At 45.6% G+C, this 71,394-nt stretch overlaps 1 protein-coding gene and 2 long non-coding RNA genes across 3 annotated transcripts; 2 read left to right on the forward strand and 1 right to left on the reverse strand.

Moving 5' to 3' along the window:
• Positions 1–1,701: 1,701 nt before the first annotated feature.
• OSR1 (odd-skipped related transcription factor 1) lies at positions 1,702–8,803 on the forward strand. The gene is made up of 3 exons (NM_001076916.2): positions 1,702–1,993; positions 6,469–7,167; positions 7,871–8,803. The coding sequence occupies exons 2-3, from the start codon at positions 6,500–6,502 to the stop codon at positions 8,004–8,006; spliced, it is 804 nt and encodes a 267-aa protein (NP_001070384.2). The 5' UTR covers positions 1,702–1,993; positions 6,469–6,499; the 3' UTR covers positions 8,007–8,803.
• A 2,477-nt stretch (positions 8,804–11,280) lies between these two features.
• Positions 11,281–11,944, reverse strand: LOC112448880 (uncharacterized). Its single transcript, XR_003037348.2, has 2 exons — positions 11,739–11,944; positions 11,281–11,627 (listed from the first exon to the last, which is right to left on the reverse strand). It is a non-coding gene; the product is annotated as an uncharacterized lncRNA (long non-coding RNA).
• Positions 11,945–12,068: 124 nt separating this feature from the next.
• On the forward strand, positions 12,069–49,725 carry LOC112448881 (uncharacterized). The gene is made up of 5 exons (XR_003037349.2): positions 12,069–12,627; positions 13,413–13,597; positions 45,153–45,252; positions 47,230–47,346; positions 49,644–49,725. It is a non-coding gene; the product is annotated as an uncharacterized lncRNA (long non-coding RNA).
• Positions 49,726–71,394: the final 21,669 nt, after the last annotated feature.

A 71,394-nucleotide genomic window follows, 5' to 3' on the forward strand; every position in this document is an offset into this window, starting at 1 on the left:
ATTCTTTCACTGCTGGTTAATAGAAGGCACTAAGCTTTGTCTCCTAGGACACCCTAAGACTAGGGCACACAGTTTCCCTGGCCCAAGGTGGAAGCTGGTACAATCCAGGAATGCCCTCCTGGACTTTCCCTTCAGGCCTTCCTTTGCTCCTGGAACTTGCTGCCTTGGAATCTCAGGGAAGGGAGTGATCTCAGCTCCTTCTGTTCCCAAGGGGCCTCCCAAGGGCCAGAATGTCACCCCAGGCTAGGATTTTTTCAGCTGCACAGGCAAGCTTACATGGGTTCCTTACTCTAACACTAGCCTGCAGTGGGTAAGTACAGTCTCCCTTGTGGCAAAGACTGCACCCATTTGCCCTCCTCTCTGCCCAGGTCAAAGCTACCTGGGGTTGGAGGCCAGGCTCTTTCTGAAGGACTGAGGGTAAGACCAGGGTCTCCTCCAACTATTCCTTATGGGGGGCATTTCCACTACCATTTCCCTAGGTCAGGAAACCAAGACTCCTTTAAAAAGAAAGCCAACACAGACTTGCACACCAAAGTTGGAAAGGTCTCCAGAGACACAGTGCCAGTATGCAAGAGACCCACAGAGGCCAGGTCCAGTCTCCAGGGCTGGGGAGGAGGGTCATTAAGCAGCAGCCTTGGGGGCAAACCCCAGGAGTACAGAGGTGAGAATCTGGATCCACCCAAGCCTGGGAGACCAGCCCCTCCTCCCGAACCCAGGGAGGGGGGGCTGTTCCAGAGAGGTGGCAGGGAGGGAACTGGGCTGGGGTCAGCTGGAGGTCAGCTCTTGGAGCCAGGCAGTCAAGGGGTTACTGGTACTCTCCCTAAAGCATAAGCAGTGAAGACAGAATTTCTGGCCAGAACCCTGACGCCCGCTCTCATCCCAAACTCCACTTGAATCAGCCTCTTGGACTCAAAGGCCCTAAGAGCTGGAGAACTTTGCAGCTTGCATCGCGGCTCTGTGGTACTTAACTCTCCAATCTCTCATCCATCCTTCTAAAACAAAAGAATACAGGATTTTAGAGGGCATGAATCTCAGAAGGTTTTTGAGTCCTAGGAAAGTAACTATCTTGACTTCTTGCCCCATCCTCCGCCTCTAATCTTTCTAGCGAACTCGGTAACCCAGGGTTTGGGGCCGGTCATAGGCATTGGAGTCTGGGTGAACCGCCCTGGCGCTGAGCATTCTCGGATGTCCTGAAGCTGTTCGGTTCCAGAGGTATTCTGGGATAAGACAGGCTATTCAGCGGGGCCGAGGTGTGTGGGGCCCAAACTAAGTCGCCAGGATCCCGACGCACCGCCCCCCCTCCCCCGCCCCCGGCCCCCGCCTACCCCGACCTTGCACGGGCTGTGTCCTAGGCGCGCAGGAAGGGGACCGAGAAGTTTCAGCCCAATTTCATATGGAAGAGGCTGTTTTATTCGAGCTCGCCTGCCAACCTCGTGGGCCCAACACGCAGAAAGGGTCGCACAGGTCTGAAGAACTGGGGACGCAGGTCCCGGGAGGTCGGGGCCAGGCGAGCGCCGCAGTCCCAGTCGGCTGCCCGGGTCAGCAAAACTTTGTGTCTCAGTGCGCAGGCGCAGGGCAGGATGGTTGCGGGGAGGGGGCAGGGGAGGGAGGGGAGGAATCCTGAGGCTAGGGGAGGGGGGAGGGGGGAGGGGGGAAGGAGGGAGGGTGGTGGATTAAAATAAGTAGGCGGCTCGGTGCTAAGGGGTAAGTGAGTCGGAGCTCGGTCTCTCCCCAGCGCTTTCTCAGCCGCTCCGGGTTCAGAACCAACCAAGGAACCGCGACAGAAGTTCACCACCCCCTGGGCGGACAGGACTCCAGGGCCGCTGAGCGCTCCCGCGTGTCGGGCGCTCGGAGTCCCCGCGGCCGCCGGAGAGGGGCCGGGACTCTAGAGCTCCGCGGGTGCCTGTGGAAATCCAGCGCCTCTGGCTAACCGGGTCCCCTCGCAGCGGGAGCCCCAGAGACGCGCTCAACTCCGGGACCGCCGCGGAATAAGGTAACTGCAGCCCTGGGCGCCCGGGCTTGGCGAGGGGAATGCGGGCAGGATCCCCGGGGTCCCCTTGTCACCGCTCGGCGGGTGTCTCTTCTCTCTCCAAGTCCCGGAAAGAAGCTCCTCGTAACAAATGAAGACTGCTGGACCTCTGTGAAAGTGAGAGCAGCTGCAGTCCTGGGTGCTTGGGGGTGCTGGCTCAGGAATTTCTCGTGCGGGGGTCCTCGGCCTCTGACCCGGGGGGAATGAGGGGGCGGATCCCTGCTACTACCCCCAGCGCCGCCGGGCTTCGCGCAATCCCGGGCGAGGTGCCTGCGGACTTCGGAAGTCAGCTTGTGGCCCCTCTCAAGAAACCGAAGCAACTTGTGCGGGCACGAACTTTCCCAAAACGCGCGCCTAGCTTAATCTGACCTACCTTAGCAGAAGGAGGAAAAGAGAGTGGCCGGATGGCCACGGCCGCCCGCGCCAAGGACAGGTGCATGCCCCCGCCGGGTCGCGCTTTCTTGAGCTGGTCTTGTGGCAGAGTTGCGATCAGGTACGCGGCCGGCCCCACCCGGGAGTGCTGGCCCGTGTGCCTGACCCCGCCTCGCACTTGCCCTCCGACTTCGGGGTGTTCTCTATTCGGTGACTGCTCTTGTGGTCGAGGCCTGGAGAGTAACCCGCGACTGATCCGGTGAAGGGGAGCATGTAGGGGGCGCGAACACTACTCCCCAATCAGAGACCCCGCACGCCGCGGTAGCGGAAACACTGCAGCTGCGGATGTTCTCAGTTTCAGGCTTGAAAGGGCAAGATTCGTTTGCTCCCGGGACTGTCTCCCTTCAGGGGAAAAGGCGGGAGCCGGAGGAGAGAGGGAAAGAGGTGACGGGCTGCCTGCTGAACTCATTTCTCCCAGGAAATTTGTCTCGTAAGAGGAATGAAAACCCACAGACAGTCCTTTTTCAGCAGCTCGGCCAGTCACGGGGTAGGTTCTTGGAGTATAGAGGAGCTGCGACGGTTTCTTTGTTGCCACAATTTGGTAAATTTCACCCGGGCTAAGAGCTGCGCGCTGGCTCTTGGGAACAGAAACCACGTGCAAGGCTAGTTAATCTCCCAGGTTCATGGCCTCCTAGAGAAGAGAGAGGCTGGCAAGGACGCGGGGTGGGGGAGGCGGGAGGAACGGATGGAGGGCGACCAATGAGTAAATGTTCTATATGAGGTTCCTCAAAGTAATTGTGATTTTAGTAAGACTGGGGAGCAGATCACTAAGGACGCAGCCGGGCATTTAGATGCAGGGGGATGGCTGCCTAGCTGAAGGGTTCATTCGATCTCGTTCGTTGGGAGAATTAAACAGAAGTGTCCGGCGCCGGTCAGTCCTCTCGCCAGGAGTCCGGACGCTTGTCAGCACGCGTGTTGGGGATTCGGTGTCAAGGATGATTTTTCCGGGGCTGATGCTGGGCTCCTCCAGGCGCTCGCTTGTGGAGCTCGCTCCGTCCTCATTAATGCAAGCAGTTAACTCGCTCACGCTCAATTAGCCCCGAATAAACCACTTTAATAGACTTTTGCACACTTCATTAATGCCCGGCATAGGGCTGGCGGCAGAACCGGGATTGGCGCTCTACCGCAGGAGAGAAACTGTGTCTGAACCGCGCGGGGACCCGGGCTGGGAAGCGCTAATGGCGTTTGGTGCGCGTAGTCGGCACCCTTACCCGCGCCGCCCAGGTTCCGGGGTCCTAGCTCCTTGCAGAGCGGATGCCTGGCCTGGAACCTGGGGAGACGGGTTTCCTCTCTTAAGGATCTAACGCAGTTCACACTGGGGGTCTGGGGTCAGGACCAGGAGAGCCACTGGGGCTTGAGGTTTGCTCATCTTCTCCCACAGCAAAGGCAGAGTGAGACTTATGTTTTCCTCTTAGCGGACCGCCTGAAACCGGATCGTGAATTCGGCCCATTCTTGGTACTTTACTAGTGTAGATAGCCACGTTTCGAACGAATTTCGTCCCCGAGAAAACCGTTGACCAGAGCCTGGGGAGCCCTGCCCTGGGAATGCGGCAGAAAATAAACTGGCTGCGCCGCTGAGAAAAAGAAATTGAGTGTTGGGGGAAACAAGATCGGGCAGATAGCCCGGAAAGGTTGGCTCCCAGAAGCAGTTTCGGCATAGGCGCCCCCTCCCCTCACCGAGCCCAAGGTCTGGGCTCCTGGGGGTGGTCAGGGAAAGGTTGGGTTAGTGTGCGCGGGGCCAGTGGGATTCCCTCACCCCGCCTGGAGCGGGCCCGGGCCCGGGTGCAGCCCAGCGCCTGGCCGCCATCGCCCAGGGATAGACTGAGCGCAGAGAGGAGCAAGTGAGGCCCCGGCGGCGCCTGCCGGGCCCCGGGGGGAGCCAGAGATAAGGATCTGATTTCCAGCGCCTGGAGGGGAAGGAGAGGTGACAGCAAATCAAAGAGCGCTCACCTCGCCTAAGTCTGGGCAGACCTTTGAAGTCGACGAGTCATCTCCTCTTTCTCCCCCTTCCCCTTCCCAACCCAAACAGGCTCCAGCTTTCTCTCTGGCCCGATTCGTTCTTCGCAGCGTCTCAGCGCCTTAGGAGGGTCTCGGGTTGTCCCAGGCGCAAGAGCGTGAGCGACGCAGCGGAGAAGCCCGCTGCCCAGGCCACGGCTCCGCCGCCGCCGGGGGCCGCGCTCCCCTCCGCATCCCATTTTGTGCCTCGCAGAGACCCTGGCGGAATTAATTGCGGCGGTCCGACAGGGGTTTCATTGGATTGCCGATTTAACCTGCGCAAGCAGATATCTGCCGGCTCTGGGTGTTCGGCACCCTCTCCACCTTCGGCAGAGCCTCTTTGCCCATGGGCCACCGCACTGGATGCGTGACCTTCCTGCCAGCCTCCAAGGAGAAGGCTATCTAGGTCCAGATTGTCCTGCCTCCTCCAGGGAACATCCTGGGCACTGCCCTCACGTTAACAGCTTCCCTAGAGCGAAAGGCAACCTGAGCCTTAAGGACCTGGGTTTGGAGAAGCCAGGCTTCTGAAACCGCAGGGGTGGTGTCGGGGTCTGTCGTGAAGGAGGGAACAGAACAGGGGCCTGCCCGTCCCAGGGTTGGGGACTAGGTGGAGGAGAGATCTGAGGAAGAGGAGGGGGCAAATCAGGAGTAAAGGGAGAAGTGGAGGGCAGGGGATTGAGACAGGCGAAGAAGTGCCTGCATCCTAAGCACCCTTCTCCCCTGTGACTTCTTGAGATGGAGTTCAGCACTTGAGCCTCCCAAGGCCCTCTGTGTAATTTGGCTTTCCTTCTCCCTGTTTTTGCCTCCACTGGACAGACCTGAGTTAGGAGTGTCTGGGAGGCACAGACATAAAAATTCTTTCTGCGGACTCCAGACCTGTCCATGGAGGCCAGGGACCCTGACCAAGGGTCAAAGAGGCCAGAAGACACCAGACTGCTTGTCACATCAGCAGGGCTCCCCTCTGGCTTGGCTCAAGCTCCCTGGCCTTGCATTTGGAGGGTGCATAGCTCACAATAGCTGAGGCCCAGCCTCCATGCTCCTGCTCATAGGGAAACCCACCTGCTCAGGGAGGGGGTGTTCAGCAGACACACAAACATCCTGAGAGCCCGAAGACCCTGTCCCCCTTTCTTATGGGGTAGGGAGGGCTCAGAAACAAATGAATGCATGTGGCTGAGTGAGTAAATAAATGTGGGTGTCATTGTCCTCGCTGAAACAAAGGTGATCCCTAAAGACAATGGAAAAGAGTCAGTCCACAAGAAGCTGCAGAGAGGGTGGCGTCAAAGGGCTGGCTAACAGTGAGACAGAAAAACAAATTTGAAGTCAAAGTTGCGAGTTGTAAGGAGAAAGAGGACATGGCTTCTAGAAGCCAAATTGACTGTCAGCTGATAGAGCTTAATGCTCCGGAGCTGAGAGATGTACAGATTTGTGTGCTTTTGTATGTATGCTGTCTGCCTTTGGGGCTCTCTGTGGGTGCCCTGTGTGTGTGTGTGTGTTCAGTTCCTGCATTTTGTTTAGTAGCACAATACTGATGGTCCCAGTTTATCTTTGCACCTTGTTGTCAACTCTGCTCAGAAAGTGTGAACCTGGGTTTATCTGTCAGTGTGCACTTCTGTATTTGTTTATCTGAACAAATATGTAAGTGCGCTTCCAAGTGTTATCTTTGCAGGAGAGTGTATTCTATATTGACTCGGGCTTGCCTGGATGTACATTCCCTGTGCTTCTGCTTTTCTCAGTGTCAGGTATACTGTAGACTCTCATTTTAAGTTGGTCGCGTTGCCCAGCATTTAGTTTGGTTTCTGTGTCAAGTTTGTGTCTCTGCTGAAGGCCATTTGTAAGGAGTCCTTGGATTATTGAAGGTTCCTGTCTTCTCCTTGAGGCCAGTGAGATCCCTGAGTGGGGTCCTAGGCACTCAGCCCAGTCTCTGGGGACATAACGGGTGTGGCCGGGCTGGAACTCAGAAGGAGGGCCTGAACTTGTCTGTTTTCCCCTCCCCTCTTCTTCTTTTCCTGCAGCAGGAAGTCAGAACAGACTGCCGCTTCGGCCATGGGCAGCAAAACCTTGCCAGCACCGGTGCCCATCCACCCATCCCTGCAGCTCACCAACTACTCCTTCCTTCAGGCAGTGAATGGCCTGCCCACGGTGCCCTCGGACCACCTGCCCAACCTGTACGGTTTCAGCGCACTGCACGCAGTGCACCTGCACCAGTGGACGCTGGGCTACCCCGCCATGCACTTGCCGCGGTCCTCCTTCTCCAAAGTGCCCGGAGCCGTGTCCAGCCTGGTGGACGCGCGCTTCCAGCTGCCCGCCTTCCCCTGGTTCCCTCATGTCATCCAGCCCAAGCCCGAGATCACCGCTGGAGGCAGTGGCCCCGCAGCACTCAAGACCAAGCCGCGCTTTGATTTTGCCAACCTGGCCTTGGCCGCCACGCAAGAAGATCCATCCAAGCTTGGCCGGGGGGAGGGCCCTGGGTCCCCCGCCGGTGGGCTAGGTGCTCTCCTGGATGTGACCAAGCTGTCCCCCGAAAAGAAGCCCACGAGGGGACGCCTGCCTTCCAAAACCAAGAAGGAGTTCGTCTGCAAATTCTGTGGCCGCCACTTCACTAAATCCTACAACCTCCTTATCCACGAGCGGACGCACACGGACGAGAGGCCCTATACATGCGACATCTGCCACAAAGCCTTCCGGAGGCAAGACCACCTACGAGACCACAGGTGCAGTACTATGGAGGAGGGGTGCAGAAGAGAGCTATCAGTCTGCTTCTGATGCCAGGGCTCATTAGGCTGCTCCCCCTGCCCCCAGGTTCCAAGCCTTCTGAGTTTCTGGGCTTCCCCCTAAATCAGGAAGGAAACCAACCAAGCTCAAGCCTGGGTTTTTGGAGCATGGGTGGAGAGAATATGACAGGAACAGGTCCCAAGCTCCAGACAGGCATGCACGGCTTCCTCCATCTACAATGCTGTGCAAGAGAAGTTTCTGAGATGATGAAGTGTGACATGCGACACATGTGACAGTTAAGCACTTGAAATGGGTAACTAGTGTAACCGAGAAACTAACTTAATTTTAGTAACCACACGTGGCAGGTGGCTAACATTTGGACAGCACAGTGCTAGCCAATTGTCCCACCTCACTCACCTTCCCTGTTGACTCAGGCCTTATAAGGCCGAATGCTGGCCCCTGGTTAGGCAGGCAGGGATCCACCTAGCTGGACATGGGCGCAGCTAAGACAGGAGGTGTCTCCCTCATCTCCCCATCCCCTCCCCACACTCAGCATGTGCCTGTTCCATGCTAGGTACCCCACGTCCTTCTTTCTTTTGAGGTTCAAGCTCTTCATGTTCGTGGGAAGGGATTTTGGGTAACTACTTATAACACTGCATCATTTTTGCAAGGCTTAATTATCGGTTTGCTTTTTGCCTTCAGATATATTCACTCCAAAGAGAAGCCTTTCAAGTGTCAAGAGTGTGGGAAAGGATTCTGCCAGTCCAGGACTCTCGCTGTCCACAAGACGCTACACTCACAGGTGAAGGAGCTCAAAACCTCCAAGATCAAATGCTAAACAGAGCCTCCGAGTCAACAGGACCCTGGGTCACGCTGCCCCCTCCTCCGGAGGGAACAGAAGCCCAAGGCGACTCTGGCGGGCAGCGAGAGGGGCTCCGGGGACCTTCCTCCATCCCAAACGCGTCCCCCGGGTCCCCGGCGCACGCGGAACTTCACAGCCGCGCCCCGGGCCATGACCCCGGCCGCCCGGGCGGCTCCCCCAGGACGCGGCTAAACTCTTGGCCAAAAGGCGGTACTCGTGTGGCGGAAGGGAAACTGCATTAAAAAGAGAACGAAAGCTTCGCGGAGCCGCAGCGGCGCCTCTCCCAGAAGTATTACTTTTTCTATTGTTATTTTATACGTTTTCTTTATTATTTTTTTTTTCTTTGACCATATAAGCTTGTAACTCTGACTGCGGAGAGAGAGGGGAGAGAAAAAGGAGATTTGTGCTCTCGCAGCTTCCCACCCCTCCTCCCGCCCCCATCCCCACCCCCGGGAGCCTGCAAAAGTGTAATCCCAGTATCTGCTTCAGCCTCCGGCCCAGGGAGCGCGGGGCCGAGGAGCGCCCCTCCCGGCTCCTGCCGCGCTGCGGGCGGTAGGCTCCCGGACCCGGACAGTGGGGCGGGGAGCCTCGGGCCCTGCGGCTAAAGGGGGCCCGGCCTCTGGCTTCCCTGCTCCGCTGCCCCTTCGCCGCGAGGGGCTGAAGGCTAGCAGCAGGGCGGTGTATTGCGATTGGCACTTTATGCTGACCATCGGTAACGGACATTTATCACTGGAGTTTTTAAAAATATTAAATAAACGGTTATTTTACAGGCATTGCAGGGTGGGTAATTTCCCTCCCCCAAATTCCTGTGTTTTCTCCCCAAACGCAGCAAACTGGGCGGCTCCTTTTTTTGAGAGGAGCCGGGGTTTCGCTCCCCACGCCGACCTGTCCCAATTCATCAACCTTCCCCTGATTGGGGTCAGCTTGGGATGCACGGAGACGCCCTCCTCTCTCCCGGTGGTGGTCAACCTCGGATAACTTAATTTACTTTTCTCCCCCACTTTGGTCTTGAGGCCTCAGTGTCGTCTCCCTACTCCGCATCTCCAAAGGGCTCCAAAGAAGCCGAGTCTGCGGCCAAAACTTCGAACTTTTCTTACAACAACTCCAGGAGCCGGGTCGCTTCAAATTCAACTAAGGGAAAAGAAAGTTACCCCGCCCCCCAGCCCCCAAACAAAAGCCTCCTTCCAGGGCCTCCTGCTGCTGCCCTGGGGAGGGAAGAAAGCGCCCTCCCCTCACGGTCAATCTCCAACCGGTACCCTCCCAGGGGGCCCAATAGCCGCTGCAAATAAGTTATCACCGCTGCCTCTCCTAAGTCCCCAAACCTGCGTCCCTCCCTCCGTTAGGATCCCCCCGACACGATTCTCCGGCTGGGGCTTGTCCCCAGCCTGGATCCCGGCTCCGTGCCCGCAAAGATTTCCCTGCAGTTTTAAAGCCTTGTCAGGAATGGCGGGGGCGGGCGCCCTGGGAGGCCCAGAGAGTCGAGGAGGAGAAATCCGAGTACGTCCTCCACAAGTGGAACGCTCCCTGGGGCGCCTAGTTTTCTCACAATTAGAGGCCAGGCCGCCGGGGGGCTCTCCAGCTTGGGGCGGGGTGGGGCTGCCCCAGCTCCTGCAGCCCGACCGCGCGGCGGGCACTGACGGTGGCGCCCCCAGCCCTTCCCAGCCGGCTCGAGCGCAGGCTCTCGGCCTTCCGCGCCTGGCGCTCAACGGCCGCGGGCACAGCTGTGCCGAGCTTCCCGGCAACTGGGACTGCCCCCCATCCCCAATCCCAGCCTCAGGCCGGGCCTTTCGGTCTGAGAAAGTGGGCCCGGGGCTGCAGGAGTTAAAATGTTCTCTAGCCTTTCACTGTGCCATCCCCATCTCCGCTGGGAACGCCCCCCCCTTCCCCACTCCGCCTTCCGCTGGCTGGATCTCCGCGATTCTAGAACCCAAGTTATCACCGCGGCCTTGGCCGGGACCGCGCTGACCAACCCAGCTGTCGGCATTCGGAGCCACGCTGCCCCCTGCTGGACAGGCCTGGAGGGGCGGCCCAGGAATGGGGGCACTTCGCTCCGTCCTGCTCGAAGCCCTGAGGAACCCTCCACTGCTGGCCCTGTCGGCATCTGGTCTTGCCCTTAAAACCTTCTTGACGCGCGTCCCAGGGCCCCATGGAAACGAGGGGGACAGAGCACTGCCGGTTCTGGACCGGCCTATGAGATATCCGCTAGTAGAGCAAGATCCCAGGACCAAAATCCCTTGGGTCCAAAAGGACTAGCAACAGGAAAGGATGGAGCCCATATCCCAGAGAACTGTGACCTCTAGGCATCCGGAGCGAGGGCTAATCAGTGGGTTTTGGGCTTCGATGGCTGGCTCGGGCCCAGGCAGCGCAGGCTATGGTATGGGTGGTGCCTGGCAGCGCCTAGGGCAGAAGCCTTGTCCCTTCCTTACCAGACCTTTGAAGTGGTTGTTCCAAGGTGAGGACAGTGCATGGGCGTGGGCGCGCACACATACGCACTACCCAGAGATTTGAGGACCTCTGAGGACCTGAGAGAGCCTCATTCAGTCCCTTTAGTCTCTTGGGCAGTTCCATCTTTCTCATGGAGGAGGGAATAGCAACCCACTTTAGTATTCTTGCCTGGAGAATCCCATGGACAGAGGAGCCGTGGGCTACAGTCCATGTGGTCGCTAAGAGTCCGACACTACTGAGCTACTAACATTCACTCACTCATCTTTCTCAAGGATTGACTACTGCTGCTGCCCTCCTGTCCCTCACATTGAACCACTTCCAACCTCCCCAGGATACATAGAACCTCTGCAGAAACTCAAGGACTTCACAAAGACTTGAAGGTGGGGGGTGGGGGATTGCCAGGGAAGATTTTTGTTTCTGGCCCAACCAGCTTTGGTACCCTGAATCCCTGCCTCTGCCCTCCATCCATAGGCCCTGGCCTCGGAGAAACAGTCAGTATGAAATGTGCATCCTTGGCAAAAAAGAATCCCTAAGCGCAAAGTTTTGGGGGATGAGGTGGGAGGGGGGCAGAGTGCTGCCCAGAGACCTCCAACCTGTTCCTAATGCCTCTATCATCCTGGTGGAACCAGAAGCCACTTCTCAGTGCACCTTGCCTGCAGTCTGTCCTCATGGCAGGGGTTTCATAGATTGATCAGTAACAGCAACTGCAAAAAGAAGGGTAAGCCTAGTTCCGGGGCCACCAGATCCCACACAGGCTACAATTTCCTGACCATACTCTGTAGGTCGTAGAAAAGCAACCAGCCGGTTAGAAATGCTGGGTGGGTTTTATTGCCTGTCCATTCTGCAGGTGGCTAATTTTTTCCCGCCACAGCTCTGGAAGATTCCACCCCGCCCTCACTCTCCCCTCCACCCCACCTCCACTTTCAGACATGAAGTAAGCTTCCTTTGGCCTCACGTGCCTAGCGTGGCTTGGGCCCGTAGAGTTCGGCTGGAACCCTTCCCAAAGCTGCTAGGCCCGCAGGTCTTCTTTAGCTCAGGGCTGGAGAAACTACCCGGCTGGACTTCTCTGCTGGGCGGAGAGTAGGCACAAGAGACCCTTGGTGCAGCCTGGCGCTCCCCTAGCGCTGTTCTGGGAAGAGAATCAGGAGCGCCCTGGGGAAAAGAACAGCCCTCAGGGGCTTCTTCGCAGAGGACGGGTTCAGGTTCCACCTCCTCCTTCCGGAATGTAGCTAGGGGGTTTGGGGCGCACGAAGGGCCTTGTACCTGCTGACCTCCTTGTCTCCGGATTCAGGACTAGCATAGGGTCCTGGTGGGATGGAGAAAGGCAGTGGGATGGTGCAGGGCTCCTTGATGGCACCTCATCTCCGAGAACAAGGGAACTGTGATATCATCCCCACCCCGTCCCCTGAAGCCTCGGCATCCTGAGAACAGGCTCAGAGGCGTCCCACCCCACCTCCCAGAGCACTATGACGCTGTGACGTCAGGGCATCCTCCCGCTGCCACAGTGTTGTCACACAGGCCTCCGGCAGGAGCGTAAGGGCTCCGCGACGCCTGCAACGGTATCTCATTTACATCCTTCCATGGCGTCACAGAGGGGCCACGCCTGGAGCAGTGACACTATGCTTCCACACTTCCCGGTCCCGCCCCTCAAATCCTGCCCGTAAAGGCGCCAAGAATGGGTTGGTCCCCCAGCGACAGACTCTGCAGACTCGAAGGATGCGCAGCTGCCCTCAGTGAAGGAGGATGCCCGGAAGCCTCTGCCTTTGGGATCCGGGTGGTTTAGAACAGTCGTCCTGCACCAGGGTTTCAGGGAGCCAACTGTCGCCCCGCCCACCTGGCCAGGTCCCTACCCACCCGCCTCTCCGCCCACTACGCAGGCCCGGCGCGCAGGCGCAGCTGGAACTCAGCGCCCAGAGCTCTGGGGCGCGGGAGCGCCGCGTCCCCGCGCAGTGTCAGGCGGCTGCTGAGTTACGTGCCACACTTTCAGGGGTCACAAACTCCGGGTAACAGTGGCCCGGCGGACATATCCAGCCAGTGGCACATGTGAGCACTAGAGATGCCGACGAGGAAGAGGAAGAGGGCATTTCTGGTTTAACGCTGGCTGGAGACTTTTGGAGTTCCTTTGGCGTCTCTCGAGTCCAACGCTGCCGAGGTCCGAAGCAAGTCCCTGGGATTCCAGCCGGCTGGGGTGGTGCGGCTGGGCCCCGCCCTAGATGAGCGAGTCCACTGCATCCCTAGCCTTTTAGGGCAGGTCTCTGAGGCAGAGGTCTGGGAACCCCCACCCCGGCGGAACTCTTAGGGTCACAGACCTGGTCACCCACCCTGTGCGTTCAGCCCAGCTTTGGGGGCTACTTCTAGGACCAAACTGGTGGTCGGGCCCAGTTTGCATAGATTTCAGGTGAAAAATTCACTAGGGACATGAGATTACGATCTCATGGAGATCAAACCTCATGTCAGTGGCTATTATATCATGTCAGGATGACTTAGAATCTGTGCTTCCTTTGTGGCCTGAAAATGCAGTTCTAGCTTTACCTGCAACGTCCCTACACTTCTCTGAGGCTCGCGATGGGGATAATACTCTTTCCACCTACCTCATTCGGTTAATGTAGAGGGCAAAGTCATACATGTTTTCTCAGTCATTTATTCACTGCTTGAACCAAAACCTGGACCCTGGTATTATGGAGCACAACTTGGGCATTTACGAAGCACCATGTAAAAGTATTATTAGGAATAATAATGCTTCGCAGGGTGCTAAAGTAGCCTGCCTATCAAACTGCCATATTCCTGGGTGACTCTTTGTCTTCACTTTATCATAGCCCAGGGATTTATCATAGCCCACTTTATCATAGCCCATTCATGAAATGGGTTGGAGGAAGAGTATCTGATTTGGAGTATTGTTTTGTTTTTAAATAAACAACAGAATTTTATTTCTTACAGTTCTGGAAGTTGGAAGCCTGAGATTAGGCTGCCAGCATATGGACTGGTGATCTTGAAGCCTTCCGGAAAACTTTGAAAGAAGCTTTTTTTCTTTCTTTTTTTTCTAACTCCATGGAGACAAATAGATTAATCAGTTCACAGATTATGGTTATCTTTGGTTGAGAGAGGAAGTCGGGAGACAAAATGTAAGTGCCTTACTCACCACTCCTTTGAGGAATATGCTTAGGGAAGAAAAAAAATTACCCTGGGGCAGGCTGAGGTGTGGGTCAGGGGCCTATGTATGTGACAGGTGTCACTTAATAAGAGTAGGGATATTTCACACTGCAAACACCTCCCACTATAGTCTTCTTTGGATCTGTGCTTCCTTTGATTTGTGTTGGAGTGTCCTAGCCTACAGAAAAGCTAGTCACACAATAGTATTATATGAAAACATTTGTAGGAATGTTTCTGTCACCCAGCCATCCAAGCCCTGGCCATCTGCTGCCATTTTTTTGAACATTGTTTTATTTGAAGTATAGTTGATTTACAATGTGTGTTAAGTTCTGCTGTATAGCAAAGTGATTCAGTTATATGTATATATACTATTAATGTTAAAATCATATCATTTTAATATTCTTTTATTACAGTTTATCATTGGATACTGAATATAGTTCCCTGTGCTATACAATGGGACCTTGTTGTTTATCCACTCTGTTAACCCAACCTCCCACTCCATCCTTCCTCCAACCCCTTCCCCCTTGGCAACCTCAAGTTTGCTCTTTATGTCCCTGAGTCTGTTTCCATTTCACATTTGTGTCATATTTTAGGTTTCACATATACGTGATATCACATGGTATTTGTCTTTCTCACTTACTTCACTTAGCATGATAATCTGTAGTTGCATTTATTGCTGCAAATGGTATAATTTCATTCTTTTTGTAATGGTTGGGTAGTAGTCTGTTGTATTACATATATATGCTACATCTTCTTCATCCATTCATCTGTGCTTCCATTCTCAGCCATTTTTCCTGACCAGTGCTGGTTCCAGCTCCAGCAATAAGAATATAAAAGGACATAAAAGTGGGATAGTTTGAGATGGATGAAAGATCGGATAAATCAGTTGAGAGTTTTGTTTTTCCTTTCTAGACACTTCGCTGGCTCTTAGTAGCTCAGCCATCTCTGGGGAGGGATAAAGTATAATTAATTTATTTTTAATGTTTGGTTTGATTGAACTCTTCTGCTAGGGAGATAAGATAAGGAGTTTTGTCATGACAAGTGCAAGGATGGATTGCTTTTTGTCATTCGCAGGAGTGGGTACCACTTGGAGCCTATAAGTAGATGGTGGCACGAGATGAGAAACTTTACAGGAGATGTGAAAGAAAACTAGAGGAGATGGGGTAGGAATGGCTAGATCTTTGCCACTCCAAGAACCAGTGAAGGAAAATGAGCTTCCAGAGAATATGGGCCTTGTCTTAAATAATGAGATGTACTTGGGAGATTGGTTCACTTCTTACTGACTTGGGTTGGAACTGAGTGTCTTTGTGCAGAGTTCAGAATGTTTTCAGTATCTCACAGCATATGTAGCTCCTCCTGTAGGTCTGCAGTAAGCCAAGAACCAGAGCAGATGTGGTGCCATGGCCGTCAGGAACAGTCTCCATGGTCTTGTTATGGGAGAGATCGACTGATATTGAAATACTTGACCAGATACTCAAAGACAGGTTGGATGGCTTAAAGGGTTCCTGTCAAAAGAAGGAAGAGGAGGGAGGAAGGGAGGGAGAAAAAGAGAGTGAGAGGGAAAAAAGCAGGAAGGAAGGAAGATAGGAAGAAAGCAAAATCCTTCCTAGAATAAAAAAAACAACAACAACAACAACAAAAAAAACAGTTCTTACCAACTGTTATAGCGATCTATGCATCATAAAATCCATTTTTTTAAATGATAAGGTTCATATCTTCTGTATTCTTTTTTAATTTTTCAATTTCCTTGTTGATTAATTCCTAACTTTGATACTTAATGTGTTACAAACTCCTACCATGATGGTAGAATTGTTTTCTTATTGTAGTTTTAATATATATATATTTTTTCCCTAAAAAGAAATATACCCCAAATATTTTCAACATATATAAATGACTCAAAATTCATTTTGCTCAGCACCACCACATTTCTCACTACTCCTAGGCCTCAGCTGTTCACATAAGGGGCATTAACTCCTTTAAATTTTGGGTTCAGTTCAGTTCAGTTGCTCAGTCATGTCCGACTCTTTGCGACACCATGGACTGCAATATGCTAGGCCTCCCTGTCTATCACCAACTCTCGGAGTTTACTTAAACTCATGTCCATTGAGTCAGTGATGCCCTCCAACCATCTCATCCTCAGTCGTCCCCTTCGCCTACTGCCTTCAATCTTTCCCAGCATCAGGGTCTTTTCCAATGAGTCAGTTCTTCGCATCAGTTGACTAAAGTTTCAGCTTCAGCATCAGTCCTTCCAATGAATGTTCAGGACTGATCTCCTTTAGGATGGACTGGTTGGATCTCCTTGCAGTCCAAGGGACTCTCAAGAGTCTTCTCCAACACCACAGTTCAAAAGGATCAATTCTTTGGTGCTCAGCTTTCTTTGTAGTCCAACTCTCACATCCATACATGACTACTGGAAAAACCATAGCTTTGTAATTTCTGGGAGAACTGGATTATCCATAAGCCCAGCCTGGCTTTGTTCAGGTTTGTCTCTCCTTGACAATCAGTAATACTCTTTGGAGACTTCTCAGTGTGGTGGTGTGGACAATGGCAGTGCCTGGGACTTTACCATTATGGGAAGTGTGAGGCGTTATGAGGATTTCTTCAGTGAGAAACCAGGCAAGCTTTGGCCCAAGGCAAATGATGTTTTAATTATTGTAAGTATGGGTTTAACTGGGTCTGGAAGGATTAGGAGTGCTAGGAAGGGCATTGGGTTTCAATATGTTCCTTCAGCTGTCTACCTCCCAATATTTTAATTTAAACAGTACCAGGCATAAAGAATAATTGAAATAAGTTTATAATGAACACCCAATTACCCACCACCTAAATTTCACAATTAACATTTGAGCATATTTGCTTTTTCACGTATCTATCCATCAATCCATCCCTCCAACTTTTAAAAATTGAAAATCTACACAAACACCAAATAATTGAAAAAAAATGGTACAAGGAACACCCTCATGTCTTCCTCAAAGAGTCAACAATGGACTCTATGTTTTATTGTATTTGTTTCTCTCTCACTATCTTTCTCCCTGAACCATTTAAAAGTTGACTCCAATATATTTCAAGCCTAAATACTTCAATGCACATCTTTTAGGAACAAAGACTTTATATAATCACAACATTACTATCACACTGAAGAAAACTAACAAAAATTTTATCTAATACCATCAAATACACTGTCTATATTAAAATTTCCCCAAACTCCCTAACCTTTTGGATTTTAAAAAATTGTAATCCAATCTAAGTAGATTGTCACTGCATATGTCTTTAGCATCTTTTTATCTAGAACCATTTCCCATTGAAAAAACTTTATTTTGAAATAATTATGGGTATACAGGTTGTTTCAGAGATAGTACAGAGAGGTTTCATGTATCCTTCACCCATTTTCTCTCAATGATTACATCTTATATATTGATAATACAATATCATAATCAGAAAAATCAGTATTGGTCTACCATGTGTGTATATTCTTATGGTAGTTTTTTCACAAACATAGCAGTAGTACTGGGAAGATTCCTGTAACCACCAGCACATTCACAGTATAGATTTATATCATCACCACAGAGATTTACTGGTGTCATCATTTACCAGTTTGAGTGAATATAGAAACATTATCCCCTGTTATGGACTGAATGTGTCCGGCCAAAATCCCTGAGCTGAAATCCTAACCCCTAAAGTGATGGTCTTAGGAAATGGGGCCTTTAGGAGGTAACTGGGTCATGAGGATGGAGCCCTCACAAATGGTATTGGTGCCCTTTCAAGAAGAGTCATGGGAGAGTTAGCTTCCTTCCTCTCTCTGCTCTCCACCATGTGAAGACACAGTGAGAAGACAAGATGGCTGTCTACAAACCAGGAAGATGACCATCATCAGACACTGGATCCAGATTCCAGAACTGTGAGAATTAAACATCTGTTTAAGCCAGCAAGTCTATGATATTCTGTTACAATAGCCTGAATGAAGGTCCCGCCTTTAAAGCTCCTTGTTTATGTCACAGTAGTCTTAAATGTCTCTTCTACACACATGGAGATGCAAATCAGACAATGCTATACTTTTTGCTTCAACCATCAGGCATAATTTCGACAACTTGAGAAGAGAGGGAGGGTCTACTGTGTGTAAGCACATTTTTGCTTTTACCATTGTTCTTTCTTCCTGATGTTCCAAGATTCCTTTTTAAAAATCATTTCCATGCTATTTTAGGGTAGACCTGATGGTAGAAAATCCTCTTACCATTCCTGTATCTGAGAATTTATTTCTCTTTCATTTATGAAAAATAATTTCACAAGGTACAGAATTTTGGGTTAAAAGCTCTTTCTTTTCAGCACTTGAAAAATGTTATGCTACAACCTTCTGGCTTCCATGGGTCTTATGAAAGATTTGCTGTCATTTGGTTTTTGCTCTTTTTGTAAGGTGTCATTTCTCTTGCTGCTTTTGAGATATTTTGTCTTTAAATCTTCAACTGTCTGAAGTTTGGTTGGTTATGAAGTTATGATGGTTCCTGGTATGGATTTCTTTGGGTTTGTTCATTCAGAGTTTTGCCCAAATTTTTAAATCCATGTATGTCTTTTTCCATATTTGAAAAAATTTCAGCTTGTCTTTCTTTTCCATATTTGAAAAATGTTCAGCCATAATTTCTCCAAGTACTTTTTTCAGTGCTGATCTCTTTCTCTGTTTCTTGGATTCCAGTGACACAAATATTACATCTTTTGTTATGGTCCTACAGCTTTTTGTGGCTCTGTTCACTTTTTTCAGCCTGTTTTCTCGCTGCTGATCAGCTTGGGTAATTCCTACTCTCTCTTCCACTTCACTGATTTTTTCCTGTTGTCCCCTCCATTCAGCTGTCGAAGTTTTTAAAACTTTCAATGATTGTATTTTTAAAAATTCTGAAATTTCCAAATGGGTTTTCTTCATATATTCTGTTTCTTTGTTGAGACGTCCAGCTGCTTCAGGAGTTCACAGTTAAGTGTTGAAGTATTTTTATGACGGCTGCTTTAAAATTCCTGCTTCATTCGAACATCTGTGTCATCTTGATGCTGATGTCTGTTGATTATCTTTTCTCTTTCAAGTGAAGGTTTTTCCTGGTTCTTGGTCTGACATGTAATTTCCAATTTTACCCTTGACATTTTTGGTATTATGTTATGAGGCTGTACATCTTACTTAAATCTGTCTTTAGCAAGTCTCCTCGGTCTTGGTGTGCTGCTGGGGGAAGAAGGAGGAACAGCTTTGCTGCCACCACACGGGGGCGAAGGTCTAGGCTCCCCATTTGGTGACCCTTGGCACCCTGGGAAGACAGGGGTGCCTCCTCACTACGCTGTGCTCTCTCTGGGCATGCATGCTCAGTTGTGTCCAACTCTTGGTGACGTCATGGACTGTAGCCCACCAGGCTCCTGTGTTCATGGAATTTTTCAGGCAAGAATACTGGAGTGTGTTGCCATTTCCTCCTCCAAGGGATCTTCCAAACACAGGGATCAAACCCACATCTCTGGCATCTCCTGCATTGCGGATGGGTTCTTTATCCCTAGTGTCACCTGGGAAACCCATACTACTTGGTGGAGGTGGGATTTTAGGCTCCTGGCTAGTCCTCTACTGACACCTCCTCGGCCAGGGGAGAGAGGTACAGTCCCTTTTCCTTGCTTCTGCTGGAGGTCGATGGAAGTCCTGCTTACCTCTGGGTGATACTGTAAGTTTGGCTTCCCTCTCCGTCTTCTCTGATACCCCGGGTAGGCCAGGGAAGAGCATCTTTTTACAGCCAAAGACAGAAATCCAGGCTCCCCACTCAGTCTTTGTTGCCTGCTAATTGGTGGCTTTTTGGATATCTTTCTGAGTAAGTGAACCAGTACTGGCCTTACTGTATACACCATATGACATATACACATATACACTATTTGACAGGTTTCTTCTCCAATTTCTACTTTCTGGGATTGCCTCTTCAGTTATTGTTCTAAGATGGTCCTGGGTTACCACTCTAATATATTGTGGTGTTTTAAATTTCCTAATGCAAAATTATCACCTGTGTTTTGACATAAAATGCTTTTTATTTTATTATAAGGTTATAAAACTGTTATCTACTCTCAAAAGTTGGTAAGTAGGGCCCCTGTGGATGAAAAAGAACAATTGGTATTTTAGGATTAGTTGTAACCTCTTGAGTTTTGACCAATAAGTTTCTTATTATATTGTTTTTTTTTTTTTTCCTCTAATTTTATTTTATTTTTAAACTTTACATAATTGTATTAGTTTTGCCAAATATCAAAATGAATCCGCCACAGGTATACATGTGTTCCCCATCCCGAACCCTCCTCCCTCCTCCCTCCCCATACCATCCCTCTGGGCCGTCCCAGTGCACCAGCCCCAAGCATCCAGCATCATGCATCGAATCTGGACTGGCAACTCGTTTCCTACATGATATTTTACATGTTTCATTGCCATTCTCCCAAATCTTCCCACCCTCTCCCTCTCCCACAGAGTCCATAAGACTGTTCTATACATCAGTGTCTCTTTTGCTGTCTCGTACACCGGGTTATTGTTACCATCTTTCTAAATTCCATATATATGCGTTAGTATACTGTATTTATGTTTTTCCTTCTGGCTTACTTCACTCTGTATAATAGGCTCCAGTTTCATCCACCTCATTAGAACTGATTCAAATGTATTCTTTTTAATGGCTGAGTAATACTCCATTGTGTATATGTACCACAGCTTTCTTATCCATTCATCTGCTGATGGACATCTAGGTTGCTTCCATGTCTTGGCTATTATAAATAATGAATGGTTATTATATTGTTTTATGAAAAGAAAAAAAAATCTGATGTATATAGTGGCTGGGAGCGTGGATTTCTTTTTTGCCCTACTCACTTGTCTGGTATTCAGATTATAATTTTCAACATAAATTTGATCATAGAATTTTAAGCCTCATTAAATTTTTGGCAATGGAATTGCAGAAATCTATCCAATTTTTTCTAAAGTATTAGGTTAGTTTCCTTCACTGTCAAAGTATTTCCTAAAGGGATAGGATTTTTTTTTTCTCTTCCAAAATTGTGCCTTATAGATTTCTTATTGTTGCCTTGGTCAGGGAGATAAATAGTTATTAAAGTGAAAACTTCTCTTCAGTTAATATTATTTATTGATTAAGGTCTATGACTTGTTCCAAAGAATAGGGTAAGTGTGGACGTTATACTAAATTAGATCAACAGTCCGTGCTTTTTCCAAGATATATGTGATTACAACCTAACTTTTATTTCAGTAAGTCTGGGCTGATTTAAGGAGATAACTGGGATTAAAAAAAACAAACTAGGAAGCTGGAGACCTTTGTCTCAGCACAAGTTTATTGCTGAACTTTGCTGCATTGTGCATGCATGCCTGCTAAGTCACTTTAGTTGTGTACAACTCTTTGCAATCCCATGGACTGTAGCATGCCAGGCTCCTCTATCGGTGGGATTCTCTAGGCAAGAATGCTGGAGTGGGTTTCCACGCCCTCCTCCAGGGTATCTTCCCAATCCAGGGATCGAATTTGAGTCTTTTATGTCTCCTGCACTGGCAGGAGGGTTTCTTTTATCACTACTGCCACCTGGGAAGCACCTGAGTCAAATTTTGTAGCATCCTATAGCCTCAGTTTCCTTACCTGTCAATGAGACCCAGGGACCAAACCCACATCTCTTGTATCTACTGCCTTGGCAGGCACATCTTTACCACTGGAAAGCCCTTTCTTGTATTCAGATAAATATTTCAGAGTCTGAAATTAGGGAGTGAGCCAAAGCTAGGCATTACATGGACTTTAGTTGTGGCTGTTAGGTCATTTCATGGTTGGCTGCAAAGCATATTTTTGACTGGCAGATGCAAAGCAATGTTTAGAGTTTTCTTTATGTGTCTAATATTGGTTTTGCTTCCTTGTTATGTAGATCACTATGAGGAGTACAATAGATATGGACCAGGAGGGCATGGGGAGTGAGGCTTCCTGAGGAAGCCAGGTGAAAACCTCCTGCCCTTCCAGCTTGTTAGTTTCCCTCTTTTCCCCAGTGGGGTGATCGTCCTCAGCCAGCTTGTCAAACAGCAGGTTCTTTGAGGTGTCCAGAAAATCCCCGTGTAAATGCACAGCCAGGAAGTTGGGTGCACAGCTGACTTTGTGTTTCACATGGCTCTTGGGATGTCTTTCCCTCGGCCCAAAAGGCATGCCTCTAGGGTGTGCAAAGAAACTGTCTTGAAAATATTCCTCTTGGCAGGGTGATTTCAGGGACACCTGTGAGAGCTTCCCTGCCTTTGAAAACAAACAGACCCTCACCTGCTTCCCTTCCCTTCTCCCCAGGGGCCTAGAGTCCTTCACTTTCTCATGAAAACCCTTCATTCCTTACTGAGAGCTGATGTTTAGAATACAGACCTAGAGGGAGGAGCTACCATCACTTGCAGGCAGATTCTTTACCATCTGAGCCACCAGGGAAGCCCAAGAATACTGGAGTGGGTTGCCATGCCCTCCTCCAGGGAATCTTCCCAACCCAGGGATGGAACCTAGGTCTCCCACTTTGCAGGTGGATTCTTTACCATTTGAGCCACCAAGGAAGCCCTCATTCCTTAGTGAGAGCTGATGTTTAGAATACAGACTTAGAAGGAGGAGCTACCATCGCTTGAGACCTTACCAAATAGAAAACACTGTCCCAGGAAATGGACATTCAGAGATGTTATTATTATTATTTTTAAGATGAGGAAATAGGCTCAGAAGTATACAGTTGCATGAGGTGACAATATATGTCGTAGAACCAGCCTTCACACCCAGATTCTTCAGACTGTCAAGTCCCTGCACCCTTAGGGCCCCCTCCTGGCTCCCTGGGACTGAGATTCACTGAAGTCTCCTCAAAGATGCCCATCCCTCTTGCCTAGAAGGACAGAATTCTGGGTTTTAACCCCTCCTGGAGAGGGAGAGAGCAGCTAAGATTTGTGGGCTCAGAAAGCTTTGGGCCTCTCAAGGTGTGCTGAGTGCAGGCCCAGGAAAGAGGAAGGCTGGGGTCCTAGCCTTGACCTCCAGGCACAAGGCAGAGACCCTCTTTCTGTTTCACAGATGACCTGCCAAGGGGTCTTATTCAGGCTGGAACCCCTTTTGGGGGAGGGGGAGCAGGTGTGCGTGGCTGACCCCTGCTTGCACCAGGGTTCTCCCACCTCTCTTTAATCAGAAAGAGGGTGAAGGTTGCTTCAGAGGGCAGTGTGGGTGTAAGAAGTTCCTGTGCATTTCTGTCCATTTCACTAGGTTCCTACGCATCCCTGTCCACTTTACCAGCTAGAGTATAAGCCATGAGCCTGAGTAATGGTGGAGCACCTAAGCTGGACTTGTCAAGGGCTGATGGTAGAGGGAGTGTGGAGGCTCCAAAGGGGTCTCTGATGCTACCACGATGGGATATGACAACATTTCACAGCCCTTCAGAGGTTCACCTTGTAGTTGAGGCACCAATGACCAGTGTGGCTGAAGTAAAGCTGAAGACAGCAGGCAGAGGAACTTAGGTCACCCAGGCTAGACTCCGTACCTTCACTGTTTGGTCTGGGGGTCTATCCCACGTGCAGCCATGGAAACCTCAGTCCTAACATTTCTAACACGGCATTATGAATGTCTGTTTACTTATTGATGGCAGCTTCCTTGAGGACACAGGCCAGTTGTTCTGGTCTCAGCATCTCCTGTATTTTCTGGGGCACCAGAGCCCAAGAAGAGGTTCCTAGCTAAGCTGGAAGCAGACAACAGTTTTGGCCCAAATACAGACTGAGGAAAACTTCATAGGAACTGGGGAAAAGAAGATAAGTGGTTAACTGTGTTTCTGGGAAAAGTCTTCTGCTCATTTCGGCTGTGAATGAGAACCTTGAGTGTCAACTGGAGTGGAAGACACTGTCCATGGCTGCTGGACCCTGGCTCTAGCCAGAGAGATGGGGCTGGCTAGAGGGACTTTCCAGAAAAGGGAACAGCACCCTTGCTTGGGGACAAATCCTAGAGTGTTTTTTCAGATAAGCATAATCTGCTAGCATGAAGACTGTCCCTATTATTTCCAGTCTATTTAAAAAGAAACCTCTGAAAATTCAGAAGGCAAATAAAGCAATCCTGCTAATTTAATGAAGATGAAGCCATAAAAGTAGCTTTTATAGAGTGTCAACCACTCACCGAGAACCTGGAAGCCAGAGGGAAGGAGGGGCAGGGGTTTGCTATGCCTATCCCACGAGGCCACGACTTTTTCTAGTTTCCTAAAGCACCTAGGATCTCTGAAGGGGAGGGGAGCTGTGCTATGAGGGAATCTTCCAGAAACCTCAGCCCTGTGAAGTTTCCCTTCCACTTGCCTTGTTTGTTTTCTCCAGGATGAGGCGGGAGGAGTGACACGGCCATCAGAAAACACTCATCCCCCTGGGGTTGGTAAGTGTCTCCCTCTGGTACCTCTGTGCCAAGGGCTCCACACTGCAGACAAACCTCCGTCCGGTGCCCTCTGAGGCATGCAGCCTATCTGCAAAGCCAGTCAGAATGTAGGGGAGGGAGGGTTGGTCTGTCCTCTCAGTAATCCCCTTGTCACCGCCACCTCGGAAGGCTGCTCACCCTGATGGAGGGGATGTGATGGGCAAGCCCGTCAAACAGATTGTGAGTGCATTAGCAGGATTAGCAGCGGAGGCAAGGATTTCAATGCGTTTCCAAAGTTCATTCACAGCCTCTCTGCTCTACTGCCAAAGGGGGCAGATGACACTTCAGCATTCACGTCACCTGAAGTCGTGCCTGAAGTGGTCGGAGGCACCAGCATCCCCTTGTGTTTGTGTCTCTGTATTTTCATTCCACGTGTATGAGTGTGTGTGTATGTGTGTGTATAAGTCACTTCAGTCGTGTCCGACTCTTTTTGACCCCCTGGACTGTAGTCCACCAGGCTCCTCTGTCCATGGGATTCTCCAAGCAAGAATACTGGAATGGGTTGCCATGCCCTCCTCCAAGGGATCTTCCCAACCCAGGGATCGAACCCATGGCCCCTGCATTGCAGCGGGAATCTTTGCCACTGAGCCATCAGGGAGCAGAGCTTAATTTATAAATATTAGTATAAAATGCTATCTAAGAGCTCATTCCCTTCTTACTGATAAACCAGCTGAAACACTTTAGCAGCCCCACAAAACCAGTTGCTTTGTTCTTGGCAATGATTGAAGTATGAATGATTGATTTTATTTTTTAGCTCAATCAGTAAAGAATCTGCCTGCAAGGCAGGAGACCTGGGTTTGAATCCTGGGTTGGGAAGATACCTTGGAGAAGGAAATGGCAACCTGCTCCAATATTCTTGCCTGGAGAATCCCATGGACAGAAGAGCCTGGCAGGTACAGTCCATGGGGTCAGAAGAGGTGGACACGACTTAGTGACTAAACCACCACCATATCTTTTTTATGGTATATAGTTCAACATTTAATGATTAGTATGGCTCAGTTGGAAAAGAATCTGCCTGCAATGCAAGAGACCTGAGTTTGAGCCCTTGGTCAGGAAGATCCCCTGGAAAAGGGAATAGCTACCCACTCCAGTATTCTTGCCTGGTGAATTCCATGGACAGAAGAGCCTGGTGGACTTCAGCCCATGAGGTCACAAAGTCGGACCCAACTCGGTGACTAACACTTCTACTTTTTTCTTCCACTTTCTTAGAATGCCCAGGTGGCGCAGTGGTAAAAAAATCTGCCTGCCAATGTAGGAGATACAAGAGATGCGGGTTTGATCCCTGGGTTGAGAAGATCCCCTAGAGTGGGAACTGCCAACCCACTCCAGTATTCTTGCCTAGAAAATCCCATGGACAGAAGACCCTGACAGGCTACAGTCCATGGGGTTGCAAAGAGTAGGACACAACTGAGTGACTGAGCATGCACATTCCTAGAATATTAGATGACGATCTCAGTGGAAGCTAAATGGACACGTAGAGTGGTAGGCCTCGAGCCAGAAGCAGATCACACAGATGTAGTTATTTCAGCAGAGATTGGAAAGCTGGCTGTGCTGTGGGGCAGCTTGCTAACAGGTGGGACTAGGCCAGATTTGACTCCTAATTCCTGCAGATTGGAATATAGTCATATCAGTATCCTGAGGTTAATTAAGATCATGCCTGAAATTTCCTGGTGTGAAATCCTTTGCCCAAGCTTTGGCTAGTGGCCTTGAGGTTCAGTGAGCTGGCTATGGTAGGCAAAGGGCAGATACAGCTGAATCTTCTCTGACAAGTGGTCCTGGAAGCAGTGACCGTGTATAATGTTAGAAAATGTGTTTCCTCCTCTCTTTTGCTTTTGTTGTTGACTTAAGGTAGCACAGACCTTTTTAGTTTGGAAAGTGATTTCAGAGTTTATCCTTTGTAATTTTCACATCCACTCTGTGAAGCTGAAATGACTATTTCCTTTTAGGTATAGGGAAGTTACAGGTCTTCCCTGGGGGCTCAGTCAGTAAAGAGTCTACCTGCAATGTGGGAGACCCAGGTTCAGTCCCTGGGTCAGGAAGATCCCCTGGAGAAGGAAATGGCAACCCACTCCAGTATTCTTGCCTGGAGAATTTCATGGACAGAGGGGCCTGGAGGTCTACAGTCCATGGGGTCACAAAGAGTTGGATATGACTGAGTGACTAACATTTTCACTTTCATAGGAAAGTTAAGAAGTCCCACTTTCTAAAGAACATTTTAGACTCAACACTGTGTAAACGTTGGAAACTCAGGTCAATTTTCCTTGGCTTCATTCATTCATTTACTATTTTTTTTCATATAATTTCTTTTTTTCCAGCTTTATTGACATATAACATTTTCTAAGTTTAAGGTGTACACACATGTATATATTGTGCAAATGATTACTACAGAAAGATTGGTTAATGCCTCCATCAACTGACATAATTACTTTTTGCCTTTGTCTGGTGAGAAGATTTAAAATTACCCTCAGCATCTTTCATGTATCCAATAGAGTATTGTTAACTATAGTCACCATGCTATACATTAGGACTTACCATATAACTAAAGTTTGTACCTTTGACCAACATCTCTTCATTTCCCCTACTCCCGGGCCCCTAGCAACCACATTTCTACACTCTTTCTATGAGTTTAGCTTTTTGAGATTTCACATATAAGTGAGATCATACAGTATTTTTCTTCCTTTGTTCAGTTTCTTATTTCACTTAGCATAATGCTCTGAAGTTTCATCTATGTTGTTGCAAATGGAAAGGTTTCAAAGATTTCCTTTTTTAATGGCTAAATGCTGTGCACATATTTACATTTATATCTATTTATCTAATGTATGTGGGCTTTCCAAGTGGCTGAGTGGTAAAGAATCCACCCACTAATGCAGGAGACACAGGAGACATGGATTCGATCCCTGGGTCAGGAAGATGCCCTGGGGTAGGAAATGGCAATCCAGTATTCTTGCCTGAAGAATCCCATGAACAGAGGAGCCCGGTGGACATGGGGTCACAAAGAGTTGGACACTACTAAGTGACTGAGCCTGCGTGATCTAACATTGTTGTTGTTCAGTTGCTAAGTTGGGTCTGATTCTTTGCGACCCCATGGGCTGCAGCATGCCAGGCCTCCCTCTCCTTCACTATCTCTTGGAGTTTGCTCAAATTCATGTCCATTGGATGAGTGATATTATCTAACCATCTCATCCTCTGCCACCCTCTTTTCCTTTTGCTTTCAATCTTTCCCAGCATCAGGACCTTTTCTAATGAGGGGGCTCTTCGCATCAGGTAGCGAAGTATTGGAGCTTAGGCTTCAGCATCAGTCCTTCCAGGGAATATTCAGGGTTGATTTTCTTTTAGGATTGACTGGTTTGATCTCCAACTGGGCAGCACTTCCTTTCTCCAGGGGATTTTCCAGACCCAGGGATTGAACCTGGGTCTCCTGCATTGCAGGTATATTCTTTACTGTCTGAGCCATCAGGGAAGCCTTATGATCTATCATATGTACATGTAAAATAACATTTTCTTTATCCATTCATCCATTGATAATCACTTTGGTTTTTTCCATGTTTGACTATTGTGAATAATGCTGCAGTGAACATGAAAGTATGCAGATATCTCTTGCAGATAATAAATTCATTTCCTTCAGATACATAGACAGAAATGGGATTGATAGATCATATGGCAGCTCTATTTTTAATTTTGCAAGGAAACCCCATATTGTTTTCCACAGTGATTGTACCAATTTACATCTCCACTGCGGCTGCTAAGTTGCTTCAGTCGTGTCTGACTCTGTGCGACCCCACAGACGGCAGCCCACCAGGCTCCCCTGTCCCTGGGATACTCCAGGCAAGAACACTGGAGTGGGTTGCCATTTCCTCCTCCACTGCATGAAAGTGAAAAGTGAAAGTGAAGTCATTCAGTCGTGTCCGACTCTCAGAGACCCCATGGACTGCAGCCTACCAGGCTCCTCCGTCCATGGGATTTTCCAGGCAAGAGTACTGGAGTGGGGTGCCATTGCCTTCTCCGTTACATCTCCACTAACAGAGCAGAATGTTCCCTTTTCTCCACATCCTAATTAACACTTGTTATCTCTTGTCTTTTTGATAATAGCTGTTCTAACAGATATAAGGTGATATCTAATTGTGGTTTGATTTGCCTCTCCCTGATGAGTAGTGATGTTGAGCACCTTTTCATGAACCTATTGGCCATTTGTACCTCTTCTTTGGAAAAATGTTTATTTAGGCATTCTGCCCATGTTTTTAACCAGAGTATTTGTTTTTTCTGCTATTGAGTTGTACGAGTTGCTGCTGCTGCTAAGTCACTTCAGTCGTGTCCATCTCTGTGCGACCCCGTAGACGGCAGCCCACAAGGCTCCCTCGTCCCTGGGATTCTCCAGGCAAGAACACCGGAGTAGGTTGCCATTTCCTTCTCCAGTGCATGAAAGTGCAAAGTCAAAGTGAAGTTGCTCAGTCATGTTGTACGAGTTACTCTCCTTCATCTCTGCTATTTTTTTGTTTTTGATGTCACAATTTATGTCTTTTTATATTGTGTATCTATTAACCAATTATTTTAGCTATTGTCCCACTCTCTCCTAAGCTGCAAGATTTTGATGAGAATTCCTCTGATTAGCCTTGTAGAGGCTTCCCGTGTATGTAAGGATTTTTTTTTTTTCTCTTGCTTCTTTTAAAATTCACTGTCTTTGATTTTAGACAGTTTCATTACAATGCATCTTAGAGAAGGGTTGAACTTAATTTTAATTTGGAGACGTATGAACTTCATGAACTTGGATGTCCACATTTCTCCCCAATGTTGGGACGTTTCAGCCGTTATTTCTTTAAATAAGCTTTTGCTCCATTCTCCCTCTCTTCTACTTCTGGGACTCCTATAATACAGGATTTTTTTTTTTTTAATAGTTTATGTAGGCTTTCTTCAAACTTTTCATTCTGTTTTCCTTATTCTCCTCTTACTGGGTAGTGTAAAAAGATCTGCTTTCTACCTCACAGATTCTTTGTTTTAGTCCATCCAGTATGGTATTAATACATATGATATTGATGTTCTCTATTACATTTTTCATTCCATTCCATATTCTTCAGTTCCAGAATTTCTGTTTTGTTGTTAATGATTTCTGTCTCCTTGCTAAACTCATTTTGCTAATTTTTTCCCTGCTTTCTTGAATTGTCTTTCTGTGTTTTCTTATAGTCACTGAGCTTCCTTGAAATGTTTGTTTAATATATATATATTTTTTGTTGGCAGCTCTTAGATTCCTTTGAGATAGGTTACTGGAAATTTATTGTGTTTCTTTGGTGGTGTCATGTTTTTTTGATTTTACATTTTCCTTGAAGTTTTATATTGCTATATTTGAAGAAGCAGTCACCTCTTCCAGTTTTTACTAACAGAATTTCAGAGAGAAATACCTTCTGTTTCTCCAAATATCATCCATGTTAGGAATTCTGGGCCTTTCTCAGTTCTTTCCTACTGATACTCCTGCTCCTTAGTTTTGTTCCCTCTTGAGAGCTTGTTTGGAGGTTCTAGCAGGGGAGCTCGTATACCCTTGACGGAAGGTTGGTCCTCCTCTATCCGGGATGGTCATCCTCTTTGACTGAGCACTCAGCTTTGGGAGGGACACATATGGAGCCGTGACAGAGGAAGGGGACACCTGCCTAGCCTGCCATATCAGCCGAATCCACTCTGGCGATCAGTGGGGTGAGAGATGTCTCAATCAGATCGCCCTCACATCCTCTTGTTCCCCCCTGGAGGGGGAATTCTTGATTACACATCTTCTCTCAAGCCTGCAAAGCCCCACTCGGTGTTCTCAGCCTCCACTTTGCTTTCCCCAGGCCTGTACTGATTGCTCATATTTGTGTACTTTCTCGCAGTTCTGCAGATCTGGGCTGGCTTCCTGCATGTGCTTACTAGCTGTCTGCCAGGGCTTCCTCTTGCTGCCATCGGGGGCATGCTCAGATCGCTGAACACAGGGTGAGCCAAGGTTGTGGAGCGCTGGGGATGTCTATACCAGTTGCGAGGATCCATGGGTGAGACATCTCCAGTGGCCCTTGGGTGGGCTCCTGATGGCGTGGACTGCTCAGTTAGTTAGTCGGGCCCATGTCCATTAGAGGCTCTTCAGGACCCCTGACTTCTGTTCTCCAAGCTACTTCCCACTCCCCAATCATGCAGCACACCTCAGTATTCTGGGTGGAGTGGGGAAGAACTGGATCTCTTTGTCAGTGTCCCACAAAGCTGGGGAACTGGGTGCTCACTCCCATCCTCACATCCCACCTCATGAGAGAAACCACAGGCTAAGGAGGTATCTCTTGGCACTGCTCTGTGCTACCCTGCGGAGGGATGATGTGGATAAAATGAAACTGATCCTCTTACTCTAAGATGCATCCAATTTTGGAATTTTTTTCCCTCCAGCCATGAACTGGAACTTTTGTCTCCATGTCATGGGCTTCTACAAGGCACTCTTATCCATAAGTGGTTACCTAAATCAGTATTCTTTGGGAGGAAGATGGTAGAGAAATCTTATTCTGTTGTGCTGATGCTATCACTGTTCTTAATGTTTATTTCTTGAGCTTTTATACACCAGGTTTTATTCTAGGCCTTGGAGTTAGAGCAAGATGAGATAAAATGCTTGAGGAGTTTGTCTTCTAGAATTGCTTCTGTTTCTTTTTTTTATAAAGTGGGGGTTCAGATGTATATACCTAATTAAGTCGAGATGAAAGTCATTCATGTAATGAACTTATCCCAGCACCAGGCAGATCATAATTTTCAGTAAATGTCAACTATTTATATAGAGATCACACACATTGGGAGGTCGGTAGAAGTTGACTCTTGGAATTGCAATGCCTTAGCATGGGAGAGCACACTGAATGATCTGGGGGAAGGTGGAAATTTGGAGCCTTAAAAGCATAACTTTTCTAGGTCTAGGATCGAAACATGAAGCTGGAATACAGTGTTGTCATGAGGGCAGTGGGAGGGCCTCCCAAAGAGGAAGGTTTGGAGGGGACACACCAACTTCATCTGCTTGTTCAATATATGCTGCCCAGCTGCCTAGAGCTATGGCCAGAGGTGAAGGATTCCACACTGCAAAGGAGCAATCAGTGAGACCCAAAAGCCATGAGACGCAAGTCACATTGTGTGGAGCACACTGCTGGCTTTTACCTCTTGTTTTGCCTAAATGGCCCACTGTGTTAGATGCCTGTCTTAAGTTCCTACACCTCAATATGTGGTATTAACTTCAATAGAAAACGTGCAACCCGCCCAAAGCTAACATAGTTTAAGAAATGTAATATTTTATATGCATCACATTTTAGAAAGCTGTTTTTTGTTGAGGAATGGGGTAACCACTACCGGACATTTTACTTTGCCTTGGGGATACAATTCGGAGAGTTGGAGTTTATACTATAATTTAGCTAATCTGCCCAGATTCAGCATCTGTATTCCTTTAAGTGGCATTTAATATTACAACAGGAAGTCTTTACTGGTTTTCTATCATAAAGAAACATTACTAGACTATATTGTATTATGTGCTCAAATTGGCTTGCCTTCTCTAGTGAACTGTAGAAGAAGTAGAAACAGACAGTGAGTAGAGAGGGATGCTTGTGTGATCAACCTTGTGTCCCACAAGGGTTAGAGGTCTGCGGCATAAATGCCATGCCCACAGAGCAGGTGTTGGGCCCACTGAGCAAGGCTCAGGTCTTTCCAGAGCTCCCTGAGAGGAGGAAAAATAAGATCTGTCTCTCAGGGTTGTTTGTGATGTTTATATGAGGTGATATGTACAATAACCTCAGACACGATGGTCATTCAACAAAAGCAATGTACTCTCCCTTTTATTTTAATCCCCTGCTGCATGAATTCAGTTTTCTTCAGTATTTTTCAAAAGCAGTTATAAACTAAGCCACTTACCTTTCTTATTCCTAGCTAGAGGATCTGGCACAAAGAAAGGATCAAAGTGGGCATCTGAGTTGTTTGTGGTGTTTGGTATAAAGGGGTTTTCTGTCCAAGCCCTTTGTAGGCAGTGGTGGGAGCGGAGGTGTGGGCTTGGAGATTCAATCCTGTGTCCCAGCTCTTGAGCAGCACACTCAGACGGGTTAGACTTAGCTGTTAGGCTCTTTCCAGGTAGAGCTGGTGGGAGAGTTATTCCCATCTCCATATATGAGCTATTTTATCCACATGCCCTGCCTTTAAATCTGCCTTTCATGTACTCAATCATATTCTACACACCTGGAACAGTATTAGAGTTTGGAATTTCAGGGAAGAATTAGACATCTCCTACCTTTAGGAAGTCAGTGATTAAGTAGCAGAGAAAGCACTATACAGAAAGACAGACAGACACACAGACAGGCATACACTCATGCATACATATACATATGTGCCTGTGTGTGTATTTGTGTGTATTTTTTAGAAGTAGTGTTCTAAAGTAAGAGGAAACAGTGTGAGAGATCCAAAGTTGTGAGTGTGGGGACCATGTTTTATATGTCACAATTAGGCTCCATGGTCTGATAAGAACATAGATCCAGTGAAAGTCAAAGGAATCATGCTTAAAGTGGAAGTAGTCCCAGAGTAAAGCTGCCTCCCTAGAGGCACTTCTTTCTTTTCTTTTTTGAACCAATTTTATTTATTAATTTTGGTTGCACTGGGTCGTCGTTGCTGCACGGAGTCTTTCTCTAGTTTCAGAGAGCTGGGGCTACTCTTGTTGCAATGCAGTCTTCTCATTGCGGTGGCTGCTCTTGTTGTGGAGTGCAGGCTCGTGGGTTTCAGTAGTTGTGGCTCAAGAGCTCAGTAGGCCTGACACACAGGCTTAGTTTACTCTGGGCAGGTGGAATATTCCTGGACCAGGGATTGAACCCGTGTCCCCTGCAGTGGCAGGCAGATTCTTATTCACTGTGCCAACCAGGGAAGTCCTAAAAGGTAGTTCTTATCCTAAATAAGTTTGCAGTCTAGTTAGAGAGACAGTCATGTGCACACTCCTGGATAAAAGGGAGCATATCTCAGTGAGATGTGTCATAGAGGCAAGAGGAGGACCCAGAGGGATCCACAGCTGCTCAGAGCGATGGGAGACGAGGAAGGAGAGGGAGAGAGTTTAGTATCAGTGAGGGTTGAAGGACTCTGGGAGAAGAGAGAGTGCCGGCTCTGGGTGGAAGCTATAGAAAGGCCTGGCTCCAATCTTGTCTAAGCAGGGAGATCAAAGAGCCTTCACTGGATTGAAGACAACAAGGCTCACATCCTTGGGGAGCCAGGTGCTTCTGTGGCCAAGGACTTTGTAGCTTGTCTGGCTGGCTCGCAGAAACATGGTTGAGAACAGACATGCGGGACTGATTAGAAAACTTCTATGCTTGAGAAAAAAATGTAGACATCAGAGACATGAAAATGAAAACATGCAAGCATTTGTAAATGGAATGTGCCTCTCGTTGTGGTTTATGTGCCCGAAGACCTTGTGAGCAACCTGTAGATACGGCTGGGGAAAACATGTCTCAGAGCCCCCTTCCCTCCCCCTTGCACACTGATGGCTCTCCTTGGACAGCACCTAACTTTCTCTCATGATTTCTTTCCCGAGGTAGGGCCTTCCTCTCACTGATTGTTATCAGGAAGTGAACTGGTAGCCCACTAAACTCGGCTTCATCAGACTCTCAGGAAGAAATCATGTGTGTGTGTGTGTGTGTGTGTGTGTGTGTGTGAAGTTCAGTTCAGTTCAGTCACTCAGTCGTGTCCAACTCTTTGTGATCCCATGGACTGTAGCACGCCAGGCCTCCCTGTCCATCACCAGCTCCCAGAGTTTACTCAAACTAATGTCCATTGAGTTGGTGATGCCATCCAACCATCTCATCCTCTGTTGTCCCCTTCTTCTCCGGACTTCAATCTTTCCCAGCATCAGGGTCTCTTTCAAGGAGTCGGTTCTTCCTATCAGGTGGCCAAAGTATTGGAGCTTCAACTTCAGCATCAGTCCTTGCAGTGAATATTCAGGACTGATTTTCTTTAGGATTGACTGGTTGGATCTCCTTGCAGTCCAAAGGACTCTCAAGAGTCTTCTCCAACACCACAGTTCAAAAGCATCTCTTTTGGCACTGTGTGTGTGAAGAGGCTATAGCAAAGGGATCAAGGACCCGCTCTGGAGACTTGTTGTTGACACTTGAAAAGTTACTGATGCTTTCTGAACCTTAGATTCTTCATCAGTAAGTGGAAATAATAAGACTTATAACCAAGTTCTTGAAAGGACTAAATATAGTAACTAAATAGATTCGTATGATGCTTGGCACATATTAGGTATTTGAGAAATCTCACCTGTTGTTATTGCTATTTGGGGGGTACAAGTTGATATAATATGGGTACATTCTGGGTAGAGTTAGAGCAAACGTAGAATCTTTTTGTTGTGGTGGGGGGAGTGAGGGGAAGGGACAGGAGCATACACATTGCTGTCCATAGTGCTGAATCATCTTTGCACAGGGCATGGCTGTGACTCTGAATACCAGGCCACTGCAGATGTTGCTCAGTCTCTCCCAGGAATTCTGAACCAGGGATGCTGAATGAAGAGACACAGACAGTAGAAAAGCAAACTAGCTGTGGCTTTTGGATAAGCCACTGAAAAAATTTTTATGGAGAGCAAAAGAGACATTTTAATCCCCTTTTTACATATTTACACTACCAAACACACACATACACACCCTAACCTGATACACTTGAAACGCTGATAAAAGTAATGCATGAGTGCTGTGATGGAAGGGGTGTAGGTATGAGCATGAATGCTGAGTCTGAGTAGTTAGCAGAACCCAAGAAGGGTGGAGATTAAGTGAGGCATCATTATTACTGGGTTAAAACAAAATTAAACATCTAAACATTTTGGGTCAATAAAATATTTGTAATTTTCACAATGTCACAGAACAAGTAAAACTGATATTTTATAATGTACCTTGTTGGTTTCACGTAATATTGAAAGTTTAAGCACACTTCTGAGTGTATTAAGTTGTTTTTGGAGAGTAGGGAATTTTGAAGGGCAGGTGTCTCCTCTATATTTTTCTTTTTGGGGAGTATTCTGGTGATGATTTTGGGTGTATTGTTTTCTCTGAGGCCTCTTTGTCCACTTCCTTCCTCTTCTCACAGCTTGGCTAACCTACCTCCTAACACCTACCTGCTAGTCAATTTATCCTTGTAGTCATCCATCTACCCCAAGTATTCAAACATGCAATTATTGAGCATCTACTGAATATTCTGCACCAAGAAAGTAGCTCAACTAATCTGACTGTTGTCGTGACAGACTGACCTTGATCCAGCCCCTCCAGAATCCACTGGTGCTGTACTTATTCTTCCATTCAACAAATTCACTAAACTCTTATTGTTAGTCAGGTACTGTTTTAGGGAGTGGGGACACAACAATAAATTCTGCGATCCAGGAGTTGGGTTACTGAAATAGGCTTCTGACCAGTTCCATTTTTGCCATCGACCTCCTGCAGTTCATTGTCAGTACAGCCAGAGATCCTTTTACACTTAAGTCCTGTCATCGTTTCTCTGCTCAGAGTCTCCCAACAGCTTCTCATCTCATTTAGCTGGAGCTGGGGTGGGCAGCACAGTGATGGAGGTGATGAGAAGAGCTTGTATTCTCTCTATGTATTTTGAAGGCATAGCCTATAGGACTCACTGACAGATCAGAACTCGCACCCCTGTACTGGAAGGCGAAATCCCAACCACTGGATCACCAGGGAAGTCCCTAAAGATGCCTTTTTAAATGGGTGCTGCCCGGCCACTAGTAGACAAAGCATGGCATCTTCAGGGGCCTTGAGTGATTGTGAAAGCGGCCTGTCTTTCTTGCTGTGGTCCATCTCCTCTTTGCCTGTCTGATGCCTGGGCCTCTCCTCATCCCTTACAGAGTGAAGAATTTGCTTCACTCGGAAGGAAGCAGAGTGCAAAGTGAGGTCACTGCTGCCTGCTAACTCTTAAGACCTTAACTTTCAGAAACATTTCAGAAATGTTTCCTAAACATTTACAAGAAACGAGGTATTTTGATAGCCTTATAAACTTTATTTAGTTTTAACAAATACTGAAGTTACTGGTTTACTATACCAATAGGAATTAAATGTTGTGCTATAAAGTTAAAGGCCAAAATAGTTCAGATAACTACAGCTCTAATTAAGTTTCAGTGCATGGTGGGGAAAGCAATATGGCACAATCTATGGTCTATTTTTTAAAAAACAGTGTAGCTACTCAAGTTCCATTTATTTAAAAGAGCCTTTTATGAAAAACTTAGAGAACATTAGATTCATTAACAGCAATTGTAGGCTTTTGCACCCATTCATGGGTGGCAGATGGATCCATTGAAACAGCTGGCTGAACAGATATGAATTGACCATGACCTCCAGAAGTTAGGAGTCTGTTTGAAACCTGTTAGTGCAACAGTGTTTTGTACAGTAGCCTTAATATTTTTCTTCTTTGGTAGAATTAAGTACTCATTTTTTCCTTTTTCTTGTTACTATACCTTCTTCTTAGTTTATTTACACACATATACAATTGCACAATTCACATTGCATTCCCAAAGTATAATTTTCTCTACTCATACTTCAATGCATGTTTTTGTTTCCATGTTTTTATCCTGCAACAACAGTAATAATATTTTTTATTGTAATATTGTATATTAGGACACATAAATATGTTATATATTATTGTTATTAATGGAAATGCATTTGTAGATATTGTGCATTTTCCCCCAGCTTTACTGAGGTATAACTAGCAAAAAAAAGTGTATATATTTAAAGTGTACAATGTGGTGATTTGATATATATATACATTGTGAAATGATTATCACATTCCAGCTAATGAACATATCCATCACTTAGTTATCTTTTTTTTTGTTTATTTTGCTGTAAGAACATCTAAAGTCTACTCTCTTAGCATATTTCAAATATGAAATAACTATAGTCATGCTGTACATTAGGTCTCCAAGATTATTCATCTTATATCTGAACATCTGCACACTTTGCACATCTCTACATTTCAGTTCAGTTCAGTTCAGTCACTCAGTTGTGTCCGACTTTTTGTGACCCCATGAACTGCAGCACTCCAGGCCTCCCTGTCCATCACCAACTCTTGGAGTTCACTCAAACTCATGTCCATCGAGTTGGTGATGCCATCCAGCCATCTCATCCTCTGTCATCCCCTTCTCCTCCTGCCCTAATCTCTCACAGCATCAGGGTCTTTTCCAATGAGTCAACTCTTTGCATGAGGTGGCCAAAGTAGTGGAGTTTCAGCTTCAGCATCAGTCCTTCCAAACAACACCCAGGATTTATCTCCTTTAAGATGGACTGGTTGGATCTTCTTGCAGTCCAAGGGACTCTCAAGAGTCTTCTCCAATACCACAGTTCAAAAGCATCAATTCTTCAGCACTCAGCTTTCTTCATAATCCAACTCTCACATCCATGCATGACCACTGAAAAAACCATAGCCTTGACTAGGCGGACCTTGGTTGGAAAAGTAATGTCTCTGCTTTTGAATATGCTATCTAGGTTGGGCATAACTTTCCTTCCAAGGAGTAAGCGTCTTTTAATTTCATAGCTGCAATCACCATCTGCAGTGATTTTGCTGCTGCTGCTGCTGCTAAGTCGCTTCAGTTGTGTCCGACTCTGTGGGACCCCATAGACGGCAGCCCACCAGGCTTCCCATCCCTGGGATTCTCCAGGCAAGAACACTGGAGTGGGTTGCCATTTTCCTTCTCCAATGCATGAAAGTGGAAAGTGAAAGTGAAGTCGCTCAGTCGTGTCCGACTCTATTGACCCCATGGACTGCAGCCTTCCTCTGTCCATGGGATTTTCTAGGCAAAAGTACTGGAGTGGGGTGCCATTGCCTTCTCTGCAGTGATTTTGGAGCCCCCCAAAATTAAGTCTGACACTGTTTCCCCATCTATTGGCCATGAGTGATGGGACCAGATGCCATGATCTTAGTTTTCTGAATGTTGAGCTTTAAGCCAACTTTTCCACTCTCCTCTTTCACTTTCATCAAGAGGCTTTTTAGTTCCTCTTCACTTTCTGCCATAAGGGTGGTGTTATCTGCATATCCCCATTTACTCACCACCCAACTTCTGGCAACTACCGTTTTACTCTCTGCTTCTGCGAGTTTGACATTTTTTGATCCCACATATAAGTGGGATCATACAGTGGTTTTTTTTTTTTTTTTCTCCTGCATCTAGTTTATTTCACTTAATATGGTGGTGGTTTAGTCACTAAGTTGCGTCTGACTCTTTGCGACCCCATGGACTGTAGCCCTCGAGGCTCCGCTGTCCATGGTATTTTCCAGGCAAGTATACTGGAGTAGGTTGCCACTTCCTTCTGCAGGGGATCTTCCCCACCCAGGGATCAAACCTAGGTCTCCTGCCATTGCAGTCAGATTCTTTACCAACTCAGCCACCAGGGCAGCCCATAATGTATTCCAGTTTCATCCATGTTGTTGCAAATAGTGGGATTTCCTTCTTTTTATAGCTGAATAGCATTCCATTGTATGCCTATGTGTGCAGTGTATATTGTATGTATGTATGTATGTTGTCGCACCGCATTTCACACACAGCACATTCTTTATCCATTCACCTGTTTATGGACACTTAGACTGTTTCCATACTTTGGCTATTTGAATAATGAATACTATTGTGTGTTAGCTCTCCTCCAAACAACTGCTTGGTAATTCACACCCCTTACTAACCCAAGAGGAACAAGCCAGAAGTTAAGTAAGAAATTTAAGGAGGGTTTTATTTCCTTTCACTCTGAAGTTTTTGAAGATTAAAACAATGAAAAACATCAAGAAAATAAATAAGCTCTATGTGATTCTGGTTCCGCATTATGTAATCCTTAGTAGATTTTCAGGGGTTGTTAGATGTTTGCTATAAAATTATGAAATACATGTTGTTTTAGCACAATTATGTTCTTCTCCTCCTTTTCTCCTTTTATTTTCCGTTCCCTTCTATTTCTACTCCCCTTTACCACCATCATCATCATTACTATTATTTAATTAATTTATTTTAGATATAGCTATCCCAGTTTTAAGAATTATTTAGTAGACTCCTGATTGCAAAAGGTCTTGAGTGAAAGTCTCCCTAGAATTGTAAATGTCTTTGTTCTTTCAACACATTAGTGATAGATATCTTTTTTGGCCCTTAATACTGATTAAACGCTTTTTCCAGTGCATTTCAAAACTATCTGAAGCCACTTTAAATAAGACCTGTGTATGTGTGTGTTAGTCTCTCAGGCATGTGTGACTCTTTGTGACCCCATGGACTGTGGCCCACCAGGCCCCTCTGTCCATGTAATTCTCCAGGCAAGAATACTAGAGTGGGTAGTTATTCCCTTCTCCAGGGTCCTGATCCAGGGATTGAACCCAGGTCTCCTGCATTGCAAGCAGATTCTTCACCATCTGAGCCACCAGGGAGCCTATTAGGTATTTAACTTGGTTAAATCCTTTCCTCTTTCTGAGCATCTAATTCCTCATCTAAAAAATGGGGATAATAATATCTACCTCATATATTTATGCTGATTCAGTTCAGTTCAGTCGAGTCCAGCTCTTTGCGACCCCATGAATCGCAGCACGCCAGGCTTCCCTGTCCGTCACCAACTCCCGGAGTTCACTGAAACTCACGTCCATTGAGTCGGTGATGCCATCTAGCCATCTCATCCTCTGTCATTCCCTTTTCCTCCTGCCCCCAATCCCTCCCAGCATCAGTCTTTTCCAATGAGTCAACTCTTCGCATGAGGTAGCCAAAGTACTGGAGTTTCAGCTTTAGCATAATTCCTTCCAAAGAACATTATGCTGATTAAATGGGAGCAAATTTGATAGGAGAAAAGTTTGTAGTAAATTGTGAAGTTCCATTTAATATTAATATGCAAATTATAAGAGTAATAATAGTAATGTAATTGGAAAAATCAGGGACTGGAGTTGCATACTGGAGTTTTTTTGTTTTTTTTTTTTTTACTATGACACAGACTATTTTAAGTGATATGCTATAGTTAGATCATAATTCACACAACCATCTTCTGAATTGAGCAGTTAAACTATGCCATATTATTTGGGCATGTAAAGAACAGTATGTGCTTATGCACACATTATTTATCTCCGTTTCCGAATATTGGTTTGGCGTTTGGTTCCAGAAGGCCAGTCACTTTCTCTCAGGACTGCCCATGCTCTGGGTTCTGTCTAGTTAGTGCCGCTACTCGGCTCTTTGTAGCTCTCTTACGCTTGTGTTCTCTCTAGATCCTAGAAGGGCCTCCAGAAAGGCCTGGGCAAGAGTGGGGTTGAAAGAGGAGGGGCTTTGCTATTGTTTGTTGGATGGTGAAGCTGGACTGAGGGTGTCCCTTTGCCTTGGGGGATCTTGGTGTCAGTGGAAAAAGTAGGCCCTGCTTGGCAACAGGGTGGGCACCCCAGGGAACAAGGAGAGGTGGGGCATGACAGGTCAGGCCCCTGGGGGGAACGTCCCTGCCTAGAAGGCTGTTGGGTCTCTAGAGCTCTCCCAGCTGGGCTTTATAGGATTACAATTGAATTCACAACTTAAGTCTCTGCCAGAGAGAGTAATTCTGTCTGCAGCAACCCCCACTGGCTACAAGGTTGTATCCAAAGTGAGGAGAGGAAGGATGGGGTGGGGGCGGCGGGGGGCAGCAATCGTCCAGGCTGTTAGCAGCTCTTTGAGTCAATGGCCTGTGAAATGTTAGAGAAGACCCGAAACCCTCCTCCCCGGGTGGATATCACCTTCTTCCTTTGGATTTTATGAAGAACCTGATCCTCTTTGCCTGGATGGAGCCAAATAAATGGGAGTCTCCGAGGAGGCTGATGGCTCAGCTGTAGAGGTCCCCCTGAGACGTCTGGTTTTGATGCTTTTCTGATGGAGACGATCCTGCTCAGAGAACGAGATCACTTATGCCAGTCTGAGAGAAAGGTCATGTTTTTAATTTAACTTAATTTCCTACACCAAAGAGAATTTTCAATAGGATATTCGACTTTTGCACCTTTAATGAGACCAGATGCTCTGGGGCCTGCAGCCTTGAAGAGAAAACAGGCTTTCTAGTTTACACTGCCACTCCGAGCCTTTTCTAAACTGGATGTGAAGTTCCCTTGAGTGCCCCTCTGCACTGGTGTTTCTTTCTTTCTCTCTCACTTTTTCCTCTTCCTTTTTCTCTTCCCACCCATCCTTCCTTCCTCGCTTCTGCTCCTTTGTAGACTTATCTTTGAACACTTGGCATGGGCTAAGCAGATGCTTAGAGCTTCCCAAACGTATATTCAGTTTCTATTTTACAGATGAAAAAGCCGAGACTCAGCAAGGTTAGGTGAGGAGTCTTGTATTGACTAGTGGCATGATAGGCTGAATAACACAGTCCTTACAAGCCTGGGTGCTGAAATTAGATCATCTGAGTTCAAGTCCAGGCTGCGATGTTTACTTGTAGTTACCTGGGAAACTTCCTTAACCTTTTAACTACCAGTTTATGCTTAAAGTTTAATTTTATTTTTAATGATGACAGTTAAATGTACAAAAGGGCATATGTATAGTTTATAGACTAATAAAACCAATGCCTGGATACCTTTCAACTAGATAAAGAAATAGAGCATTGTGCATACTTTTCAGGTCTTACATGTGTTCCCCTTCTGTGCAACTTCCATCTTCATTTAACCCCTAGAGCTAACCATTTTTGTGGATTTTGGTTTTATGTTTATGTTTTCCTATCTGGAGAAGGCAATGGCACCCCACTCCAGTACTCTTGCCTGGAGAATCCCATGGAGGGAGGAGCCTAGTAGGCTATAGTCCATGGAGTCACAAAGAGTTGGACACGACTGAGCGACTTCACTTATATTATGTATGTGTGTGTGCTTAGTCGATCAGTCATGTCCGACTCTTTGTGACCCCATGGATGGTGGCCCATCAGGCTCCTCTGTTAATGGGGACTCTTCAGGTTAGAATAATCGAGTGGGTATTCAGGCCCTCCTCCAAAGGATCTTCCCAACCCAGGTCTCCTGCATTGCAGGCGAATTCTTTACCGTCTGAGCCATATATATGTATTATATAATAATACATATATATACACACACACCCTATCAATAAATAGTATATTGATTAGTATTACTTGTTTTTGTACTTTATTAAGCTGAAAATTCTATAATGTATTTTTCTTTGATATGCTTTTTATCCTTTTAGCTATATTTATGAGATTTCTGTCAGTTCAGTTCAGTTCAGTTGCTCAGTTGTGTCTGACTCTTTGTGACCCCATGAATTGCAGCATACCAGGCCTCCCAGTCCATCACCAACTCCCGGAGTTCACTCAAACTCATGTCCATCGAGTCAGTGATGCCATCCAGCCATCTCATCCTCTGTCATCCCCTTCTCCTCCTGCTCCCAATCCCTCACAGCATCAGCGTCTTTTCCAATGAGTCAACTCTTTGCATGAGGTGGCCAAAGTAGTGGAGTTTCAGCTTCAGCATCAGTCCTTCCAAACAACACCCAGGGCTGATCTCCTTTCGAATGGACTGGTTGGATCTCCTTGCAGTCCAAAGGACTCTCAAGAATCTTCTCCAACACCACAGTTCAAAAGCATCAATTCTTCAGCACTCAGCTTTCTTCACAGTCCAACTCTCACATCCATACATGACCACTGGAAAAACCATAGCCTTGACTAGATGGACCTTTGTTGGCAAAGTAATGTCTCTGCTTTTCAATATGCTATGTAGGTTGGTCATAACTTTCCTTCCAAGGAGTAAGCATCTTTTAATTTCATGGCTGAAATCACCATCTGCAGTGATTTTGGAGCCCCCCACCAAATAAAGTCTGACACTGTTTCCCCTGTTTCCCCATCTATTTCCAATGAAGTGATGGGACCAGATGCCATAATCTTCATTTTCTGAATGTTGAGCTTTAAGCCAACTTTTTCACTCTCCTCTTTCACTTTCATCAAGAGACTTTTTAGTTCCTCTTCACTTTCTGCCATAAAGATGGTGTCATCTGCATATCTGAGGTTATTGATATTTCTCCCTGCAATCTTGATTCCAGCTTGTGCTTCTTCCAGCCCAGTGTTTCTCATGATGTACTCTGCATATAAGTTAAATAAGCAGGGTGACAATATACAGCCTTGACGTACTCCTTTTCCTATTTGGAACCAGTCTGTTGTTCCATGTCCAGTTCTAACTGTTGCTTCCTGACTTGCATACAGGTTATGAGATTTAGCCATGTACTTATAGTCCATTTATTTTCAGTCCTAAGTGGAATGCTGTTTTATGACTTCATCTCTATTTAGTCATTCTCTTCTTAATGGATATTTGGGTTGTTGCAGTTTTTCAGTATGACAGACAATTCTGTTATGCACATTGCTAGATTTTTTTCCTGAGGCACATCTGCTGAAGTTTCTTTAGGGTGTGAACCTGGGAAAGAGATGGTCACAGTCACGTATGTTCAGTGTTATGCTCAACTGCTTTCTATATTTGTTGCAAAACCAGTTACTGACTCATAGAGTAAAGAGTTCCCATTTCTCCACTTCTTCACCAACACTTGATACTGTCACATTTTAAATCTTTGGCAATATAGTAAGTGCAAAATATATCTTATTGTTGTTTTAACTAATAACTTTCACTTCCAATGAAACTGGGTGGTGCTAGTGGTAAAGAACCCACCTGCCTATGCAGGTGATTTTAAGAGACATGGGTTTGATCCCTAGGTCAGGAAAATCCCCTGGAGGAGAGCATGGCAACCCACTCCAGTATTCTTGGCCTGGAAAATTCCATGGGCAGAGGAGCCTGTCAGGCTATAGTCCCTTGGGGTCACAAAGAATCAGACCTGACTGAAGTGGCTTAGCACACATACATTTATAATTATTTGCATTTTTCTCTTAGGTAAAATGCCTTTTTATGTGTGCTTGTCTATTTTTCTGTGTTTCTTTTTGCCCATTTCTCCCTTAGTCTGATCTTCCTCACTTATTTAATGGGAGGACTATTCTGGAACCTCTCTATTAGCCTTTAGAGCTCTCTGCTCTGATTCAAAGACTGATATTTTGTTTCTGCTAACTCTGTTTTCATATGTTGCATTTCCTCTCTTTGAAACATGCTTGTATGTATTAGGGATTGATGTCAGCTTGTGGCCCTGTCTCCTAGGTCAAGGACAGCATAGAATAAATCTTCTGTATAATTGCCCAAGAGAATTTTCTTTAACTTATTATTTTTAAATTTCCATTGACAATTAAAAATGAGATCTGTTTTTTCATTGTTTATATTCCCTCAAATATAAGTTGGGCACATATTTATGACTGGCCAGAATCTAAAGTTTTCTATCAAAGACATAATGAGGATGGCTTTCTCTTCCCTTTTTCTTCTGTTCTTTTATGGTGGTGGAATTAAGAACAAAAAAAAATCTAGGAGATAATTCTTCTTGTCTCTGCAAAGTTAAATACATAATCATAGCTTGTTTTTAAGATATTTTATTATGAGTCTCTTCATTCACTCTGCCTCAGTTTCTAACTCATGTTTTCCTTCAGATCAATGGTTTCAAAGGCAACAAAAAATTAAAACAGAAAGAAATTCTCCCAAACTGGTGAACCAACTAACCAAGAGAAACTTCAACCCAAACTACCACCAAAGAACCCCAACAAGCATTATCAAATCTAAAAGTATCCTTTGATTCAGATCAGGAATTACACAGGAGCAACTAACATTTCTTGCACAATTGCCAGTGTCTGCTCCTACCTTCCGTTATGTTTTACCAAATTAGGCCTTCAACAGATTGGAGCAGACTCGGCTGCACTGGGGAGGGCAATCTGCAATTGATCCAAATGTTAATCTCCTCCAGAAGCATCCAGAAATACCCTCATAGATATATCTAGAATAATGTTTAATCAAATATCTGGAAGCTCTGTAAAGTAATCGAGTAGACATATAGAATTAAACATTACAAAAGTGTTCCAACATTTAAAAGCAGGAAAACATGAAACTCCGAAGTTCATAGCATGGTAAGGAGGTAGTGATGGTTGTGCATATGTTGTGTAAATTGTGATCAAAGTCTCGTTGACCTATTTCCACAACAACTACACAGTGATAGATCACCCTTTAATAGTTGAGTGGTCTTTGTATGACATTGTCTATTAACAACATTTAAAAATTTTTAGAAAATATCCTCATGCAAAATCTCTGTGATTTTCCCCAGACTTTATATCAATTCTTCCCTTTGCTGGTTCTTTCTGCTACTTGAAAATTCTACCCTGCTTCTAATGTCGAATGCCATGACCCTTTGCTGCAGTGCACTGGTAAGTCTGTTCTTTTTGCCTGTCTCCTCTGGTCCCCTGAACAAATCAGGTTCAGTTGTTTTGGGTAATTTATTTGCCTAGGATTGGTTTTTTATTTTGTCCATATGCTGGACTGTTGCTTCTTAAGGTTTAGTATCACTTGGAAAACTTTCAATACACAGATTCTTAGGCCCTATTCCCAGATTACTGGGATACTGGTGGGGGGCGGGTGTTGCAGTGATGGTGGTGTTGGTGGGGTGTCAGAGAATTTACATTTCTAACAAGAAACCCAGGGATGCTATTGTTGCTAGTTTAAGGACCATAATTAGGGTTGTGCTATTCTAGATGGCACTTATAAAACCAATAGGATTGTTTACCTTTAGTATATATATATATATATAGTGCATGATTGCCATTTCATTGGTGTCTTTTGGTTTCCAAATAAATAATATTTCATTATTTGAATCATTTTTGATCATTGGTTACTTCTCACGAAGTTGTTGGCTCTTTGAAGACCAACCCTTACTCAGATTTTGATCCATTGTAAAGTTAGTTCACACCATGCTCAGCAAGTATATGTTGATTGAATTAAAAGGGAAGAAAGGATTGATCAGTTGATGGAAGTTCGCAGCACGCAAGGCTCCAGGCTCACCTCTCACACCCTTATGCCACATTTCATCCAGACCCTGGAAACTGTGATCTCTCTCACTTTCTGCAGCAACTCACTGGCAGCCTTGAGACCACCCTGCCTCAGGCTGAGAAGTGAGAAATTCTGAAAGCAATCGAACACTGTAAATTTTCACAGCAGTTCGGCTGGAAACTGTTGGGCACAGATGTTTCTGTAATTTTGATATGCTGGGAACATTCTCCCGGCTCCAAGCACACAGGGCCTCAGCTTCAGTCTTCCACCTGGGTGCCTCAGTGGGCAAGTCTCAGTGCACTGAGGCTGTAATAGGAACCAGGTGGCAGCATGTGTCTGTCTTAAAAGAGCTGAACAAAATTCATGGCCCAGTACCATTCATTCCTTCCCTCTGGTCCCAGCTCCTTCCTCAGGGAGCTGGCTCTGGTGATGGCAGACCTCTCTGCCCACTCCAAAGTGAAGTGGTTCTCAGCCCCTTGTCCAAGATGGGAATGGAGTCTCATCTTTGCTGTTGGGTGGAGCCCTAGAGGACTCCAGCTGCTCTTTGATTGGCTGTAAGAAAAGAATCAGGAAAAGGGTTTGGTGGTGTGAAAGAATATGACTCTTCCATATGATCTCTGTGTGATCAGGATCACTACCATCATTTGAAAATCCATAGAAGGATTTTGAAACTTGTGACATATTCCTTCCAAACTGGATTTGCATTTAGAATATAGTATTGGTAAAGTATCTGCCTGCAATGTGGGAGATGCAGGTTCAATCCCTGGCTTGGGACAATCCTGTGGAGAAGGAAATGCAACTCACTCCAGTATTCTTGCCTGAGAAATCCCATGGATGGAGGAGCCTGGTAGGCTATGGTTTGTGGAGTCGCTCGGACATGACTTAGTGATTAAACCACCACCACCACCATTCCTCTTTTTAGTTAGAAATAGCTCTCATTTGGGTTTTCCAGATGACACTAGTGGTAAAGAACCTGCCTGCCAATACAGGAGATGTAAGAAATGTGGCTTCAGTTCCTGGGTCAGGAAGATCCCCTGGAGGAAGGCATGGCAACCCACTCCAGTATTCTTGCCTGGAGAATCTCATGGACATAGGAACCTGGTGGGCTACAGTCCATAGCGTCTTAAAGAGTTGGGCACAACTGAAATGACTTTGCATGCACACACACAGCTCTCATTTGCTTCAGGGTTCCTCCTGCTTCTGGAAACACAAGTAAGGCTATGAATAGCACAGGAGAAACATCTGCTACTGCTTGAAATGTACCCAGCAAAACTGACAAAAGTTCAATGAACTGGAAGCATTCTTTATGAATGTTTCTGGTTGGGATAACTTTAACCTCTGCAATACTGTAACCAAAGGTGTAAACAAGACAGCAGGTGAAGGATGTAGAACTGGAGACCTGGGAAGAGGAAGCAGACACTTCTTGGGAGGACCTCATGCAGTAGTTAGCCTCCTGCCCTAGTGACTCAGGTTAAGTAAGTATCGTTGTGCTTACAACTGTCAGTGTTGCTGGGTAACAAATGTCCTTCCATTTCTTTTCACAAGACATCTTCTTAACACAGCTGTTGAAAGACTTGTTTTTATAAACTCTCATATAACCTTTATGTCTTAATTTATCACTAATGTGTAACATTAGCTGTACTACTGTTAAACAAAAAAGTTTACCCTAGACAGTACTCACAAATCTTCTAAGAACCAAGAGGAGTATTTTCGTCCAGTTTTAGCTTTTATGTAGAACGTGTTCCATATTAAAATAGAATTTGATTTTTCTTCTTAGCTCCCATTATTCACTATGTTATTTCTTTAAAAAAGTAACTCGAACAGCTTTTTAAATCTATAACCTCCATATAGCTGGAACAAAGAAACAAATAGATCCCAAGAAGAAATATTTGCTGTAACTAGAGTTGAGTGAGGTAACCGGTAAGATGAAATTTAAAGAAGCTTCCATTAAAAAATAACAAAATAGACACACCATTAGAAGTAGTAAGAAAGTTCAGTAAGTTTGCTGTCAGATCAACTTATGTATAATTAAAGTTATTTTTCATCAGCAATAATCAACTATCAACTAAAAACACAGTAAGAAAAGAAGGTAGCCTTCATATTACCAATAAAAAGTATAAGCCATCTAGGAGTGAACTTAGTCAAAAGTACACAGATTTCTATGGGAAAAGGTTAAACATTATTGGAGTACACAGAAGATGATTTATTTACATGGAGAAACATTCCTTGTTGCTGTATGGAGTGAGTTAATCTTATCAAGTTACTTCCTACTCGAATCAATATACATATACAATACAATTTCATTAAAATTCCAGTAAGATATTTTGATGGACTTGATAAAAATAACCTAAAAATATCTGGAAGGATTAAGATCCATGAATACCTAAGGGAGTTTAAAAAAAAAAACAAAGGGAATATTTTTCTTGCCAGGTATTAAGACATATTACAAAGAGTGTTATTTGTGTAAGTTGCATGCTCTGCAGGGTTAGTGTAGGCTGATGCAGACATTTTGGAGAACAATCTGCCAGTATTTGGCTAAATTAAGCGTACTCATACTCTATAATTCAGCACAAAATTCACACAGGTCCATAGGTGACCTGAATGGGGATGGGCACTGTAATGCTGCTATGAAAGAAGGTGTTGGAGGCAACTCAGTGTCCACTCCTTGGGGAGTGGATTGTTAAATGTAGGGTTGCATTTTATGGGGTACTATGCTGTAAGTTGGGCTTCCCCAGTGGCTCAGGGGTGAAGAATCTGCTTGCAAGGCAGGAGATGCAGGTTTGATTCCTGGGTTGGGACGATCTCCTGGAGGAGGCATGGCAACCCACTCCAGTATTGAGCCTGGTGGGCTACAGACCATAGGATTGCAAAAAGCTAGACACGACTGAAGAGACTGAGCACAACACGGGATGCTATAAGTTAAAAGCAGTGGACTGTATATGATAGACCTTAAAATAATACATCATTAAAAATCAGTAAATAGAATGAGATTACACACAAAAAAGCTTATTTTTATAGGAACAGGTAAAAACAAGTTCTGACAAACCTAGACAGTGTATTAAAAAGCAAAAATATCACTTTACTGACAAAGGGCCATAGAGTCAAAGCTATGATTTTTCCAGTCGTCAGGTATGAATGTGAGAGTTAGACCAAAAAGAAGGCTGAGGGCTGAAGAATTGATGCCTTTGAATTGTGGTGCTGGAGAAGACTCCCGAGAGTCCCTTGGACTGCAAGGAGGTCAAATCAGTCAATCCTGAAGGAAGTCAACTGTGAATTTTCATTGGAATGACTGATGCTAAAGCTGAAGTTCCAATATTTTGGCCACCTGATTGAAGAGCCAACACAGGAACAGACCCTGATGCTGGGAGAGATTGAAGGCAAAAGGAAAGTAGGGCGGCAGAGGATGAGATGGCTAGATAACATCACCGACTCAGTGGGCATGAATCTGAACAAACTCTTGGAGACAGTGAAGTACAGGGAAGCCTGGCGTGCTGCAGTCCATGGGGTTGCAAAGAGTCAGACACGACTGAGCAAGTGAACAACAAAAACACATGAGAATGGTTAGGACTAGAGTTAGTGTTAGAAAGACGAGTCAGAAACAGGCATTAAAGGGAGAATATGATAAAAGGAAAAGTGTACAGAATAATGATGATAATGTACCCTAACTGAGAGGCATGATTAATTTAAAAGTTTCAATTAAAAAAATGAACAAGGAAAAATTTTTAAAAATCCATTTAAAATTGCAGACTTCTCTGTTTTTCTATCTTTCTAGAGGATCTCAAGAAAATATTTTGGAGCAGAACTTATTCTTTACAGAAAAGGCAGCACAATAAAAAATAACATTTGAGTGAAGACTTCATGTAAGGCTGATCTCTGTGTCTTCAGCAAGTCTGTCTCTTCTAGAACTAGTGGATAAATCTTGGAGCCCCTCCCCTTATCCAGTCCCTTCTGTCCAGGGGGCAATAGCCGAGCATATAAGGGGACAGCAAAGACGTTGGGAGGTCAAGGTGGAGACATCTTTGGCCCAATCCAACTCCTGAGTACCTTATGTGGGCTTTTATTTCTCTGAAAGAACACTACTGTTAGCATAAGGATCTGGACTAGAAAGGGTGTTATCACTGCTGTGTGCTCAAGCATATCTATTTCTGACAGAAATCAATGCGGTAAGGACCCACTGGGGCTTTAGTCATGGACTAATCTGATTCACTACTTCTCACTTTACTTGGAGTTTGAAAATTGGAACAGCCCCTTTGTTTTGAATAAACATTGGACTCATAGGCAATTCTAGGCCAAGGAAATCCCAAGAAAGAGAAACTGGATATCCTGTTAATTTGGACTTAAATTTAAATGGTTAAATTGAATGTTAGGAAGAAAATGGACACTGTTTTGGTGAAGTGGGTCATACTGGTTACACAACCCGATTCTAGAACTTCAATAAACAATTTAGAGTACCCATTAGGTGCAAGGCATTATCCTAGAAAATGAGATGGTTTCATGATGACTCAGATATGACTTTCCTTGAGATCACAATGAAACAATTTTTTTTTCATATAACAAGGGATCAAATTCCTTGGGGTTCATTTTGATCTTATTTGCAAAGGAAGGATCAAAAGTGTATTGACCTGGAGTTTATTGACCCACAAGAAAGGTAAGCTTGACTATACATTGCACAGTTGTCGTCCAGTCACTCAGTTGTGTCCATGGATGCCAGGCACTCCAGGCCTCCCTGTCCTTCATCATCTCCCAGAGCCTGCTCAAACCCATGCCCATTGAATCGGTGATGCTATCCAACCACCTCATCTTCTACCAGCTTCTTCTCCTCCTGCCTACAATCTTTCCCAGCATTAGGGTCTTTTCCAATGAGGCAGTTCTTCACATCAGGTGGCCAAAGTATTGGAGCTTCAACTTCAGTTTCAATTCTTCCAAAGAATATTCAGGATTGATTTCCTTTAGTATTGACTGGTTGGATCTCCTTGCAGTCCAAGGGACTATCAAGAGTGCACAGTGGATATCCTATAGTCAAATCAAGTACACTTTAGAAATGGTACAACCATTATACCCCAGTCTCTCATTTAATTGTGTCTACTGTGGAGCTCTCTGCTTGACGTTCTGAGATGCCTAGGAAGGGCATGTTGCTTGGCACTGCTTAGGTCCTGCTGTAGCACTGGGTCAAGGCAATTGCTGCAAAAGAATCTCTGACAGAATGATCTCAACCTTCTGGGAAAGAAAGGCTTCACCTTGTAGAGACCTCTGTGGTTCTTTTTCTCCCTGGCCTGTTTGCTCTCTCCTTGCCTGTCATAACTATATTTACGCACCACCCAACCCTTCCCATTAAAAATGACTGGGATGATGGGGCCCTAATGAATCACTCTCTAAGCATCTAAGTCACAATAATCAATTACAGCTCCCTGTCACCCGGACAATGATCTCGGTGAATCGGTGATCTTTACGTAAGCTTGTTAAGAGATCCATTAGAAGAGGGTGAGGACTCTCTCTCCCCTTTGAAATATTATTCCAACAAGAAGCCACATGCCTGTGAGGCTCTTTGCTCACAGGACTTGAGGCTTTGAGTCATGGATCAGCAGTGAGGGAATTAAGAAGACCTTTGGGATTCAACAAATTCTGCCAAAAAGAAAGCATCAGCCTACGTTGAAGGGTGTTGCCTTCCTGCACATTGTGAGGAAGGCTGCAGTGTTAGGGCTTCACTTTCTTTCTATCTCTAAAGAATCTACTCTCTTATCTCATCTTGGTCCATCACTAATTAGGGATTAGATAGAGCTGACAGAGCTGCAGTTGGCTGAGTCAGCTAGCTACAGTGCTGGTAAATTACCTAGGGCAAAGGAAGCGTGAGGATCATGTTTAGAGATCCCAGTGGGGTTGAATACAGGAAGGAAGTTCTCTAAGACAGGGGTCCCCAACCTCTGGGATCAAATGCCTGAGGTGAAGCTGATGTAATAATAGTAGAAATAACGTGCACAATAAATGTCATGGGCTTGAATCATCCCGAAACCATCTTCCCTCCTCCGGTCCGTGGAAAAATTGTCTTTCATGAAACCAGTCCCTGGTGCTATAAAAGTTGGGGACCATTGCTCATATGTGCATGGGGTTAGGCAGCTATTTGGGGAAGGGGTAAAAGAACATGGGACTTGGATCTTGAACAGGGAGAGGTCCCCAGAGCTTCCATTAATGAAACAGTGACCTCCTGGTATATGTGTGTTCAGGGTATAGGGCTGGGTTTGGCACCTCTAAGCAACATTGCCCTGGTGTGTCCCCTTCTGCTTGATCTGTTAAAAGCCTGGCATGGGTACTGCCATCTTTCTTCTACAGACTTCTGAGGGGAAAGTGAGCAGGGGATATCTATTTGCAGAAATCTGCATGCAGAGGAATCCCAGAAGAATGATCCCTGGGGCACAAGTGTCCTTGCGTGTATCATGTTGATCGCTGGCATCTCCTGGTCTTCCTGGCCTGCAACTTCTGCCTTCTCCAGCTATTTATCTGGGCTCTATTCTGTCCCTTGTAACCATCCTTATGGAGGCAGGAAGAACCAAGTGAGCCCCAGTTCCTCCCTTCCCTCTGGACCTGATCAGGACCTGCTCATGAGACCTTCTCAGGCCTGGATGCGGTTGCCAAGACAACCCCCAGGCTTCCATGTCTGCCTATATCAGGCCCCTCTGGCTCCATCCTCGTTCCTAGTTACTGAGCTACTAAATGGCTAGTCCTGTACGTACAGCATCTCATTTAATATTTGTAACAGTCCAGTGAAAGAAAATTACTATTCCAGATTTAGAGATAAGAATATTTAGGCTCAGAAAATTTAAATAATTTCCCAATCTCACACAGTTAATACATAATACACCCGGGGTTTTGTCTTAAGTCTTTCAAACTATTTTTTTTTTTTTGCTTCTAAGCAATTTGATGGTATGGACTAGGTAGTTTGTTTCTTCTTGAATTCTTGGGTTGTTCATAAGTTCCCCACCAGGGGCCTCTTTGGCTTCTATGTCCACTCCATACAGAAAGAAACTTTTAAGACAGGCCAATTGGGCCATACTGCCAGCTCACTGCAATCCTTTGAAATAAAGTGACAAATGTTAGCAGATATTCCAGACTGGGGATTTTTAAACCAACAGGATCTCTTTTAGTGATTATGCAAATTTGAGTTGTTCATTAACGTGTTTGCTCATTTTTTTTTTATTTGCAAATTTCAGAGCAAAACTTTCCATTTGCTGCCTAGTTGAAGATTATCTTACTGCAAAGCAATTGGTTAAAAAGAACTATTTATCATTTGCAACAACTTGTCTCTGTGATCAGGATTTATATTTTCCTTGGAAACTCTAGAACCAAAATAAAATGCTGAAATAAATTAGATGCTTCAGGTGAAATAAAACTCCAATCATATACTCCATTTCAAATTTTCATTCTGATAAAATCAATTCCGTTGTTTTTATAATTAGTAGATGTATTAATATCCTAAAAACTGGTTTTTAAAATATTGTTTGTGTGTTAGGGTTGCATAGCTTTCATTTTTAGAAGAGAGTTCATCTATTAAAAATGTCTGAGGGACTTCCCTGGTGGTCCAGAGGTTAAGAGTTCTCCTCAAAATGCAGAGGATATGGGTTTGATCCCTGGTCAAACCCATGGAACTAAGATCTCACATGCCATGAAGCAACTAAGCCTGTGTGCAGCAACTACTGATTTCTTGCACTCTGGAGTTCAGATGCTGCAATGTGGATCCTGGGTACTGCAATTAAGACCCGACATAGCCAAATAAATAAATAAGCAAGTAAATACTTTTAAAAAGTTTGATATATGTATAATTATGGCTGATTTGTGTTGTTGTATGGTAGAAACCGACATAACATTGAAAAGCAATTCTCCCCCAATTAAAAATTAAATTAAAAAATGTTTGAAAACCACTGCATAGACAGTCACTCATTTCCACTTACCTTCACTGAGTCCACATTTGTAGACCTCCCCACCTGCTGCCTTGTGCTCCAGTCTTCATAGTTTAGCTTTGGCCCCTGGATGTGGGGATTTCCTTGATGCCTTCCTTGCTATTTTGAAGCTTGCATGAGGTTTTCAGCTTTGCGAGCCTCAGCTTCTGCCCTTTTCTCAGGTCAGGACTCTCCTTTTCCATCCAGCCCTGAAGAAGCTGCTTCTTCTGAGGCTGTTTCCTGTGGATGGATCCTGAGCTGGGACCTCCATTTGGAGGTATGGCCTAGTCTAGCTCTCTGCTCATTACTATCAGAGGGACCATCTGGGAGGCCCAGAGGTAAGAGCCTGAAGTTTACACTGTTCTTGCCCACACGGCAAGTCTGTCTATGGGCTGAGAAGAAGGCTTCTTGGCCATGGGAACTACCACCCACTGCCCAACCATTTCAAGGACCATTTAAAACACCAAAGTTTGCACTCTTCAGATTAAGCAGTACTGGAGGAAACAGAATTCCTGAGTCCTTGCCACGCACTATGCTAGGTGGTTCCTTGTGCATTTGCTCTTGTTTGCTTCTGGCTTGAGCTAAGTGGAATAAACAAAACAAAGAACCCATTAGAGAGCACTCATGAGACTGGGTTGGAGAAGTTTCCATTTATGGGGGAAGAAGTAAAGGGAAGTATTTGCCACCAGGGCAGGGATTTATTTATTCTGCTGGCGGTTCTCAGATTACACCTAAGGGCTCCAATGCCTTTGGAGAGCCCTGAAGGATCCCACATCCACGGGTGGGAGCACTGGCACTCTGAACGGAGCCACACAGATGATTTTTGAAAAAAGTTCAGGACGCTCTCATTTGCCAGAGGACAAACAGCATGAGAAGGCACAATCTTCGTCTTCAAGGACCTTACGAGCTGGCTGGAAAAAAGAGGCACAATCTGTACAAAGTCTTTAAAGATATTAGTCATGCATGACCCAACCTTCGGGGCCCAGGAGAATGAGTGATTCCAACAGCCCCAGGGGTCTAGGCAGCCCCTGGGAACTAGGTCTAGTCTGTGCCGTGTTTGACAGGGTGCTTCTCCTTTTTGCACATTTTTCCTGTCTGGTGTGCAGTCTGCTTCCATAGTATTTTCTGCTTCTGTACTTACAAGGAGAGGAAATCTACCTGTGTTATGTTAAGTAACTGGTGGTGGGCATAGGGGATAGTGTGAAGGTTTCTTATAAGGAATTGAAAAACCAGTTGGGCAATGGGGGCTTATAGCATTTAACCATTCTGTGACTCAATTTCTTCTAATAAGTCTAATAATAGTGATCACTCTTAAGGTTTTTATAAAAATAAGTAAATTAGATAATCCATATATTGCTTAACTCAGTGGGTGGCACGTAGTAGATCCTCGATATATGTAATTTCTAAGACCACTATTAATTTCTGGTTTCTCAGAACATTTACTTGTTGTGGGCTCCCATGCTCCAGTTCTGTATTCTCCCCAATCACTCTGTCTTGATTTCGGGACTTTCAAAGTCCTTTCAATTTCAACTCTTGTTGCCCTTGCATGATTTTCTTCTTGTGTCCAACAATGTTCTCAGCAGTGACCCTGACCGTCTTGGCTCCTGGTTTTGGTTGGGCCATGTCATGTATGCCTGGCCATTTTATTAGCAGGCTTTCATTGGGTCTGTGCCCCCTTCTGGTCTGATCATCGGGGACTATTGGCAGGAAGAAAAAACACTTAGAAGGGAGCATGGACATGGTGTCTTGGGTGGATGGGTCTTTGTGTTGTGCTGTTTACCCAGCAGACCCCAACTCTGTACAGATATGTGCCCCATTCAAATAGCTACGCAATCACGTGTGCTCAGTTCTGAGAGGACACCCGGGGGAGGACTATACAGTCCTTGTGAGATCTCTCCACTGGGGAGTGTTTTGGGGTGAAGAAAACTAATGTGCCCAGAAGACTGTAACATATGTCAGCGTCTGAGAGCAGAATGAGGGGTCAGACTGTGGAGGTCAGTGGTGAGGAACCAGATCCTAGGAGCAGACTTTGGGAGTCATGCTGGCAAGTGCCGGGGAACATGCTAGATCTTGTGCTAAATGTTTTAGGTACGCTTGACAATGTTTCTGCGAGTACTGTCACTATTTAAATTACACATATGAAGGAACAGAAAGGCTAAGTGATCTGCCATAGGTCACACAGTGCCAGCAAAGGAGTGATCCAAACCCAGGCATGGAAGTCCCCACAGCAAGAACAAGGGCATGGAGGGAAGAGATAGTTTAAGCTCATTCTATCAGGAAAACCCCTTCAGTCTGTTTGGCTGGGGCCCAGCGTATCTGCTGGAGAGTGTTGGGGAAAAACTGGCAAGGTGTGGTGGGAAGAGACTGTGGCAGGTCCTGAGTACTGAGCTGATGGGGGTTGGAAGCCGAGTCTCCTTTGAAGCCCTTGGCCTGGGCCTTGCATACTGTGGAAGTTCAGCAGAGGCTCTTTGAAGTGGAGAGTGATGAGGCTGCCAGGTGGAATGGTTGTTGGGACAGTTTCTTGGCCACCATCTTGGATACCCAAGCCTTGTTGCTTGGCCCTGCTCTGCTTCTGTCTTCAGCTCCTGCTTCATGCAGAAACCAGAGTGATCTTCCTAAAATCCAGGACTTTTCATGTCACTTTTTTCCCCAAGTCACCCAACAGCTCCATAGAGCTCTCAGAAAAGAGTTCAACTCCTTAGCATGTCACTAAATAGACTCCCAGTCTGGACTCAACCCAGGTCTTGGTCTTCTCCTCAATGTTCCGGAAGATGCCACATCGAACTGCTCACCTTTCCCTAAACAGGCTGTCTATTTTGAAGGCTCCATGTGACTGACAAGCTCTCACCCCCTGTTCTGCCTGGAATGCCATCTCTCACTAGGGAGCATTGTCTGCTCAGCCCCTTAACAGGAGTTCATTTGTTAACCTCCACAGCAACCATGTCAAGTGGACTCTCCTACTTCCTTTTTATAGATGAGTAAACTGAGATTCAGAGAGGTTCAAATGTTTGTCCAGCAGCAAAAACTAGTAGGATCAGAGGCAGGATTTTCATCCAGACCTCTTGTGCTCTTCCCCACTGTCTGATGTAGTCTCTCTCCTCTATTTTTACGCTGGCTGGATTCTTTCTTATTCTACATGGAGCAGAATCCGATGCCTTGTCTGTGGATTTTCCTTGATTACTCCCTCACTCCCAACCCCCTCTGTCAGACAAGTCACTCCACAGGGCTTTGTTCAATTTTATAACAGCATTTGTCACTTCTTATTGGGCTTCCCCCAGTGGCTCAGTGGTCAAGAATCTGCATGCAATGCAGGAGACACAGGAGACACAGGTTCAATCCCTGGGTCAGGAAGATCCCCTGGAGGAGAGCATGGCTACCCACTCTAGTATTCTTGGTGGAAAAATCTCCTGGATAGAGGAGCCTGGTGGGCTATGGTCCATGGGGTTGCAAAGAGTCGGACACGACTGTAGTGACTAAGCACACATACACATCACCTCTTACTAGAGTTAATTTTTTTAGAACTTTGTTATAGACTGAATATCTGTGTCCCTCCCCAAATTCATGGGTTGAAGCCCCAACCCTCAGTGTAACTATATTTGGAGAGAAAACCTTTATGAAAGTAATTAAGTGATGTCATAAGGTTGGGGCCTTGATCCAATAGAATTGGTGCCCTTATAAGAAGAGACACCAGAAAGCTCTCTTTTTCTCTGCCATATGAGAATAGAACAAGAAGGCAGCTGTCAATAAGCCAGGATGAGAGCTGTGATTAATTTGCTAAACTGACTTTTGTTGAGTAGAGCACAGGGTCCTGAATGGTGAGCCACAGTTCAAAAATCATCTACAAGGAAAATTGAAATGGAGACATTTATTCCTATGAATAAATAGCAGAAAGTAAAGAGGAACTCAAGAGGCTCTAGATGAAAGTGAAAAAGGAAAGTGAAAAAGCTGGCTTAAAACTCAACATTCAAAAAAATAAAGATCATGACATTCGGTCCCATCATTTCATGGCAAATAGATGGGGAAACAATGGAAACAATGGCAGACTTTAGTTTCTTGAGCTCCAAAATCACTGCAGATGGTGACTGCAGCCATGAAATTAAAAGACACTTGTTCCTCGGAAGAAAAGCTATGAAAAACCTAGACAGCATATTAAAAAGCAGAGACATTACATTGCCAACAAAGGTCCATCTAGTTAAAACTATGGTTTTTCCAGTAGTCATGTACGGATGTGAGAGAGTTGGACCATAAAGAAAGCTGAACATCAAACAACTGATGTTTTTGAACTATAGTGTTGGAGAAGACTCTTGAGAGTCCCTTGGGCTGCAAGGAGATCCAACCAGTCCCTCCTAAAGGAAATCAGTCCTGAATATTCATTGGAATGGCTGATGTTGGAGCTGAAACTCCAATACTTTGGCCACCTGGTGAGAAGAACTGATTCATCTTAAAAGACCCTGATGCTAGGAAAGATTGAAGGTGTGAGGAGAAGGGGATGACAGAGGGTAAGATGGTTGCATGGAATCACTGACTCAATGGACAAGAGTTTGAGCAGGCCCCAGGAGTTGGTGATGGACAGGGAAGCCTGGCATTCTGCAGTCCATGGGGGTCACAAAGAGTTGGACATGACTGAGCAACTGAACTGAACTGACTCCTTTTTGTCCTGGAGGATATACCCAAGCATGCTTTAAGGGGCCACATGGGGAGGTCAAGGCAGAGTGTAGAGATAGAGAGGGGCAGGATCGATTTGAGCATGTGTCTTTATTAGAGTCTGTGGGGTATAGTACTTTGAGATTCTTGGGCTAGGGCTGGATTGGTCAATTCAAACCCAAAATCAGGGTTTTGGTAAGTCTAGTGGCTCAGACGGTAAAGAATCTGCCTGCAGTACAGAAGACCTGGGTTTGATCTCTGGGTTGAGAAGATTCCCTGGAGAAGGGAATGGCTACCCACTCCAGTATTCTTGCCTGAAGAATCCCATGGACAGCGGAGCCTGGAGGGTTACAGTCCATGGGACTGCAAAGAGCCAGACATGACTGAAGGACTAACACTTTCCTGGGGGTGCATCATACGAGCAGGAATTGGGAGGCAGGGTTGACTGTAACTCACACGGTTGCTGGGAAAGTCCTATTGGAAACTTATATTTGCTGGTGACTCTGTGGCTGCTACTCAGGGTATGTACCTACATGAGGGTGGTAGCATCAATCTGCTGCTGCTGCTAAGTCGCTTCAGTCGTGTCCGACTCTGTGCAATCCCATAGACGGCGCCCAACAGGCTCCACCGTCCCTGGGATTCTCCAGGCAAGAACATTGGAGTGGGTTGCCATTTCCTTCTCTAATGCAGGAAAGTGAAAAGTGAAAGTGAAGTTGCTCAGTCATGTTCGACTCTTAGCAACCCCATGGACTGCAGCCGACCAGGCTCCTCCACCAATGGGATTTTCCAGGCAAGAGTACTGGAGTGGGGTGCCATTGCCTTCTCCGAGCATCAATCTAAGATTCCCTAGATCTGCTGGGCCAAGCAAAACGGATTCTGAGGCAGGAATTCCATGAAGCAGCTTAACTCAACTCTCCACAAAAGCCCATATCAAAAGGTTCCCTGGGTGGGATCTTGACCTGAGACATCCAGCCTCCAGAACTGTGGGGAAATTCATTTCTGTTGTTCCAACCATCTAGGGTATGGTCTTTTGTTAGGGCAGCTCAAGTCAACTAATAATAGAAGCTCTTTCTTCTCTGATTGGGTGGGTCTCCCTTCTGGAAAGAGAGCTGTTTGGCAGGGACTCTCTCCGTCAGTGGCCCTGTGTTCCCAGCATCTGGCTTGGTGCTTTTTGATCCAAAGTGTGGCACGCAGGAGGCTCTGAGAAGGTGGTGGAATCTTGCTTCATTGTACCTGGCTACCTTGGTCCTTAGGATCCCACAGTTACAGGAGGCTCAGAGCCCTTCCTCCTCCAGGTTATTCACTTGTGTTTGGGAGATGCTCCGGGTGGGGTGTCTCCTGTGTGAAGCCACCCGCCTTTTCCCTGCCTCCCAGCTGTTGCTGATTTACCAGGTTCTCAAAGAGGGCTTGGCGGTCTGCTGTCTCCTCTGGCCCTCATAAAGCAGCCCTCTCCTCTTCGCCCCGTGCCAGCAGCCACCCTATCAATGGCCTGGGCAAAATTTATGACAAGGATTCATCAGATTAGGAGGGAGGGAACCGGGGACTCCATCACATGCAGAATGCAGTCGGACAGCATCGTGGGCCCCTCTGCTCGCTGAGCAAACCCACGTGATCATTTGGAAACTGTTTGATTTGACAGGAAGTAACTTTAAAAACGTTCTGGGGCTGAAGAGCAATGTAACTCTTTCTGGGCCCTGCTCGAGCTACCTCCTGCCAGCCTCTGGGACCTCCCAGTGGTCTGCCCACTGCAGTTTGCTCTTTACCCAGATCCTAAGGTAGCCCCCAGCTTGAGCCCAGCCTCCATTTACTCTTCCAAGAATGGAACATTCTCCCAAAGCCCTAAAAGCAAAGCCAGCTCACCTGCCCATTGCTTGTAGAGCATCTGAAAGCTGGTGGGAGTAGGGGCTCAGCTCACAACTGTCTCCTGTCCCCCGTTTTCGTGGTCTACTTTGTTCCATAGAAAGTTTTTCAAAACTTAAAAAAACATTTTACCTAACCTCTTATTTTTGCACCCACTGGTCTTACTCCTGCCATTTGGGGCAGCAACTAAAATAACAAAAGGTCTGCTCTGTCTTTTACAAAGTTTTTCACACACACACACACAAATCTCTATTGCCAGGTCTCATACACCAAGCATTTACCAGGAGGCTGTTCTTCTGGGCAGTAGAGGAGAGATGAGGACAGGGCACCCGTGGGTGATTTTGCAGCTGTGAACCTAGCAGCTCCAGGAAGCTCCATGTGCACAGACCACCCACCATCACCTGTACAGCCACAGGGGGGCTGTCCTGCATGGACACTTGAGACCCTCACTAGGATCTTCCAGGTCCTTTTTACCCAGCTGCCCCGCTTGACTCTTCTTCAACCATTCCCTCGTAAGTATGACTTTGAGTTTATCTGCCACCTGGCTCTTCATCCCCTGAATATATTCTTACATTCTCATCTCTCTGATGAGAATGGGTCTCTCCAGGGTCTCTCTGCCATTGTGGGGCCTCCAGGTTCAGCCCGGCCACAGCAGAGTGATCTAGGACTATCCTCTCTGATTTAGACTCTGAACTCCCCCAGTTCATACATCCCTCAGAAAGAGTCATTTGCTATGGTTTGGTTTCAGCAAGTGATTTCTAGAAGTCAGGAGATCATTTGACATGGATTAAAGAAAGATGTCTATTCTTCAGCCACACCTAGCATCATAGGTGCCATTTAGGACTATAATCGTCTATTATGTATTTGTCTCTCTTACTAGCTTCTTTACAGGAAGGGCTAAATTTCATTTTTATGCATCTTTAGAGACAGCAGAGTGCGGGGCCCAGGCTGCTGTTTGGTTGAATGGAACAAACAGACCACAGCTGATGTTCAGGCCTCAGGCTAGCTGTCCTGACGGAGAAAACCTGGTTTCTGCTCTCGCAGAGCTTTGATTTAGTCAGTGACTGACAAAGTGGTGACTTTTGAGGTATTGCCTCTGGGCCAGGCAGTGCTCTGGGTGGTGCTCAGCATCTCACGGCTTTGCTGTGCGCCAGCGGAAGGCTTTGGCCTTCTCAGCAGCACGAGTGCCCTTTCTGATCTCAGCAACGGCACACGACCAAGGACGGTGAACTTGGAGCTGTTTCTGGCAAGTCTAGGTCTTTAGGGGTCATTTGAGGCATTAAGAGGGAGAGGCTTTTCAGGACTCAAGCTTTTGATGGAGCACCAGTATCCTAGGGATACCATTATGAGATCTGAGAGGTGGTAGAGGTCTGGGTTCCTTGGAGCAGGGCATGGAAACCCACTCCAGTATTCTTGCCCAGGAAATCCATGGACAGAGGAACCTGGCGGGTTGCAGTCCATAGGGTTGCACCGAGTCGGACACTGAAGCAGCTTAACATGAAGAGGTCTGGGTGGGGGGCCGGATGAAAGTGTGACTGGTCTCTCCTGGAGGCCAGAAAGCCTGGCGCAAGTCACCTGCAGGAAGTTTTTTTTTTTGTGGGAGCCTGTGTGAAAAAATTGGACAGGTGGAAAACATCAGAATTAAATAAAGAGACAGGAAAAGCAAAGGAGGGGGAGAATCGGCCGTGGAGTGAAGGAGGTGTCAGCGCTGCCTGTCAGCCTCTTTGGGGACAGTTGACCAGGTCACTGGATCCCTCTAGCGCTGTCGTGATTTCTCAGTGTCAGCTACAAGGCCACAATAGCTCTCACTTCTCCACGCCCACTAATTCCTTCCTGGTGCTCCAGAGACTAGCAGAACCAGGCCTTGATTTCAGCTCCCCTGACCCCATGCCTGGGAGTTCCCCAGAGCAACTCATGCGGCTGCATTTTTTTTGAGTTTATCTGCCATCTGGCTTTCCCTGGTGTCTATGCCATCATTTTACACAGGTATTCCTCATAAATATTAGGAATGGGCCAAAGAAAGGCCACTAGACTCGACCTTCAGACAATAAACCAAAGCAGCTGCAATTTTTGGTTTACCTCCACACCTCTCATCCCATCTCTCTGTTTCATTCCAGAATGCCCATAACTTATCGCCATGACATTTCATAAATGTAGCTTGAGGTTGAATTGACACCAATATTTGGAAACTACCTTAATTTTATAATGAAAGTTTCAGTGGCTCATTCACCCTTCTCTTTCTCTCCCCACAAATAACCTAGCTGTAAAACAAATCTCTGCTATGAAGTGGTATTTATTTAATTGTGATTTGCTGTAGAGCTGTTTAAGAGTGGGTCACTAGGTTAAAATCATTGTTGCTGGTCCTCTGAGCACAGGATGTCCTTGTGCGGCCTTACGTTCGGGTGTGCTTTCCCTGAAGCTGAGCTAACACAGCCGTGTTTACATTACACACATTCTCTAGTTGCTGACATTTTTTTTTCCTCCAAAAGGAAAAAGATGCAACATAAACAGATAACCTTACTTGATGCCATATGTCAGGTCAAGCTGGACCAATGGTTGATACTCTCCGCTTGTATTTATATTTTCTTCCCATTCTTTCTAATCTGCCTCATCTCCAGATCAGTACTGAAGGAGAAATCAGTCATTCCGGAGGGTCTGAATTGGTTGTAGTTTGTACTGTGATTCTCTGAAGCTGAACAAAGTCTCAGGTTAATGACCCAGTGGGCTTCTTATGCTCAGACCTAAGAACAGCTCTTGAGTTCCAGGATTTCTCCAAATGAATAGGAGTTTGGAAACCCACAGAGAAACTTCTCTTTCTTTCTTTCTTTTTTTAATGTGGAAATAAGGCCAGTTTACATACAGTGAAAAAAGAAGGTACTGGGGGGGGTCGTCAAGGCACACTACAACTGCCCCTTCCTCTGCCCCCCACCACCTCCAGCCTTCCACTAATAGTTTTTCCGAAGTCCTTCATCTTCTTCCCATTCAAAGCCCTCCAGGCTTTGCGTTTTCTAGGCAGACGTGAGAAATGTCGCCACATCTTCTAAGAGGAGCAGGACAAGATAGATGGGTTCTACCCCAGCGGGACACCTGGATGGCAGCCTTATCTGGAGCCAAGATGGGACCGCCTGTGCCTGCTGTTTATTTATTCTCCTCCTGTTTGGAGACTTTCCCTGATTAATTACTTTCTAGTAATCGAGGCTGCTAACTAATGTCTCATCTGATTAACCTGTACTTCTGCCCCAGGTCCCAGAGGGTGGGCTGGCCATCCCGCCTGGGGGATGAAGGAGGTCGTTGGCCAGGGGCCCCTGGGATGCCAGCTTGGTGCTCCGTTTATTTGCTCTAAGTCTTGTTTGCTATTCCTGCTGCAGTGACTGGCGACAGCTCCCCCCTGCCCCCCTGCAGTCCCATCCAATCTAATTGGATGGCTGAAACAGCAGTGAACACAAGATTTAAGAAATGTTTTCTTTGAAAACTTCTGGTCGGACAGACACTTTGAGATCATATTTCACCCTGTTTCAATTGCACACCCTTCCCTGGGACTTGCAGGAGAAATATTGTGAGTGAGTCTTTTATAGGAGAACCGCTGCCTTGTGGTCTGTGTGTGTGTGTGTGTGTGTGTGTGTGTGGTGGGGGGGTGGTGGTGGTGATGAGTTGGAGGCGGGAGCCGGAGCTGTGCTGAGGCCGCCGGCATCTTCAGAATCTCAAGAACCCTGCCAACGTTAACACATCCGAGGAGGTATTCAGTATCAAAGTCTCTAATATTTGGCTCCATAAACACGATACCGGTTGCAAAAACAAAGCTAAGGAGCTCCTGCTGATTACTTCAATAAAAGCTGTTTAATTATGAACGTTTGGGAAATGAAGTTACCAACAGGACCAGGAGAGCCTTGGCGTCCGGTGTCCCTGCTCCCAGCATCCCACTGTTACACCAGATTGTCCACTCAGCTGAAAAGCCTGACACTGAGCAGGGCACACCCTCTGCCCGGTGGGATACTGCTTACTTGCCAGCAGCACTCCATCTTTCTGCAGTGGCAAATTTAGGGGACTGATTAGTGAAAGAATGATCAGATGTTATCAGTACCATTTGCAGGCCATCCAAGGGCTACTTGGGGTGGTGGTCAAAGTTCCCAGAAGACCCACATTTGTTTCTAGGCAATTAACTGACTCCCTTTCGGCTCACCCACAAGTCAGGCTTCCAGGACTCCGCAAAGTAGAAGAGAATTCTGAAAGGGAGCCAAGTGGGTCTCAACAGTGACAACACATTTTGGAGCCCCCAAATGAGTTTTTCTTAATAACATTTTTGGAAACACGATCTTCTTAATGCTTCTGGGTAATTGTCCTCTCCCTTTATGTGATTCTAGCCAGTTATTTTACGTCAAATGGAATAGATAGAAGTATCCATGTAAAAGTTTAAAACAAAAGTTAGAGATGAATCTGTGTATGGGAGGAAAGAAATACGGGGATTATAGGGAAATATCGTCAAGGAGTGAACTCTTCCTCAAAAGTGACTTTTCCCCATATATTGATAATTATTTCTCAAAGAAATAGCTTTTTATATTTTAAACGCTTTTGGTAGAAATCTTTCAGATGTGTGTGTTCTTATTCACCAGCAGATATTTAATACACATTGACCATGCCTGATTAGTCCTGATGATTCCATGCTATAATACGTAAGAGAAGATTCATTGGAAAAGATCCTGATGCTGGGAAAGGTTGAGGGCAGGAAGAGAAGGGGGCGAGAGAGGATGAGATGGTTGGATGGCATCACTGACTCAGTGGACATGAGTTTGAGCCAACTCAGGGAGATAGTGAAGGACAGGGAAGCCTAGCATGCTGCAGTCCACAGGGTTGCAGAGTCAGACATGACTTAGCAACTGAACAACAATATATGGAAACAATCAGAAACTACTGAAAAACTCCTGGCTCTTGCGTCCATGCCCTAAAACATAATGACAATCATTCATTACTTAAAGGCAAGGCAGGAGCAGATATAATGCTTCGTAATATCAAGATTACCAACAGATATGAGGTACTTGAAAATAAATTAGAGAATGTAATGTGCAACACTAGCTATACTTTTTTTTTCTGTCTCGTGTATTTTAGTTATGTTTATGAGGATGTTTCAGGGCTTTCCAGGTTGTGCTAGTCGTAAAGAATTCATCTGCCAATGAAGGAGATGTGGGTTTGATCCCTGAGCCAGGAAGATTCCCTGAAGGAGGAAATGACAACCCACTCCAGTATTCTTGCCAGGAGAATCTCATGAAAAGAGAAGCCTGGTGGATTACAGTTCAAAAAGTCGAAGAGTTGGACACAACTGAGTATCTGAGCACACGTGAAGATGTTTCGGCTGCAGCCCATAGCTACTTCCTTCTTTTATGCTATACAATTTAGGGAAGACTTGAGGACACCAGTCAGAGTGAATGATAGAGATTGTAGACTGCTACCTGATGAGATGGTTGGATGGCATCACCAATTCAATGGATGTGAGTTTGAGTAAGCTCTGGGAGTTGGTGATGGACAGGGAAGCCTGGTGTGCTGCAGTCCATGGGGTCGCAAAGAGCCGGACACGGCTGAGCGACTGAACTGACTGACTGAGCTGTCACTGGAAACGTTGCACAAAACAGAGTAGAGCATGGTCTTTGCATCCAGAGAGTCCTGAGTTCAAATCCTGGATCCGTCTTGTATAAGTTGTGTGTCTCCAGGCAACATTACTTAACATTCCTGAGCTTGCATTTTTGATTCTGTATGAAAGGAACAATGATGTGTATGGTGAAAGTTTTGTGAGTTTGTGTTTTTCAGGTTGGGCATCCAGCAAAATGCCTGGTGTCACAGGGCATTTGAAGTTTTAAGTCCTTTCTCAGGAGAATTTTCATCTGTTAGATTAATAGCTGCACCCTGGATGGTTTGGGATTGCTCATGTTCTGTTAAGTATCCAGTGATTTATGTTTATGGCCACATGTGTGTGTGTTTGTGTGTGTGTTGGGTCTTTGTATCACTGGGTGCTCTATGCTCTTTTAATGACTGAGTATGCTCTTGAATTTTTCTCTCTCTTTAAACAATATAAGAATAATTTTCTTCTTTTAGTGAACAAGATAAAGACAGTAAGTCAGGAGAAAATCTGAGTTCTTACTGTAAATTCAGACTGCCTGAAGAAAGTCAGGAACCTCATAGGTGGCTGGTGAGAGACAATGAGGAGGAGGGGAGTCTTTGGAGGAAGGGGAGAGGGAGCTGGGCAGGAAGGGGTTACGCTGGTGTTTTGTTGAGGGTCCTGGAGTTAAACTTCAGGCCCTGGGGCATTCACCTGGAGAACATGTGCCCAAACTTTTCTTTTTCTCAACTTATATTCAAAAATTCAAGTGAAAGGGTAACTTTTTATGCATGGTATACAAAGTTAAAATAACACCTTAAATTCCTCTGTGTATGGGTTTGTTTTCTCTCTAAATGGTCAGGGTTACTGAAAAAAATTAGAAAGAAGGTTATTTGAGGTTCACAAGACCCTCTGGGAAGAGCCCACTTAATCAGACCAGCCTTTGGGACTTTGAGAAAGACCAGTGTAATGTTGTTACGTTAGTGAGAAGGGACACTCGCTAGTTTCCAGGAGCTGCCTGTGTTGTTTTTAACTGCAAACCCCAGAGTTTGTGGGGCAAAGAGGAGACCAGACTGGGGACCAAGATGTCTGACTCCTGGCCCAAGCTCTCCTACTATTTATGTGACTCAAGACAATTCTCTCAGGGCTTCCTGAGTGGTTAAGTGATCAAGAATCCACCTGCCAATGCAGGAGACCAGGGTTCGATCCCTGGGTTGAGAAGATCCCATGGAGCTGGAAATGGCAACTCACCCCATTATGCTTGCCTGGGAAATCCCATGGACAGTGGAGCCTGGCGGGCTACAGTCCGTGGGTCGCAGAGTCAGGCATGACCTTGCGACTAAACAATAACAACAGATAATTCTCTTAGTCCAGGTCTTGGCTTGTTTATTAAGGCAAGTAATACCAGTTCCTTAGAATCAAAGGTGAATAAGATATAAATCATCTAGGTGATGAATTGTTCAATAATTTTGCAAAGATTACAAAGTGTTATACAAATTCAAGTGCAAATTCATTCTACATAGTTTCGTGTCGTTGTTCAGTCGCTCAGTCATGTCCAACTCCTTGTGACCCCATGGGCCACAGCACACCAGGTTTCCCTGTCCTTCACCATCTCCTGGAATTGCTCAAACTCATGTTCACTGAGTCAGTGATGCCATCCAACCATCTCATCCTCTGTTGTCCCCTTCTCCTCCCAGCTTCAATCTTTCCCAGCATCAGGGTCTTTTCTAATGAGCTGGTTTTGCATCATGTGGCCAAAGTATTGGAGTTTCAGCTTCAGCATCAGTCCTTCCAATGAATATTTAGGACTGATTTCCTTTAGGATTGACTGGCTGGATCTCCTTGCAATCCAAGGGACTCTCAAGAGTGTTCTCCAACACCATAGTTCAAAAGCATCAGTTCTTTGGTGCTCAGCTTTCTTTATGGTCCAACTCTCACATCCATACATGATACTGGAAAACCCATAGCTTTGACTAGATGGACCTTTGTTGGCAAAGTAATGTCTCTGCTTTTTAATATGTTGTCTACCTTGGTCATAGCTTTTCTTCCAAGGAACAAGCATCTTTTAATTTCGTGGCTGCAATCACCATCTGCAGTGATTTTGGAGCCCCAGAAATTAAAACCTGTGACTGTTTCCATTTTCCCCCTTCTATTTGCCATGAGTAATGGAACTGGATGTGATGATCTTAGTTTTTTGAATGTTGAGTTTTAAGCCAGCTTTTTCACTTTCCTCTTTAACCCTTATCAAAAGTGCATGTATTATGTCTTTTTCCACAACAGCAAGGCATCTGAAGAGCAAAGCTGGGACAACTTTCTTTTGATTGGCCTTCCTTTCATCTCAGATTTGGTTCTCCATAGTGGGGCTGGAGTAGCCCAGCCCCAGTCCCAAAATGCCAGTCTGAGACCCATGAAATGTAATCAGCAGTTAACTAGGCAGTCAAGCTTTTATGAAGTAGCCACTAGATATTCTAAATGCTTTAAATTTCATTTTATATTGAAGCTTCTCTCCTTCCTCAACCTACTAGTATCTGAGGCATGGCAGCCTGAAGTTGGAGCTGAGAAGTTATGATGGTCATCTCTGTTTTCCATCTTGTGCTCTCATACCTGTCCTCTCCTCATATCTGTCCCTGGTCAGCTCTGGGCCTTCTAGGGCTGCAACAGGTTTGTGCAAGGGAGTTAGGGAGCAAGATAGGTGCGACTTAGTGGGTCCCATTATGATCAAGCGTTGTTGCCCTCTGGGTTAGGTGGTAGCTCAATACTCTCATATTGGGACTCAACTGCTAGGCCTTTGACACAGTTGACACCCCTTCATGATTGGCCACTTATGACTCCAGACATCAATTCTAACCTTCTTTGGGGTCATCTTGTCACCCAGCTCCCAGGAGGATTCTTGGGCAGAATTTTTCATAACATGATATATTCTGGTAACTTTTAGCAGAGTCCTTGCGGAACCCAAGGGAAACTCCAACCCCATGCTGTTTCCAGCGCAGTCTGTCTCCTCTGTTTGCTCTTTGGGTGGCCCATCACTGCCTCCTCTTCTTAAAGTGAAAGTGTTAGTCGCTCAGTCATGTCCGACTCTTTGCGACCCCATGGACTGTAACCCACCAGGTTCCTCTGTCCATGGGATACTCCAGGCAAGAATATTGGAGTGGGTAGCTGTTGCCCTGCTCCAGAGGATCTTCCCAACCCAGGGTTCGAACCTGAGTCTCCTGCAATGCAGGCAGATTCTTTACCATCTGAGCCACCAGGCTGTCACTGAAATAGCATGCCTCTTCTTCTGGGTTTCTCTAATCTCAGAGCTGGTACCAGTCTCTGCCTTTAGATCCCAGATGGAGCTTTCCAAAGTGTAACCCTAAAGCCTCCTATAGGTAGAAAGGATGCTTTCCCTTTCTTTTCCTCATAGAGTGTGTGCACAGCTGGTGTAATGAATTCTTAGCATTCTTGCTGAAGAAATTCTTTCTTGTAGATCTTTACAACCTCAGACCTTTTCAGAGTGGATTTTGGACTAAGGATTGTAAATGTGATTTCTGATGCATTCTCCTTTGCAAGTCCTGCATTGGTGTGTTATCATGTGTTATTAGGAAGAGTCCCATTTTGATTCCTGTTACCCTTCCACCTGAGGTGCAAGCCAATCACATCACAACCTGCCTTGTCTGCTTTGTGGGTGGGCTTAAGGGATTTCAAAAGTGATCATGGAAGAAAGGAGCTTTGCAAACTCTAAAATCCTACAGAAATGTCAGGCATTATTCTTACCATTATTTTTTTTTAATGTAAATCATAAAACCCAAATGAGTAGATAAATCATGTTTCTATCCTTTAAAATAAATCTGCTGAATCTTTAGTGGTATTGCCTGACATTTTTGGTCACAGAGGTGATTCATTAGCACAGAGGGCTAGCCAAGATCAGCCAGGTTCAAACTACATGTGTTTCTCTCTTTAAAGGAGAAATTCTATTTTTATTAGTACCCAATTGTCTTAGTGGCAATGGAGTGGTGGCCTATGGTTACTCGTAGATGCAGACCAAGAATATCTCACCAAAGCCTTTGGTATGAACTCTTGGTACCCCACAAAGAGGAAATTTTTGCTCTTCACAAAGGGATTCAAGACCTTTATGATCCCTAAGAACTCATAAAACCAATGAGCCATCTATATGAAATGATACCTGGGTCTAGTCTTTGACAAGTCAAAGTCCACTAAGCAGTTTGAGAAATAAATGTGAGCAACTGTGGCTTTGGGTTTGAGAACGTGCCATGTCAGGTGTAGGTGGGGTTTCTTCTGAAGGCGTGTTGTCTTTCTCTATGGAAAAACATACATGTTTAAACAGGTTTATTTTAAGTTTTAATATGGTAAGCAACAACTATAGCAAGTAAACAAGCAAACAAAAAAACAGGTAGTACAAAAACAGAGAATCGAATATATGCTTCCAGTCTTCAATTTTTAAAGTTTATTTAAAATTTTAAGTTGTAACCAAAGGAAACATCATAGCACTATGTACTTTTTAAATTTTTTAACATTTATCTGGGATGTGGTCCTTTAAAAACTATAATGAATTTGTTACAACATTGCTTCTGTTTTATGTTTTGTTTTTTTGGCTATGAGTCATGGGGGAATTTTAGCTGCCTGATCAGGGATCAAACTCGCATCCCCTGCATTTGAAGTCTTAACCACTGGACTGCAGGGAAGTCCTGAACTATATATGTTTGCTTTTACCTATCCCAAAGGTATAATCTCTCAGGATGAGTGTAAACCACAGTGAGAAATTTGGGTCTTTCTTGACTTTTCTAAATTATAGTTTTCAGATATAATATTGTATCTTTATGTATTTTGCATGTATTAGCCTAAATAAGCTGATTGTGTTTGTGTCTTTGTGTATGTGTGTGTGTGTGTGTGTGTGTTTGGATATTGAGAGAGACAGTGTGTGTGTGGAGTGTAGGGTTTAATTCTATTCAAAAGTTGGCACACAGGGTTTACTATGTAGCCCCCAGTGTGGCTGAGTGACATTTAGTCTTTCAGCAAATATGTATTATCTCCCATGTTCCAGGAACTCTGGTAGCTTCTGGGGCTACACAGTTAATTAAACCCTGGTCTCTCAAGGTGCTTACATTGGAGTTGGATCTCTTTCACTATTGTCCATGGAGCACAGAGCTTGAAATTATTCACTATGATCCACATGTATTCTTTATGTGGTACCCAAACGAGAAGACAATCCTTGTTTAAATACATTTTAGAACTTTAATTTAAAAGTGTTTTCCATAAAACATTCTCATGTGTAGAGATTGTAGTTTTATGAGGAGAGGGGATTTTTCTCATGCAGATTTTCTTTATAAATTGGAGTCATTGATGAAGTGGTAAGGGTGGGAGATTTAGTGGGTGGCAGAGAGATACACATAACATCTTTGGAAGTTGCCAGAATCAACATGAACAAGATGTTCACTATCATAGCTTTCAGAATTTGGACCCATAAAAGTATTGTGGTTGTGTCTAGGACCAAGAGGCATTGA

Source organism: Bos taurus, chromosome 11, assembly GCF_002263795.3.
Source record: "Bos taurus isolate L1 Dominette 01449 registration number 42190680 breed Hereford chromosome 11, ARS-UCD2.0, whole genome shotgun sequence".
Lineage (NCBI taxonomy): Eukaryota > Metazoa > Chordata > Mammalia > Artiodactyla > Bovidae > Bos > Bos taurus.

Coding starts and splice junctions, on each gene's coding strand:
- OSR1 (NM_001076916.2), top strand. CDS start 6,500: ATGGGCAGCAAAACCTTGCCAGCACCGGTGCCCATCCACCCATCCCTG. Junction 7,168..7,870: donor GACCACCTACGAGACCACAG/GTGCAGTACTAT, acceptor TTTTGCCTTCAG/ATATATTCACTCCAAAGAGA.